Here is a 71,885-nt window from a genome sequence, read left to right on the forward strand (position 1 = left end):
TCATCAAAGGATGTAGATAAATAATCTTATCTCTTCTAACACTGACATTCTCACAGTAAACAGACTATTAACAGGTCTTATTTGGAAGGAAGGTGAACAGATAAGGTGGCTGGAAAAGCAACCAGAAACACTGACTAGGGGGTAGTGCTGTACTGGCAAAGCTACAGAACAGTTTAATGTCTCTCCAATTAATTTCCCTTAGAGTTTTCTTAGGAGAAAACTTGTTTATGAAATTTGTTGGCTCAAAAGTGCTCTCATGCAAGAGATAGCATGGCCCAGGTTGCCTTCTGCACCTGTTATTCAAAGCCCTTTATTACTAGCAATGGAATGAAGCTCTTAGTACTTATTTTCCTAGCAAACAAACCATTGAGTAGCCTTACAGAGCCACTGCTTAGCTGCTTTGCTAATACTCATAGACACTTCTCTTTCACTTCAGCAGTCTGTTAAATTTGACAAGCAATCATCTTAAAATGCAAATAGCTACCATCCTATGACATAAATGGATGTGTAGGAAGCATAGCTTGAAGTTTTTCTAATTTTAGCTTATTTCAGTATACTAGAAGTTCCTAGCATCAATCATCCAACAAAAACACTTTTGCATACCAAAGTGTCACAAAAAGTAGTGTGCTGGCTTGTGTTTTACTGGGGTGAATGATTTTGCATCCAGACTTAAGCATGTGAAACGCAGTGTACAGAGTGCATCCTGTTAACCCACTGCAGCTGTTTTCTCCCAGTAAAAGATAAATGATATAAAAATACAGGCAGTATGTTTTCAAATGCATTTAAGGCAATAGCTCGCATACTCGTGCTACTGATTTTCATTCAGCTGTAGTTACTAAAGACTTAATTGTTTGCCTGGTCGCACTAAATTACTGCAGAAATTATTAAGCTTATGTAAGCAGAATTAATGTTATGGCCAAAATCATCGAGCAGAAGTCAGCTTTCAGTTTTTCCTCTACATACTCACAAGCTCCTTCTCATCTGGCAGCCAGGATGATCAGCACATGCCGAAAAGCATTATCGCAGGGAATCAATGTTGTGAGTGTTATCCCAAGGAGCTATGTTGTGGGTACAACCATCCGCTATCCCGTTCACTTTTTCTCACTGCACGCTGAGGATAACCTCTGTCACCAGCTGAAGACCAGGGGAATGCGTCACTCCTGCACAGGAGGCTTAGCATTCCTCACATTCCCTGACGGGTTTTCCAGATTACAGCCTCTTGAGAAGACGATTGTCGCAATTCTGCCTTAAAAAGTAATAACTGAATATGTGAGCAGTGGTGTTTTTGTTTCAAACCCAAATCCTGTAGCCCTTCCTGATGTACCTGGTAAACTCAGTCTTTTTGTTTTGCACATCAGCAAGGGGGAAAGTGGAGCCCATGTTTCATCAGACACATGAAGCTCAGGCAGCCGAGGGATAGCTTAATAGGCCTCCTGTTCCTGACATTGCCCAATACCTTCTTGGGCTTGTGGACAGTCAGTATACAAAGCCACCTGTGACAACAAATTCCAGAAGATCCTGACCCACCATGTGAAAAAGTAGTTACTTTCATCTCTTGTGAGCTGATTTTTTGTTGTTTATACTAGCTACATGTACTGATTTTCATTACTGTATTGCCAGCCTTTTTTGACTAACAGGTCAGTGTTCATCTTATTCACTATCTTCATGATTTTTCTAGCTGCCTTAGCTTCCTCTGAATTGAAGACCTCATGGAGTAGCTGTTTCACGCTTTCTAATTCTTGTTTTCCCTGTACCTCTCCGTATGCCACTACATCTTCCTTGAGATATAGAGACCAGACTGCAAAAGTGCTCAAGATGTCAATTCAGCAAGGCATTATATCATAGAATCATGGCATCACAGAATGGAAGGAGTTGGAGGGACCTCTAGAGATCATCTAGTTGAACACCCCTGCTAAAGCAGATTCACTTTGAGCAGATCAGATAGGGAATGTGTCCAGGTGGGTTTTGAAAAGAGACTCCATACCCTCTCTGGGCAGCCTGTGTCAGGGCTCCCTCACCCTCATAGGAAAGATGTTTCTCCTCATGTTCAAGTGGAGCTTCCCATGTTCCAGCTTGTGTCCATTATTTCTAGTTCTGTTACTGGACACTACAGAAAAAATGGTCGCCTTATCCTCCTGATGTCCACCCTTTAGGTACTTAAAAGTGTTGATGAGGTCCCCTCTCAGTCTTCTCTTTTCTAGACTAAACAGCCCCAAGTCCTGCAGCCTTTCTTCATCACAGAGATGTTCAAGTGCCCTGATCATCCTAGCAGCCCTTCACTGGACTGTCTCCATCAGTTCCCTGTCTCTTTTGAGCTGAGGAGCCCAGCAGCAAAGTCATGCCATCCTCCTGACAGTGCCCAGCATTTTCATGGGTCTTGGCCGCAGCTGCATGTTGAGCTGATGGTTTTGGTGAGCTGTAAGTAGGATATCACGGTACTTCTCAGCTGGACCTGCCAGCTCTGAGCTCAACATCACCTACAAGTCTAAGAACAACATAAACAGAGAGCAATGCTGCCCCATGCATCCTCTCCCAACAACTGCGACATAGATGCATCCCGAACAAAAAATATATACCCACTCAGGACATTCAGGAAAATTCCACTAATTTTTCACCCACTTTATTTGTTTAGTTGTTGTTCAAGCACTGACAGTATAGGAGATCTCATCTTGAAAAGTCAGCCTCTTCTTGATCAGAGTTCAACGTAAACTTGTGGTTCCTTTGGAGATTGTGTTGTCTATGAAGCTACGGGCTACTTTGGCAATAAGCATTTCTCATCCTCTCCCTTCCTTTATAAGTAGTTTTTTAAAATCTCATAAAAAGTAATTGGACAAGGGACTGAAATCCAAGCTCCTTCCTCCTCAGTGAACATCTGACCAACATTTACAGCATTTAATTAATTAATGAACTTTTAAATTCATTTTTTCTGCCTCCTTGGCCCAATGAAAACAGATGTTTCCAAGAAGACTGACGAAGCTTCAGTAGAAGGGACCGAGACACCTCTTTCCTTCATGGTTGGGGTCTTATACACAAAACCAGACATACCATCAGGAACATATGGCAAGACAAAGGACTTTGCATAGCCTATAATCGTAACGACGACAAAACTTAACTTTACAGATCTTGTCAGACTTTGCTAGGGTTAAATGAATGCTTTTGCAGACAAAGAACAGATATGACAGAGAAAGCATTTATTTTAACTGCAGTGCAATGGAAACCTCAATCGTTTTCAAAAGCCAGCTGGGGGAGAAGTGACTCACATAGCTTGTATACAGGAAGCCTCTTTGCTGTTTTCAGTGCTGAATTTCTTTTTCTCTGAATATGTCACTTGTGTGAGTACAGCAACGCGTTTGGCAGTAACATCAACATGGAGAAAGACATGGTTCCTGCCCTGAGTAGCTTACAGTCTAAAATGTGACATGGACAATAATATGCCAACATATAACAATCAGCTGAACTATCATCAGTCAGATATAAGAAGAACTATTTTAACAAGCAATCGGAATACCAAATATATATATAAAGGGCACAGGTAGGACAGAGTGGTGACTGTTCTGTTATGTTCAGAGGTCTACAGGCATGAAGGGTATTGATGGGTTTCTTGAGTGAGTGATTTTACTTTCTTTGGTGAGGCTGCTCCAGTTTGTGCTTCCTGAACAAAACCAAGGAAAATTAGATTAGAATTTAGCATTCTTAAATATTCCTAGGCTACATGCTCAAACACTGGACAACATTGAGATAAATGAATTCCCATGTAACAGAGGAACCCAGATGTGGGAGAAGCAGCATGAAAGAAGTGTTAGATTCTCTGTCCTGCTGAGGCACTGGGTCTCCACATTACTTTACAGCTGGTAAAGTCTCTGGCAGCTACCTCAGAGGTAGAGTTAGGTGGGAATCACATGAGTTCTGGAAAGAGTGTTATCACATGCTGTATCTGTGATCAGGAGGGAGTCCCTTCATCCAAAGCAAAATATGCTGAAAATTCCACCTTTCTTGTAGGCCAACAGTTTTTCTCTAGTAATTGTCTGAATTTGTTTCTGTGCAGAGGAGAAGTAACAGCAGCAGGAAAAGGAAAAATCTAAAAACTAAGTTTGAAGACATGCTGGCAAAACTTAAGCAATGCTAGATGCTCACAGTTGTATATAGGCAGAAATTCTGACTCCCAGATGTTTCCTGATTTGAGGTTTTAAAGTCACATTTGGCTTAGTTTCTAAGGCAATCAGTAATTTTATAGTGCACCGTATTTCTTGTCAGGCTCCTGTCCCTTCCCCAGTTTCACTGAATCACAGAATGGTAGGGATTGGGAAAGACCTCTAAAGATCATCTGGTCCTACCACCTTGCTCAAGCAGGGTTTACTGAATTTTTTTAAAATTTCAACTAAATTTGAGAGAGGGTTTCATTTGAGACATAAAGATCCTAAGAAATTCAATGAAAACAGTAGGCGAATGAGAGAGGAGGGGGGGTGAATTCTTATCCCAAATGAAAGAGAAGTTGCAATGAATCCAACTGTTAAACATACTCTGGCCAATCAATTGGGCATTTTGTGCATGTACGCTGACCACTTAAGCAGCACACATCTTTCATGCTGCTCTTTGCACTACTCATACTTTGGGGACACAGCAGAGAGAGGAGCTGCAGTACGAAGATGCAAAGGAATATGCCCAAAGCAGATACCAGAAGTCCAGCAGGGAGGAGAAGGTCATAAGAGCAATGGGGAATGGATTGAAGGATCTGCAAGCTTTAGTGGATGTTAAGGATCATAGAATCATTTTGGCTGGAAGAGACCTTTAAGATCGAGTCCAGACTTTGTCCCAGCCTGATCAAACATTAGACCATTTCCCTAAGTGCAACATGCACCCATCTCTTAAACACCTCCAGGGACAGTGACTCCACTTCCTCCCTGGGTGGCCGTTCCAATGCCTGACAACCCTTTCAGCAAGGAAATTCCTCCTCACATCTGGCTTGAATCTCCCCTGGCACAACTTGAGGCCATTTTCTCTTATTCTATTGCTTGTTACTAGGGAGATTAGACTGACCCCTGCCTCACTACAACTTCCTTTCAGATCGTTGTAGAGAGCAATAAGGTCTCCTCTGAGCCTCCTTTTCAACAGCCCCAGATCCCTCAGCCTTTCCTCATATGACACATGCTCCAAATCCTTTACTAGTTTGGTAGCCCGTCTCTGTATCCCCTCCAGAACCTCAATGTCCTTCTTGTAGAGAGAGGTCCAAAACTGGACACAGTATTCAAGGTCTGGCCTAACAAAGCTGAGTACAGGAGAATCACAGGCAGCTATGTAGGAAAGTTAGATTTATTGATGCCTCAGAAATGGAAAAGCAAACAGATTCACTAAGGGTAATAGTTCTGACTAACTGTTATGAGTCAAATGCATAACACCTCTTTTTTGGTTTTGGTATGTTCTTTCTGTTCTTGTCATTGCATATAACAATGTAGAGCATACAAAAATGTCACTTTAAGAACATTTAGAAACCGCACTGAATATCTTAATAGTTACCTGAAAACCTGTTCAAGAAAGAATGCATCACAGGGAAGTGTACTAAGACTCTTCTTGCTCCTCCACCTCTTCCTTTTCTTCTGTCTCTTCCTGCTTTTCTGATGTCTCTTCCTGCTTTTCTTCTTCCTTTTTAACAGAAAATAGTTATCATGTAGGAACTGGAGGAAAAATAAACAGTCTTGAAATGTAGAGCTCTGTTTTTGCAACTGTTCTGTTCATAGTAAATGTAGAGCTATTTGATCTTAGAAAATAGAACAGAGAAGTAATGTCCAGAGCTTTTAATCTTAACATGCCAGGGATCCAACTTTGTGGAGTTAATAGGCAAGTACTGGAACATAAGAACCCTCTTCTTAGAGGTTGGAACACAGTACATGGTGAATCCATAAAGAAAAGTTCAAGATCAAAATGAGAATATTAAATATATGTAAGTGTGACAAAAAGTTTAGTATTTCTTATTTTATGCTTTCTTGGAGCAGTAAACAAGTCAAGATGCATGGCACAGAAACTAAACTCATGAATAACCTGAGAATTGTTCAGAGTCAGATAATACAACCTTGTTTCTGTTTCAGAAGTTGTTATTTCTCTCTTTTAGATAGGAGAAATGGCACAACTTAAAGGCAATAGCCCTTTACTCCAGCCAACCAAGTGAACCGAAAGTTACCTGAAAGCTAGCATTTATATGACACAGACAACAATCTGTTTACTGTCTTTTAAGAGTCAGTAAATGGCATTTTAAAGTGTAGTCCTACTCTGGAAATTGTATTGTAGGCTTCTCTGTTCTTTCCCTTACAGCAAACTGTTGTTCAAAGGCACTCTTCCTGTGTTGTACAAGATAAACAAGATTTATCCCAAAATGTCATACCTTCATATACCACTTAGACTTCAAAAATTATGGGAATTTCTTCCTAACATAATCAACCAATCAAAGAATGCTTAATTAGTTTTCAGTCAGGACTACAGGTAGTATGAGCTGCACAGACCTCGGGTTTTCCTCTCAGACTCATACTCTGAGAGTCACATCTGAGTCACTAAAGTAAAATCCTGCTTGAACGTGGCCTTGGGAACAAACGTGTTGTAATCAGATTCCTGGTTTGAACTGTTCTTTCCCATGGAAATCTATTGCCCTTAAAGGATCATCCCTGCAAAATCAGAAACATAATACAAACTTCTGCACAAATCCAAACCTCCAGATCAGCTGGATCGGAAGTTCTTGTGCCAAAGGAATATTGCCTCATTCAGTATCTCCCCCCAGGAAAGGTGCCTTTCATTACCACTCTTGGAAACAGAGCCAGGCAATCCCACAGATGAGAAACATGTTTCAGATATTAACAACTTCAGTTCAAAACTCCAGTCAATTGCCTTTTTCAGAAAAAAAAGAGGTATTTTTCTTGCTTGAAGCACTAGTTGGTAGTGCCAGGGTGTACAAACCAGCCATTACAGCCCTAGCCAGGCTCACCGGGAGCCACTGTGCTTTTGGCCATGGACACAGGAACTGCATTTCAGTTGCCAAGTCCACAATACATAACTCTGACAGCAGAAATGTATGTATACATATATATATACACACTCATATACAGATATATGCGTGTATGTATGCATACACTTGTAGGTATGTACGTATTGCAGTTTGGAATTGGAAAGATGTGAATGTCTCCTGTTATTAATTGCAGATTTATAGTGGAAAATAGCCTAAAGTAATCATTAATCTTACTGAAGAAATATTTACACCTAATAAATATTCAAGGCATAAACTTGCAATGCTGGGCAAAGCAGAAAAGTATGTAAGGATTTGCACCTGGGTCTTACAAATTCTGGCAAGGAAAATATTTCCTTTAAAGGCAGAAATTGTCAGAGTAGCTCTTTTACACTCACAACACCAAAAATATAGTAAGCATGGTGTCAGTTAGAGATTGTCAAAGATACAGTTGGTTTGGGAGTCCTTGGCAAATTTTATCAAATAATCTGTGAAACCAGATTTCTCTTCCATTTACAGCTGTTAATGATTTAAATGCCTATCTTTGTTCCCAAACAAACAATAAGACTATGATATGACCAATAATAATCTCTAGCAGAATGTAATACTGGGATATTTAGTTTCATGAATATGAATTTACTAACTTTTGAGTGAAGCAATGAGACTGAAGAGGAATTAAATGCACACAAACAAAAGCACAATATCCAAATATGCCATACCTCTGTTGCTACATGTTCCTCCTTGCCTTCCTACATAAGAGATACAAAAAAAAATGTTTAAAAGGTAGATCAAAAAAAGACTATCAGAGGTCATACAAGCAAAACAGAGCAGAAATTAAACATTGAATTTAAGAAAATTATGCAGAACTCAGTGAATTTATTTTGAGATAATATGCTCCAGATAAACTCACAAAGCACATTTAAGCTTTTACTTTCAAGAAGGGAGCTTTAAAATCATCAAATGCAGTTCTCTCTTTCTCAGTTATTTACCATCAAATCTTCTTCATTGACAAAGCATTAGAGCTGAGGTTTTGTTTGCTTTTTCAGGTGGGGTTTTTTTTTTGGGTAATTAGTTGGTCTCCAAAATGAAAATTAAATCAGAATTACAGAGTCTTATCTATGTTATACATCAGCACTCAGAATCTGGCTCGCAATTCTGTTAACTGTTGTGGGCTGGAACAGATGTCTTGGCTCAACAGTAATGCGGAATAAGAAATAATGCAATCTGGTTTTGGACTGTAGATTGAGCAAAAGTGATGAAGAGAAATAAAAGTGAAAAAATATATACAAATGTACAGTGAATAGAATTTAATGTCATATATCAAGCTGGTTGTTAGACAGAAGAGCTAATCTCACACAAAATCCCAAAGAGAAAGGGCAAATGAAATAGTACCATGCAGGAGGTATAAATGATCAATATGAGTTTTCATAGAACGAGTAGAGATAAGGTAGTGAACTGTATTGCCAGGGTTTATACATGGTCTGGTGAATTCCTGAGACAAGATACAGACTTGAATTATAATATGATTTTTGAACATGTTTTTAAAATAATTCTGGCCCGAAGTGAGCCTAAACTGTACTGCAAACTGATTTAACTGGGACATCACTTTAAAAATATTCTATCCTCAAACTAAAATCTAAAGTTAAAATCATGTAGTAGAAATAAAGAAACATTATTACCATCACATGTATTGACCAGTAGAGTCCTTGCTGTGCCACGTGCATAAGAGGTCACAGTCTTTTCCTCAAAGAACTCAGAAACAAAGGGACAGACAAAGCAAGAAAAATGGAGACCATATACAAACAAAATGGTTCCTCATCCTTCTCCATCAGATGATGGGGATTAGGGATGAAAAAAAGACTAGAAAGAAGTCAAAGATAAGCTTGATGAAGTGATTAGGGGGCGAAAGTATGCAACAGGTTTAAGGTGAAAAAAAAAACCCATAATCTAAAGAAATCCTAGTGCAGCTGTCCCTTGGTGACCCCAGCTGAAAGCTGTTCCTGTTACTTACTACTGGATTTGTGTGTGGGACTTTGTATTTCATCATTTTCTCCAGGCTTTCCTGGATGCTTTTGTGAACAAGGGGCTAGAGCTGCTGAAGCCTATGCGGTCAAATGTGAGGTATGTGAAGAACAATCTGTTTCACTCTGCACTTCCCTGTAACTTCCAGGAGGAAGCTGTTGGCTTAAGAGTTTTGTATTTGCAGAGGATTGTGGTCTCTCACTGGTTTCCTTAAGGCAATGCCAACTTGAGACAAAAAGCTGGAGCTTCTAGACTACTGTATCTGCCAGTAAGGGCAGCAGAAGCAGTAGGGAAGGGCTGCAGCCTCCATACAAAGAATCAAAGAACCGTCATAGAATGGTAGGGGCTGAAAGGGACCTTTAGAGATCATCAAGTCCAACCCCCCTGCAGAAGCAGGTCCACATAGATCAGGTCACACAGGAACATGTCCAGACAGGTCTTGAAGACCTCCAGAGAAGGAGACTTCACAACCCCTTTGGGCAGCCTGTTCCACTGCTCCCTCATCCTCACAGTGAACTATTTTTTTCTTACGTTTAAATGGAACTTTTTATGTTCCAGTTTCATCCCATTATCCCTTGTCCTGTCACTAGATACAACAGAAAAAAGGGATGCCTCAACTTCCTGACGCCCACCATTTATATACTTGTAAGTATCAATGAGATCCCTCCTCAGTCTTCTCTTCTCTAGACTAAAGCCCCAGTTCTCACAGTCTTTCCTCATGAGGAAGATGCTCCAGTCCCCTCATCATCTTGGTATATGGTAAGTATATGTTTATGACATGGTAAATTACTGCCAAAATTAAACCAAGCATAATTACATTGTCGTGTAAAAGACAGGACATCTCTGGAGAGTAGAGATTTCAGACATTCATTTTAGTACCTACTAATCTGTTCAGGTTTCTTTGGAAGAAACTTAACATACATTAATCATCAGCTGCCATTCCCACTACTGAGGCACTGGAGGAGCCTTCTGAAACCTGGGATCCTCCATGCAGCTCCACAATCAACACAGTCACTGTTTATTTTGTTATCTATCTCAAACTGATTGGCAAAGACTGAGATATCTTTACCTCACCAAGACTCTTGTAGAATTTTCCCATAGCACTGGTATTTCTCCTGAAAGTCACTGGAGAAAAGCTAGCCGGGTTACGTCCTGTGCTAGAATAGTTTTTAAGCTGCTTTGAAACTGAGTGCTAAATAAGGCCAAAATGCCAATACTATATTACCACTAGTGTATTAATTTAGGAGAACATAAAACTACGATGTTTAAATTATGGCATTGTCATTACTCAAAAGAGTAAGTTGACGTTCCAAAAGGGATCTGACTACTGTTCAAAAGATACAAAGTTTTGGCTGTAAAACACAGTGGGCCACTGATAAATAGGTCATCTTTCCAGAACTCAGACTAGCTCTTAAAAAGCCATAAGAAAAAGACGTGAGTGGGGAGAGCACACAGGAAGCATCTGTTCAGTGTGGTCAAGCGGCCGAAAAAGGTATGCTGGGCTGCAGAATGAGAGGAAGAGAGGGAAATACTGAACATGCTATGTTGATACTGTATGTATCCTTTAGGACCTAAGATCCAGTGGAGATATTCCAATGGCAATCTGACAGTCTCTAAATGTACTTTATAAAATCCTGGACAGGTAAGAAATGTTATTCTAGCTTTTTTTTTAAATAAGTGTAAATGAGATAGAAAGACAAAAGGCAGAATTCATCTCACTGTAGCTTCTTCAAAGTTATTCTCATCTAAACTCACCCTCTGTGTGCTGTCTGTAGTGAATGAGAATACCAGAATTTCTATAGAATGAGTCATGCTTCCCAACAGAAGTGACAATTGGGATGAACTCTGCGAGGCAGACAGATACCACATCACTGAAGCGATTTGTCCTAGGTGACATGAGAAGTGGGTAGTGAAACAGGGTAAAAAACGGTTTTTGTGTATTCCCATCAGAAGCCTCGCTGCCTGCAGTGCCGAGTACTTCCTCTAAAAACAGGTGAGACAGAAATCGTGTATTTTTTCTTCTCCTAGGAGCTAATATATAACCAGCATGATGAAGGTGGGTGTCACAGTTGGACAATGTCAGGAAGACTTTTCCTCTTCCTCATGTAAGACCAGTTACATGTTCTTACACATATACTTACACTCACCTGCACTGCCAAGACTGCAGGTGAGAAGGGTGGACTTGTAAGACTAGCCATATTTTATGTCCTTATAACCACAGAAAGATATGTACAAACACACTGTCTTGGCCTGGTGCACCTCCTCTGCCACTTCCCTCTCTGTAAAATTAAAGGCGAGTATGTTTTTTACTTACAGCTCCAATCAATTCTGTGAGAAATGGAGTGAGGTCCTTGTTGTATAGGAGTTGTGTTGCATTATGTCATTACAAAACCCCTCATACACAGCTGCCTGACACATTTGCAGACATGTTCCAGCATTCTGTTCTCATTTCAAAAACATTAGAGTGAACTGCCAGCCAGAACGGCAAGTAACCTAATCCAGCCGGGGGATGCACTGCAGTTTTATGCTGGGCTTCTCTTAAAAGACAAGGAAAAAGGTATTTGATGTCACTCACATGCCATCTGAAATGCAGAGACACAAAGAGTGCTTGCATATAATTTAAGGAAAAAATCCGGTTCCCACCAAGGACTATCTTTCCTCATTGCCATTTTAAAATTTTAAGTGGGACCTCCCAGTGCCTGGTGTAAGGCTCTATAAAAGGCTGCTTTTCCAGCTAACAATGAGTGGTTCAGTTGTCATTAAAAAGGCTAAAGGAAAAAAGCTTACAGAGAACTTCTTCCTCTGGAAAAACAATTGCAGGCAGATTAAAACCTAAAACACATTTGTTTTGGTCTTCAGTGAAAGAGATGGTGTGTTTGTGACAGGTATTCCTCTGGGACCATCTGATCTCCAAACCACCATAAAAAACATCTCCGACAAGTTTAAATGATTGATCCAACAGTAAGCCTACTGCTTTGGGAAGACAGTCACTTGACACTACAACATCAACAGACATCCATCCTTAAAGGCCAAAGTGTCAGAACTGCAGGAGAAGTAAAGCAGCTGGAGGTTTGTCTCCAGACGCAGAATCCATTTGTGCTTAGTCTCTACTGGGTCTAGAACCTGGTCAGTAACACAACCATCTCCCACTGAGGAATACACCAGCACACAACAGAATGGTCCCTTTTTGTGGGATCCATGTTCCTGGCAACCACAAGTATTTACTGATGTTAGTTAACTGCAGAGCATTATAGTAGGGAACTGAAGGAACTCAGACAGCTTATTCCAAGAATCTTTAGCGCTGTAGTTTGAGATCTTCCCATGTGACTGTAATATCAGACCATGATGCAGACAGAAGGGATAACAACAGTCTCCATTTCTGCACTGCTATGGGGTTTCTGCATGGCCTGGAGAAGATACTGTCAAATCTGGCTTGCTGCAACACCAGTCTACTCTGGTACACAACAACAAACATTAATAACTAAATTTACAAGCACTGCAAATGTTGGTCATTGACAGCAGCAATTTTTTCCACACAGAGAGGACTCAGATGTCTAGTCCTAAATTATTCTGCATAACTAGAGTCTGTTTACAATTGAGCATTTAAAAAAGGGGCAAAAAATCCTTATTGTAACAAGTGGCAAAACATAACTATTAAGTAAAGATGACTATTGTTATTCCAGATTCAGAGCAAAGTTCCATGGAGTTTTATGTAGGTTTCATATTCCAATGAGGTCAAAGAAAATGCATCCAAAAGATGAGCAGCACCAATGCTGCAATCAGTATTCTCACTCTGAGGCACACTAGGAGTGCCTGTGAGCTGATGTTTCAGTTTCATGTGCTTAGCACAGGTAAAACCCTCATATTCCAAAAGGAAAAAGGAAAAATTACCTGTTGATCTTCTGATGGTGACTGAGCAGACTGAGCCTCTTCATGAGACCCTTCATCTGCCTTGTCTTCTGTGTGTGCCTCAGTTTCATCCGTGGCATCACACTTTTCAGTTTCCTAACAGCAAAGGAGAAGTAATTATTAGCTTCAGGGCACATAACTATAATCTTTTTTTTCCTGTAAAACTCTTGACTTCACAGTTTTGGGAGGTGTTTTTCTAATATTACAAATCAAAATACACCCTTTTGAACATACTCCTGAAAAAGGAACACTTGTTGGCATGTTGATCTGTTGATAAAGGCACAGTGTTTGTACAGGGAAAACATGAATTCAAGCACTTCTTCCTTTTCAGTACATATTTGATTGTCTAACTTTTCTGTAGAAAGTTTAACACAAACAGGTGCTCACTCTGATGACATATTCTAGCTTCAGGAAAAAAAAGTCTTTTTCACCAGCATGCATTCCAGTTACACTTCATCAAGAAGTTACAGAATAAAAATCAAAAATAAACCACAGAATAAGGCATTTCATTATATACTCTCTTAACTTTACCATTTAAAATCATAGGGAAACTGATCTTCAATTCACACACCAACCTATTAAATCTATTTATTCCAGCACTGTGAACAAGCAGCTCCTAGAAGGCTCTTATTTTAAGTCATGCTCTACTTTCAGCTAGATAACTGTGAAAGGGCATGCTGGATCACACACTGTGTCAGATAAAAGGAGACCTGAACGGCCTCTAGAGGAACAACAGAAATAGGATGAAATGTGACAGCATAGAGCACAAAGTCACATTACTTGGGACAGGTAGTTCTGGGACAGAGGTTCAAAGCAGATGTTTCCATTGCACTTTGGGAGCTTAGGTGATGATCATAAAAAAGAAAAAGATGGATGTATTTAGATAATCAAGGAACAACTGAGCCATGAATGTGATGTGATAGTGAAAGAGGTAACAAATGTGATCCTCAGATGTATGAGGTGAGGTATGGCTGGTGGAGCTGAGAGCAAATATAAATGTCATTGTATAAGGCCAAGGCAAAACCTCCTCTGGATCGCTCTGTACTGTTCCAGTCACTCAGGCTCAAGAAAGAGAAATTCAGACTGGAACAGGTGCAGACCAGGCCTACAGGAATATTTGAGGGAGTCAAGAGCTTGTCTTATGAAAGGGTGACAAAAAAAGCTTCATTACTTTAATCTATTGAAAGTAATGCTGGGAGAGGATATGATGGCTCTCTAAAAATAGATCAGAGTAAACATCAGGGGGAGGATAGAATAAGAAAGAGCACTGAAATAGATGCAAAATGAGCACCAAAGATCTGTAAATACAAATTTGAATCATTGGCAGTGTGAGATTTTCTAAGAGCTTTCCAGTAAAGAATTGGAGGCAAAGGACCTATTTCATTAAAAAGGAAAATGAACATTTCTGAGAGGTATTATCTGCTGTAGTTGCCTCCTGCAACAGTGATTTGGGCATAGGGGCCTGTCCTACATCATCCTACATGCTTTGGGCAGAATCACAGAATCTGAAGGGCTGGCAGGGACCTCAAAAGATCATCTAGTCCAACTCCCCTGACAGAGCAGGACCACCTAGAGCAGGTCACACAAGAACTCACCCAGGTGTGTTTTGAATGTCCCCAGAGGAGGAGACTCAACAACCCATCTGGGCAGCCTGTTCCAGTGCTCTCTCACTCTCACAGTGAAGAAATTCTTCTTTGTATTTCTTTGGAACGTCTTGTGTTCCAGCTTGTGCCTGTTGCCCTTGTCCTATCATTGGACATCATTGAGCAGAGCCAGGCAGCTCCTTTCTCATCCCTGCAACCAACCTCTTATAACTCATCCACCTGGTCAGCTTGAGTTTTTCTCCTTTTAGATAATTTCATTTGTCTCTACAGTTAAACAAAAGCCTCCAATCATGATCTCCTGTCCTTCAAACTTCACAAGTTCTCCAATGTTCTCATCAGATATGATTTCTTCAGGCAGTGACATTAACATAGCTCTGGCTTTGAGCCACAGAGCAGACTTGAGTGAGTGCTGACTTAGGGATCTGTGTTCCATGATGTGTTCTGTGATATAAGTCATGCCCTCCTGCCAAGATGCTCTGCTGGATGGGGACAAAAATACAGAAAGTAGTTTAGAAATGTCCAGAAGCAGATACGGTAGAGTGAAGGTGAACAAAATATTTCCGCAGTTTTACCTTTTTTTCCTGAAACTTCACTATAAGATTTGATGCCCTGAGTCACAGAAAAGCCGTTTTACATGTAAGGAGCTTGCAATGAAAAGTGAGTAGGCACATAGGCTATTAAGTTCCCCTTCCTCTCTGTGGAGGAAAACAATAGCAAAAAAACCAATCTATCAGCAGCAATCTTCTCCCTCCCTGCAGTCCTTCCCAGCACTGCCCTACACCTGCCCTCCTGGCAGCAAAACCTTTTCCAGGGCTGCATGGTGAACTGGAGCAGGAGGCTGATCAAGATTAAAGCTTTTAAAAGGAAAACATTTCTATCTGTCTCACACATTACACAGCTGCATGAATGTTTTTGCCAGCATGTGGGGGATGCTTGGGGTGAGCAGCTGGGAGTAAGTAGAAGGAGCCAGAAGAAGGAAGAAAGAGAAAAGACTTCTTTTTCTGGCAATATTTTCACATTTCAAGTACACATAAAACTGTGGGCTCACTGCACTCCGATGCTGGTGGCATCTACTGAGACTTTTGGCTTAATTTATCTTTTACTTTTCCCCCACAAGCCAACAAAGTATTTGAAAATTAAAATATGTAGTAAAGCAGATATATATTGAAAGACTTTTGTGCCATGTTGTATTAACGTTTTATTTTCTTCAGAAAATGATAACTTCCTTACAAATAGTTTCCTTGTAACAGTTTCTAAAATCAAAAGGATACTGTTAATGCAAATGAAATGTATTAGATGTTTATTTTCAGTATATATATTAATATTTCATTTTAAAATCTACGTACTCAATTTTTTTTTGGCAAATACATAAAGCATATAAAAACTGAAAATGGCATTCTAATTAAAATGAACCTATTGTGTAAAACTATCTCAAATGAATCATCCACTTACAGAAAAAGGAAAGAAAAAAAAAAAAGGAAGCTGAAGGAACTAAACTCCAGAAGCCAGAACACAAGTGAATGTGCACACACACACACAGAGTTCTTGTTAATTATATGGAGAATTGTGATGTTTGGAATATCATCATCGCACTAGCTCTCCATAGAAACACAAAATTTAATTTTTAACTAATTTAAAATGAAGTACCATTTATAAAGACTGTCTGACAAGTAATTTTCTCTTTAAATGAAATGCACATACTGGAAATTTGTAATTCAAAGCAATCTTAGTAAAAATCTTCTTCAACCAAAAGACTACAGCTCAAGTATCTACCGATTTGGGGATATCAAAATCATGGATAATGAGACCAAGAATGCTAAGATTGAGGACTTAAGTATACAGAAGATTTGAAAACAGACTCTCAGCTTAACTAAATCAGCTTCAGAGTTCAGAGAGTAATTGCAAACCTATACGATCTTAGAACCTTTACGGTTGGAAAAGACCTTTAAGAAGAAGCCAGAAGAGGAGGGTTCTTCCTGTTCCTTTTTTGTCTTCTTCTTCTGTCCTTCTTCTCTGGTTGGTGGTGGTGCAAGGAGTGGGAAGAGTGAGAGAAACAACTATGCAGACTCCAAGGTCAGTGAGGAAAGAAAGGAGGAGGTGTGCTGGAGCACAGACTCCCCTGCATTCTACAGAAAAAACTGGTAAAGCTGATATTTGTCAGCACTTTGCTAAAGACCCCAGACCAGGGACAGAGAATCATTTTGCTGAAGACTCTGCATCAAGGGCAGAGACTCTTTTTGCTACAAACCCTGAATCAGGGGCAGAGACTCATTTTGCTAAGAGCCCCCAGCCAGGGGCAGTGATTCACTTCATTAAAGATCCTGTGCCAAGGGCAGTGACTATGGCCGGAGGAGGCCGTGTCCCATGGGAAGAACTCAATATTCACAGAAGCTGTAACTGTGTGGAGGAACCCACAACAAAAAAGCTCATTAAACTTATGCCCAGAAGAGGCCATGTCCCAAGGGAGGGACCTTGTATCCACAGAAGCTGCAACTGTGGTGAAGAATCCACGCCAGAGATATTCACCAAGGACTGCGTCCCGGGGGAGGGACCCTATATCAGCAGAAGCCGCAGCTGTGGGGAACAACCCACACCAGAGAAGTTCATTAAGGGCTGTGTCCTGGGGGAGGGACCCTGTATCAGAGCAGGGGAAGAATGCCAGGAGTCGACCTCTTCTGAGCAGAGAGAAGCAGCAGAGCCCATGTGTGAGAGACTGACCACATCCCCCATTCCCTACTCCCCTGAGCCATTGAGGTGGGGGGAGGTAGAAATATTGGGAGCAGTGAGCTGGGCCCGGGAAGAAAAGAGGGATGGGGGAGGGAGATCTTAAAGTGCTGGTTGTAATTTTCTCATCATCCTACTCCCTTTTTGCTTTTGTTCTGTTCTGTTTCTTGTAGGTAGTAGAATAAACTTTCCTACTTTCCTCTCCAAGTCAAGTACTGGAGTCTGTTTTGCCCGGAACCGTAACTGGCAGCGAGCCCTCCCTGCCCTTGTCTTAATCCACAACAACCTTGCTTATCTTTTTACTCCCATTTTGCTGGGGCCTCCACCATCCTAACAAGGGTGGGGGTGAATGGGGGCGCCGAGTAAGAGACTGTTGTAGTGCTTCTTTGCTAGCAGGGCCAAACCATGACAGCACATCACTGTTCATTCCACTAATGCCAAGACTAAATAGTTTCATTCAGAGATCTACCACTAACTTAAGTGATCATGAGTCAGGCATATAACATAGCTATCCTCTAAATCCCAGCCTGTCATGAAATCTGTTTAGAAGACCAGGTGTTCCTCCAAGTAAGAAGGTATTTCATATTAATGGACTCAAGAATTTATTAACACAAACACTGTGTCTGCTTCTTTTAAGCACACAAAACTGTGCTACTCATCTCTATTAAATAATGCTTTAGCAAACATGATAACCAGTGTCATGAGGAGGCAACAGGAGAGAGAGGATAATGTGAGCTAATTAACCTTTTCTGAAGCAGCAAACATACGTATTGATTTCTCATAATGTCACTGAGTTGTATGAACACACAGCACCCTTTAAGGATAAAAATGTACTTGGTATATTAGAAAAAGATGAAGATCTTTGCCTGACTCCCATGGTGATCTAAGCAAATAGAATTTAGAGCTTCAGCTGTTCCACCAAGATCTGGAGAGGTTGCCATACAACATCCAGGCATCTAAATACTTTATTGTGTAGGATCTAGAAACTTCATTGGATCTGGAAGCAGTGATAGACACAGCAAGTGGCCATTTGTAGAATGGTACCTGACCTGTATCCTTAGGAGAAGTCTGAAGATGACTGGCTGCAGGGAGGCATAGGTGCCTACTTAGGGAGCTGCCCCCCAGCTTATTTTCTAGCCAGTCTGGTAAACTTTGGTGTTGATTTTCTATTTCCTACTGAAAAAAAAATTACAGCTTTTTTTTTGTAAGTAAGAGGATACTTACAAAATTGTGTAAAGGCTACTTTGCATATATACTGTGGACCTGAGAAGGATCTCCTTTATATCCATTTGTATTCAGAGCTTTTTACTTGTGTCTTAGAGTCAATCTGAGCTTTAGTGACAACTTTGGCGTGTCCTAGACATATCAGACTCAACCTGTAAGTACAGATCAGCTTTCACAGTAGGCTCTGGCACCACTAGAACTCCAATGTCTACCAGTAACAGTTCAATGTAAATACTAGACAAATAGGTCTGGTGATCAGTTGTATCCATCTAACTCAGAGACAAGTCAGGGCTACAAGAATGAGAATCTGCAGAACTGAAACATGTATTTCACACTCAGCAGGCTGACAGGGCAATGAATTTAACTACAAGTTTAGGGGTTTTTTAGAAGTTATAATTTGTTGAGGCAGTAGCAAAAAGCTCTTCTGCTTACCCTAGAAAGTAGGCTCAAAACAGTCCTGAGTCAGGATCCTAGTGGACTAAGCTGTGAAATAGCATCATGGTCATTAAAGAGCTTCTGTACTACTGCTGCAATATGAGACAAAAAATAGATGGAAAAGGAAAGAGAATCTTCCATGGCAAGAGTATAAAACATATATCTTCATACTAATCTTTGTAATGTCTCAGTGAGGTAAAAACCCCTAGAAAGTAAATGCTTACTGACTGTTTTGTGGTGTTTCCATGCTTTACAGTTTACTTCTTTTATAAATTACCACCATATTCCAGAAAAAAAAGAAAAAATAAAAAAGCCCCCATACAAGTATTTAAGAAGAGATGAGTAGGAAACCCTGTCATATGTGTCATTAGCAACATCGCTTCCACATCTGACTTATTACTTCTGATTCATGCTGCTGGAGATCAATGACATGAGCCATCCATTGTACTTCATGCTAAGGTTGAATTGACAGCCTAATGAAAGGAAAGCAGAAGCAGTGCAGCAAGGTTATTTGTATGACAAAGCACAGTCAGACTGTCATGCAGTGAAAGTGCTGAGAAACACCTTTTCCATAAATGCTAAAACACTTGTATAGCTCTCAAATTCAGGAAGAGATTCTAAAAGGGAGAAAATGTAAATACATTTCTGTTCTTTACATGGATTCTTTAAAAACACTACCATTTATTTCCTCTTGCTGGACTGAAACAATCACCACCATCACCATCAATGCAGCAGTTAATCACTGTAAACCATATTTGCTTGCTACCAACAGCACAAACACGAATCTGCCCGGCAGACTATACCAAACATATTATTTTCAACATTTACAAAGTTGTCACGAAGTAGAAACTGTAATAGCTTCTGCTGACAGCTGGGAATTAATGAATTCTAAGAAATTGTTACTTTGCTTCATAGACACAGTATCTAACAGGATCTTGCACGAAGAAGAAGATAATATATGAAGTGAGAAGAGGGGGAAATGCAATTTTCTTTATCTCATTGACTCTCCACACATCTTTTATAATGATTATAATATGTAATACCTGCAGTCCTTTAAGCCTTTCATGGCTTTGTGGATGGTAATTAAATGAATTCTCACAAGGCCCTTGTGAGGTAGGGAAGTAATTTTTATTTCCCTTGATGTGAGATGGCACAGCTAAAGTAGAAAGTTTAAATCACTTGCTCCTTATCACAGAGGGCCTCAGTGTCAAAGACATTTATAGCAACTCTGGCGCTCCCCTGGGTATCTCTTCATCTGTAGCTCTCAAAGTACTTAGCAAAAGCTCCTTTTTCTCTCTGCTTCTACAGAAGAGAAAAAGAACAGTGACATTTACAGCAGTGTTTCACTCAAAGTTGATACACAGTTGGCAGCAAAGTTGGGCCAGAAAGCGTTATCTCATGCCCCAGGGCAGTTCTTCAGCCAGGTCACCACAGTACAGCAGTTCTCCTATCCCTCTGGCTCATCACTCTCTTGATTCATTTCTTTTGTTGAATCGCTCATATTAAAGATGGCAACATTTGATTATAATCTAACATGATCTCGGGATAAGAGAGCTGTAATGTTCTCAGTTCTAAAACTTCAAATTAGAAGAAGGTTCTGTTAAAGATAAAACACATTGCTTTCTGTAAAAAGAAGAAAAAATCCCAAATAAACATCCTTTTCTGTTGCCAGAAATAAAATAGAACATTGTCAAAATACAGTGGAAGGAGAACAATGGGTAGAATTGCCAAAGGGACTTCATGACTTTAAGTTACCTCCTCAAGGTAGAGGGAGCGAATCCCAAAGTGTCAGTCTGCATGTACACACAGAGGATGGAATGGGTCCACACCCCAGCCCCTCTGTTAGCAGCCAGTACAAACCATGTTTGCTCAAGGTTTGATGCAGTCAGGGGGAAGTGAAGGTTTCTCCTAACACACACAGCCTATAAATTGCATGAGGAAATTCTGCATTGTTTAAAAGCCGAACATGATAAAATACTGCTTTGTGTCAGTAACAAAAAAAAAAAAATCAGCTGAAGGCATGGTAACAAGCCTGCAGTGAAATAAGGGAAACATGAAGTATTCTCTAGTATTTACTGAACCAGACACCTTTTTTTTCCTCCCTTAAGAACACTTTGCTGCACCAGCTTCTAATATAATGCTTTTCACTGCCTCTTATTTGACATGCTGAGTCATTGCCTATCTTCATCTTTTATTAAAATCAAATAAATGGCCCATATAGAAAGACAGCAGTGCATACCTTTGTGCCTGGAGGAGGAGCAAGACCCAGGAATGAATAAATAATATTTTCTTCTTTAGCAGAGAAAAAGGATTCAAAATCCTAAAACAGGAACAGACAAACAACAGAAAATTGGTACCAAAAATCAAACAAAAGCACAGGAGGGAAAGATCAGCCCAGGTAAATCTTTCTTACATTAATGAGAATGACTGTGCATTTGTGCAAGTGCCTGCATTATCGAAGCCCCAGGAAGAAAATTCAGATAAAGAGAGATTCACACTTGCTGGAAAAATGAACAAATGCACAAATGTCTCCAGAGACTTACACTTTAATTATACCACCTCCACGTCAGATTCAGATAAAATTAAGCATCTCATTTTAATGTGCCTCAGCTGTACACGCCAAAGCAAAGCTATTCCCATTTAAATGTTAAAACAAAACTTGCTGGGAGTAAGAACACAAAACAGGCTCTCAAACCCTGGACAGTTTTATGGCAAATAAAAGCCAACAGTCAACATAATGGCACAAGTTAAATGATAACATGGAAATTGTTGACTTTTTTTATTGCTGCCAAGACAGGCACTCTGGTTAGAAAATACAGTTCCTTTTCAGACAATTTAGCAAAGGACTGTGTTCCCTCTGACATATATATACCAGCCAAACTATCTTGTCCATGTGTGAACTGAAGTTGTAAATCATTACGTTAAATGCTCATTTTCTCTTCAGTGCTAATTTAACTGAAAAGACATGATGGGTGGCTCCTATCTTACCATCTGGAACTTCCACAGTCTTTACTTCATTCACCTGTACAACATTCCTATTAATTAAGGAAGCTCTGCTATCACTAGTTTGTTACTGGGAAGTTCACAACTCATCTTAACACAAGTAAAAATCAACATGTTAAGTTGTATGTGATCAGCCCACAATCACAAAGCAGCTCTTTGTAGAACAAGGGACTGACTGCATGTCTGCTGAGTCCTAGACTACTGCCTTGACCATGTTATCATCCTCCCTCTCATCCCAAATGACTCCAGAAATAGAAGCCTGTACATAATAAGGTGCTGACTCATCTTTGAGACTTGTTTGTAAAGCTGGGTTACAACCTGAGTTGTTTTATTGGACTGTTTCTGTATTTCCAGAGAATAAATTATTGGCCAGGGGTAATCCTAGGGAAAGGCTGGAGTGAATGGTTTGAAGTCACTTAGATCATTCTATTATTCTATGAGTCTATGATTCTTTAATGTCAACAAGACCGGAACCAACAACATTTCAGTCCAGTTTGGAAAAGGTGAAACAGATTAACAGATAAGATAAGTGACAGACCATTTCACTGATTTATCCAAGGGACAGCTTGGCTTTCACACAGACCTAGCTACAGACAACGGGAACTGCTCAGTCTGGGAGATGCCCCAGAACACATTTTGCCCTGACTGGACAGAATACCTGCTGCTACTCCAGGCCACCCATTTCCCAAACCATCTCTTTGCTGTTTTCATATTGCTATGGGATTCTCCTTCTTACCTAGGTCTGCCTTAAGTATTTAAGAAAGCCAATGTCTGAATTCTAATCCATGAATTTATTACATCAAATAAGAACACAAGGATCTTCAGCAATTGGAAGGGCTGGAATTTGACACGAGCCTTTGACAGACCACACAAACACAGGAAACTTGTGTTCTCCTGCCTACCACATACTAATAAAATAGCCTAAGCAAACTATGGCACAACATTTCAATAGCTGGGAAAAAGAGAGAAGATTGTAACAAGGGTGGGCCATGAAGTGGACTTGATATTTTATGCGTCTTGTTAGTTCCTTGCCAGAGGAAAACCAGCAGACAGCAAATGTACTAAAAATCTCCTGAGACATATAGCCTTGTAGATAATCAGTCCTGAGGGCACAAGCAAGATGTGTGAGGGACCAAATGAACTCATTATCAGCAGAGGATACAATTTTCTATCATATCAGGTTCTCCATGGCAACTGGTACTGTATAAAGACAATCCCGTGGTCTTTCGTGGCAAATGGAAGGTCAGTTACATTGCTTATACTGAGGAGCAAGCTATTATTTATTCAGCATGAGGTAAAAGCCTGATTACAGTGATTATGGAATAGTTTCTGTATGGTATATTTGCACTCTTACTTTCCTAGTGGTGGCTTGTTCACATCTTCATTCACTGGATGACCAAATATAACTGTTTCTAACACAGGCAGTAAGAAAAATGAGCAGCAGCAATGTATTTAAGGAAAGCAATAATATTATAACTGTATGAGGAGACATAAATGGTCTAAGTGGAGGGTAGTGGTGTTATTTGTCTTTGGAATTAGTCTTTGAAAAATACAGTGAAAAGTATTTTCAAAAAGACAAGAAAAAACCAAAACTCCATGAGTTTTTCTTCATGATACGACTGCACATGCGCAGATACACTCTACTCTCATCACAGGATGATCACTGGGGAAATGCTAGACAATAAAACAACAAACTCCAAATGGACACTGGCAGAAAGTTCTACACGAGTGGTACGGCACCAGGTCAGAATGCACAAAGAGGGCATGGAAATGGCATCTTTGGAGACTTTGGAAAATCAGATGGCCACAGTTCCAAGCAACATAAGTTAACTTTAAAGCTATCCCTGCTTTGAGCAGCAGGCTGGACTACAGACCTCTAGAGGTCCCTATGATTTCTTTATGTTATACTTCAGTAGCATTGAATAAAAATCTTACCCACTAATTCAAAGATTTTTTTTAATATGTACATGGGTATTTTATTCTATGGATTTCAGCTTACAGAGAAAAACAGAAGTTTACATTCCATTTCCTTCTTGCTTTTCTAGGCTTTTTTTCGTTAAGCAAAAGCAAAGACAAGAGAAACAGAGTGCTCAATATATTTAGAAAGCAACACAGATGCAGACATCTGTCTAGACATGAGCAAAGAAGTAGCTTAAGAAAAGGACCAAATAAGAACATAATTGCCAACACTGATGGAGTAGAATGGGTACTTGAAATTGGTGCTACAGCCAAGTGTACACAATGAATCAATTTCTAGTCTGTTCCCTCAAGTGGCAATACCAAAGATTTGAAAGAAAAATAAGATTCAAGCCATTTATAAGACAGTCTCAAGCGTCTCTGACCTTGCAGAAAAGCTACTTACAGTTAAGCTACTCACAGTTGTATTTTCATAAATGCAGCAATAAGAAACCTGCATTTTACAGCACAAATTAGGAAGTGAAGCGGCTCTTCAGAATGAGTTGTCAATGCAAATAGTTTTAGGTATCAGTAGAAAAGCAGTCTAGCAACAGGACTGCACTTAAGTGCTCATTATGTCAGTGTATTCCAGTACAAAAATGAATCCTCCTCATGTGTCCCCAGTGTTTCCTCTTTCCATACCCCTACCCCCAAAATTTCAATGCATTGCATGAGAACGGATTGGAGAAGATCTCAAAGGACCATTTCTCCAAGGTGGGAACCACTACACTATTCCTGACAGGTGTGTCTCCAATCTATTGATAATGATCTTTAATGAGATAATGAGACAGTCTCCTGAAAACTGGGCTTTTTTTCTCATAATGTTAAACTTTCTTTGCTGCATTTTTTTGCTCACTATATCTTGTCCCACCTTCGGCGAGTGTGGAGCAGAATGCATTTTACAAAAAACTAGAACCACAGGATAATTTGAGTGGGAAGAGACCTCAGCACCTAGTCTGACTGCCTGCTCAATACTGAATTCAGACCAATTAATGAATTCCATTTTTTTCTGCAGACTTGTTTAATATCACAAAAGTAAGATTAGTAGAGTATATGACTCCCATTTACAAATACATTGGAGTAGAGCTCATTAAGCTAAAGGATGATTTTGGCATACCAGGAAACGAGTATAAACTAGCTGCATATACTCAGGCTACAAATTCAAAGATTTCCAGATGACACAAGACTGAGGCCCTTGCAGACTGTATTAAAAGAGTAGCATATTTTAAAGGAACTTTCATTAATTCATGAAGTCCATAACTCAGACAGATCCTTGCAACTTCAGCCCTATTTTTAATACAGTGGCTGAGAACAAAGGAAGTGGGACACAGGGAAAGAGTTAAGACAGGGGAGACCTTTTCACTCTCTGCAACTACCTGAAAGAAGGTTGATCATTGGTGAGGTGTCAGTTTCTTCTCCCAAGCTACAAGGAACAGGACAAGAGGAAAAGGCCCCAAGTGGCCCCAATTGAGCGGAGCTTTAGATTGGATGTTAGGAATAAATTTCTTCACCAAAAGGGTTGTCAAGCAGTGGCACAGGCTGCCCAGGGAAGTGGTGGAGTCACTATCCCTGGAGGTATTTAAAAGACTGTAGATGTGACGTTTAGGGACATGGTTTAGTGGTGGATGTGGCAGTGCAGGTTAATGGTAGGACTCAACGATCTCAAAGGTCTTTTCTGTGATATATCATGTAAACCTTAAATACTATGAAACAGTTTGGGATTTCACAACTATGGGTCTGGTGGACCTGAACAGGTTTGCAGACAAGTAGAATGCAAATCCTAAGCTTTATATGGCAGGCATATTGCAGAAGACATCATGTCACTTGCAGGAATTTTGCCCCACTCTGCTAGACCCTGGCCATGTTCTCAACCAGCCCACATAATCCCACCTCATGTTCACTGTGCTGCACACCTTTCCCCCAAGAGAAGGGTAAGGCTCAGGTACTGGTATGGATCTCCTTACCTTACTTATTTGGAAATAATGACACTATAAATTAACCTTTGTTATGCACCCCCTGAGATCATTAGCTCTTAGCTGGCTACAATAGAATTCTGAAGAATTTTAGGCTAATTGTAAATTTTATTTCATTTTTAAATCAGTAGCTGTAACTGCTCTATGGAGGGCATTCCCCATGGAAGTATCTTTGCAAAGGATCCTTTCTTAATTTTTTTTTCAATATGTAGATTATTTAGCTTCCAGAAATAGATTCAGACAAGGAGTAAAGTCTGTGTGTTTATCATTTACTGGCAAGGCTGACCAGCTGCAACATTTACTAAGGCAATTACTCTTTAATTCACTATACAACCTTTCCAGGGTTTATCTGAAATATTTACTGCAACATTGGCTGCCACAAAATCCAGAGTAAGATATATCTAATTATACTTTTTATTGGTGCAGATTGGATGCTGAAATGCACATGAACCCTAACCTACCAAGTTCTCTTTTAAGATTCCAAAGAGAAAACCAGGAAACAATTGCATTTCATTATCCAGCAACTTCTGCTCTGAGAGCACTGAAGTTAACTCTGAAAAATTTAGTGGTATGTAAACCCCTTCTCTCTCAAAACAACCTTTGCAGTAGTTCACACTGAATTTGTGGAATAACTTAAAATTGGGCTCACTATGTGATTTGCATTTCAGAATACTTTGCAACTTTCTTTTCAGCAATCATATCAGAGCAAGTTACAGACTATATATTTCAATGCAGACAGAGAAAAAATTGTCTCAGATACATTTTTTGATTCACCATCCTAATATTCATGTTGATGCAGTATTATCTATCACTGACTTGAACAAACTCTCTCAAGAGAAATAACCTGCTACAAGCATACATGAAAATATAAAAGCATCTGCTGAGCATTACAATCTCTGTTATGAAGATCTGAGTTATTATATTGAATAAGCAATATAATTTAAATCATTCAAACCATATATTAGAATTATTCCAGTCAACTATTTATAATATAATGGAAAAGAAAGATTCCTCTTCACAGCCTCTGCTGCCTTAGACATCCACTTGACTTCCTAGCAACCCTGATGACTCTGTGTCAAACAAAATATCAGCATTCATAATACAAAATTAACTGGAACTTCAAGAAGCAAAGTGCAATACAGCTAGAGATAGCAGATTGATTTTGCTATAAACCCCACTAGTCTTGAATAGTTCAGTACTGTCAAACCACATAAATGAGCATTTACTACTCTAAGTGCAGCTGAGCTGTCCTCATAGTCTACATTTCTCTGTCCTGAGATATTGTGTGAAGAAGCCATAGTATCAACTAGCCAATACTGCCTTTGCTCTTCAGGAGCTGATGTGAGAGTGCAGGCAGCACCAACAGCAGGACAATTTGTGAGTGAGCTACACAGCAGGAGGCAGGAAAATGTGAGAGGAAAACAAAGAGCTCCTCACAGGCAGCAAACTCTACACCTTGCAGTGAGCTCTGGGTTCTGCACAGGTGACAGGTCTGCAGGAGATAATCTGTAAAGTCTGTTAAACTGAGTTTCTCCAGTCAGTTTTCCCTTCGCTCTCTTAAAAAGGAATAATGTTTTGTTTAATTTTTTTCTGTGCCTAGAAAATGCTTTCTAATAACCGTTTTTTCAAAGTGAATCTCAAATTGTCTTAAGGAGTTTGACATCTCGTACTAACGGAAAAGAGACACATTTTGTGAAGGAAGACTCTCTGAAAGTATTTACATTTCCTATCAGCTTCTTACCCCACAGTATCGCTCCTCGTTGAAGATCTGTGGAGGGAGGGGAATTCCATTTTGAGGCTTTTTTTCACCTGGGACATTCTCTCTCATCCATTTCCTGTTGTCTTCATCACCTGCTATGTCCATTTGCTGAAAGTCAATCTTGTTGGCCTCCAAAAAGCCCACTACTTCTTGCTGTTTCTTTTTTATCTGGTTAGGAAAGAGGAAAACCAAAACTCCTTCTTTAATAAGAAATTTGTTTTCTAAAAGCATTGCTACTACAAGCAGAGCTAATGTGTGTCAGGTTGGATCTACTATTCCAGTAGTCCCCAAACTTTTTGAAGCTGAGATTCAGCACTACTTCTGAGGATCCGGGGTACTGCCATTACTTCCTCCACCCCTGCTGCAATCCCCCCACCCATCCAGCTCCTTTCTTTCCACCCTGGAAGGAGTGACACCTCCATCCAAGAAACAAGGCTCAGCAAGAAGCCTCTTATGCTGTTGCCAGATCTGTGAGTGTTGTGTACAGATACCCAAAGTAATCCTGCCTAAAGTCAGCATAGGTCTGAGAATGTACATATTCTCCTCAACATGTAACAGGCTCCTTTTTCATATTCATTACATATGACATTTAGCTTTCCGTGAGACACACATTTCTCTCTGTCCCCATTCTTTAATGCTAGGCATAATTAAATATGAGTGAAAGCTCAGTGAAAATGCAGTACAGCTTAACTCCCGTGATTGAGTATTTCCCACATTACAGAATGATGTTCTAGTTGGACTATGAAGAACATACTACATACCAAGAAAGCATGTTATACACAGCTTCTGTACCACCTAAAACTAAACCATGGCACTTCTTCCCTTTGATGCTTGTTCTGAATAGACCTAGGATGCAGACATTAAGGTTATGAATCTATCCTTGTATTTTAAAGATGTACTACTCACTATATTTCTCTCTAAAATAATGCTATTCCTGAGCACCATTTAAAGAACTCCATTTTGTATATGTATAACTTGTCTAAGAGCTACAAAGTCAAACTGTAGACCTACAGGTACTGCAGCATTTAAAGCAAGCACTGTTTGGACTGATCTGGACAAATTCTCTTGAGCTGCTTTTCAGTTACAGACAACTAAATTACTATCTACCACAATCACATTCCAGACGTGACTCTCTTACCCTCCCAGTTATGCTACTCCATGCAGCAAGTTAGTGTCCAATACAGACAGTAGCTAGAATGGTGTATCAAGGTAATTTCCACATACCAGCCATCGTATGACTTGAAACCATGTCTTCCACAAGTCAGACATCTGAACAACCGAATTTAAAGTGACATCAAGGTAGCATAAATCGTTTTGAAACAGGCAATGAGACAAAAATAATCCACAGATTATGGATTTCTGTAATCTGATAAAGCCAAACAGATGAAGCAGAGTGATAGCCTATTATATTGGAAGAATGAATTTTCATGATTAAGGATAAAATTTCTTTTTCTTGTTTAAATAAGGAAGTGTCTGTACAGCTATGCTTGCTTATACAACATAACAAACCTAAAATGCTGTACACTTTTATGACAACTGCAAGGTTTACATTGAGCTAAAAAAAGTACATCGCTTTGAATGGAAACACTAATCCAAAGCGTTCAAAGAGTCCAAAAAGCTATGTAGTTGACAAATCCGAGAAGTGCTTATTTATGTTCTTATTTTCACATTTTAAACAGAGGACGATTTCTTAATGGTTATTCAGCTGCACAGTTACTTCAGGTGTCAGAAAGGATTGTTTGAGGGACACTTTCTTGAGGGAGATAGTGGCAGGATAATGTTTGTATAAACGGTTAATAAAATCTGCATGACCCAGTAATAAGAGTTTCAACACATGGTCTGAAAGTCAGTGTACTCAAGTGCTGTCAGCTGCATTTCAGGGTCAGCTTGTCTCTTTGGACACAGGCACTGAAGTAGATATGGCTCCTGGAATAGCTAGTGCCCCAGACATATAGTGCCTCTGAGGCGATAATGGAAACTGAGATATAGATTCTGTGCTAACTTGCTTATGGCTATAGCTATAACTTTTAGAATTAAACCTGGATAAACAATTTTTCTTCAGCTTGAGGTTCACAATACACAGGAGGCTTAGACAGCAAAAATTGGAAACAAAACTTAGGAGAGGGTTGTGTGAAAAATGAATGCTGAGGAGTAATAAAAAGTTACAAATTATTATGTCTGCATAAGGAAAAGGCAAGGGATTTCTCAATGTGGTAACAACAATAAACTATGCAGAAGTCGTCTTAAGGCTTACAATTACCAGGGTTTAGGTAGAGCAAAAGACTTGGGACACATGCTAAGTATGAAACTGTAAAGCTTTTTCTGTGGCTGGCAACAGGTAGCTGGGCTGCCAAAAGAATCTCTCCAGCAAACAGCACTCAGAGATGGAAATCATCTGGGATGTAACAATACTGAGGACATGCAAAGGTTTTCCCAGAGTGGATGAGATTGCAGGAGTTTGTTTGTGCCCTCACTTCTGTCTGATGGCATGGAAAGAATTTAGATTACTTGGGCATAGATTCCCTGGAAAGTGGTGGTGAGCATGATATTATTTCATCAATGTAATTTTCCCTTTCAACAAACCTTAAGTTCCACCATCACTTGCTGCTAGTCCCTTAAGAAAAAAGTGGCTTAAAGAAACATTATCTAGCTAGAGTGTAAAAATTACAGACAATATTAGTTACATCTGATCCATAATTATATATTATCATCGATACCACCTCAAGCAGAGCATTTGTGTTGACTAGTTGCCTATGCCAGAAGCAAGCAGTAATACAGTCAACAACTCACAGCAAGAGGAATATGAATATTGGTAGGCCAAGCTGCTGCAGCTTCTGGATCTAACACTGCACGGACAACTTATTCCTAATAATTATTATTTATCATACTCTACCTCTGATTTGACTTGAACTTGATTTGAAATTTGCACTTATGTTTATATACAGCTAAATTCAGAGTCACGGATGACAACCGCCTACCTTGTATTTTAGAGGATGTAATTCAGATTTACTTTACATTTTCCTCAATCTCTCTGAGAACTACAGATTTGAAAGTGTGCAAGTTCATAAAATGTCACCAAAACTGCAGGGAATAAAAGAATTTTAGAGCTGTCTTAACCATAAGCAGCAATAAGTAAGACTTTGGAAGACTTCCTTGGTATAAGACATGAACCTCCTTTCTCCCGTGATTCATGGTACATTAGAACCTTGCAGGATCTTACCCATTGTTTTAACATCTCTGTGCCTAGGAATGAAGCTTTTTGTTTTGATTTTGTTTTGGTTTTTACTGCTTGCTTCAAGACAAGCATTTAGTAGCTTTTAGCACTATAAATGTCTCCACTTCCTCTTGCCTTCATTAATAGTTCAATGTCAGCTAGGTTTGGGGCAGAAAGATAATAAAGCTGAGGTTATTTAAAATAAAATTCTAAACAATTGAAGGGAAAAGCACAGATTTCAGATTTGCTCTAGAGCCACTGTGAATTATATCATGCAACCATCTGATCCAGAGCACCAGAATGTTGCTGGGTTCACTGCATTCACTTTTGAAAAGTATTTACTCAGAAGATAAACAGTTGCAATTAGTAGTGTGATTGTGTAGTACATACAGTAGAAATTTTCTATTCTTTACCAATGGTCCTCTGCTGATTGATACCAGAGGAGGCTGGGCCCACTTTATTTTGAAATTCAAAATGAATAACATGCATTTGATGGAGATCAGCCACACTGAAGACAGCACCAGTGCTACTAGGACAACTGAGACTATCAATTTAAACTCTTCAGGGATTTAATCCATTCTCCTCAGGAAAAGCTGTATAAGGCTGATGCAAAATTTGTTTTTAACAGGATCTTAGTGATATATTGGGGTTTGTGTTAGCTTCTTGCAATACAAATTGTATTTGATATATACTGAAACTCATTAAAGGTTGACTGAAAGGATATCTTCCACCCATTTTAATCAGCAAATGTGGAAAGCTACTCCAGATGAGCATTCTGTTTACTCGGCATTGCCATTACATATCAGTAATCTGAACACATGCTGCCTCCTGAGATTGCCACAGCTATATATTCAACACAATAGAAAGGAAGAAATACAGAGGCATATTGCTGTGTAAAGATGCCATACTTTTCCTTCCACTGTATGTCTGGGATCTCACTAACAGCTTTTGTGGGCTGCTAACATACAGTGGAGATCGGCTTTAATAAGCTTAAAATCTATTACAGTTCGGTGGCATTAGCTGTTTTCTTAGCAGTAATAAACCACAGTAGCAATGCTTAACAGCTCAAAATGCCTGGGTAAAGCTTGCATATTGTTCAGTGTGGCATACATATCCCTACACTGCAGTCTGAGAGGAAAAGAGTTAGTTATAGCTCCTGGCTGAGAGGAGATACAAAGAATGTGTATAGCAGAGGAAACGTCTTGGTTCGGCTAGTGCTAAAGATTTTTTCAATCTTAGTTTTAATCGCATAAAAGCTCTCTGAAAGTCAGTGTTTAATCAAATCACTTGCCTTGCTGTACAGTCCCCATTTATACCTAGAGTAGCAACAGTTTGTGCCCGAGGCACAGAAGATGACAATAGCCCCAAAACATATATCCCGAATATCTGCACTGGGATTTCAGTCACAGCTTTCCCCTGAAAAATGGATGAGTGGCAAAGGAGGTAGGGATCATGTTTCTCTGGTCAACCAAAGGACATCAAAAAAGGAGACCAAACAGGCACGAAAAGACTGTCAATGCACAGTGTATGGAAATTTATAAAGCTATTTGAACAGTAACTCTTAGATTACAAATGACCAAACCTGAAGCTTCCAACATCCTCTTTTTTTTTTTTCTTTACTTTTTCTCTTGCATCTTATTAAAAGAGGAATGCTAAAATGTCAATAGTAAATGTAGAGTGTCAGGCTTAGCAATAGACTGGCAAGATGAGCTGGTAAGAGAACTGCAAACTTCTTTGGCTGTAATTCCAATTTGAATTTTAGTGAATGACCCCTGGTTCACTTTCTAGTGATGACGGCCTCATGAACAGGAGTGTTTTCTGGAGCTTTTAAACTCTGGAAGCTTCCTAAAGACATGGAGATGGAGTCAGAGAGACAGAGATGTAGTTACAGCTATGTGCAAGCACCAGTCAGTTTGTTTAGCGATGTCACTGGGAGTGAGTGACTGCCAAAGGAAAACTGCAATCTGAGCTCATCTGGGAACTGGATATAAAAGGAAACAGTCCTTTCCTGGTTCCCACCTCCCACAGACTTTCAACCTCCCTACTATTCACATGCCCTTCCCTTCAGCTGATACACTATGCTGACAGCTACAGTAATAGATCTCAATATTAAAAATCATCAGTACTGCATTTCAAGAGACACACACCCACACAAAAATCCCAAAGCCAAACAAACAAAAAAACCCTCAAACCCATAAAAAGCACCACAAAAATGGAGGCAAAGGGAGGAGGATGGGGAAGATTTTTTTTTCTGCATATCTTTATTCAGCTTACTTTGCCTCCAGGCTTTCTTAGACAGAGTTCCCCTTTTGCAAGAGCAGTGTCCTAAAGTCTGTCTTACAATCAAATACATTAATTTCTACTGTAAACAATCTAGCTTAGCTTTTGTACAAATACAATATCCACTTTTTCCTTCTTCAGTGAATATATATTGCATGTACTTTTTCAAACAGAAGTAAGTCTATTAAATGACAGATAATTTAAATGTAAATGTTGTAAAAACTCACAAGCAAGCAAGATTACATTAATAATAATTGCCTACATCTTGAGTAGCTTTCAATAATAAAGTGTGCAATGCAGTCTAGAAGAAATCCAGTGTTTTTGTCTCCATGCAAACTCAGGTGGTCCTGGGATCTTCTAAGTTAATTCACCAACCCAATCCTGATAGAAAGAGGAGTATGTTAAATGAGACACCTACCGCTGTAGACCCCGAAGATGTGGCTACAAAGACTTTGATCACCATGTTGACAGTGATGAAAATGAATCAGCAAAGCACGCCTGCTATCTACAAGTCACCTCAGCCTCAAGAGGAATCCAAGTGTTTGGCAGTTCCTGGGCTAACCCAGGTCCTAAATGCATGTGCCCCCCTGCCCCTCCCCAGCAATCCAGCAGCTTTAGCCTCTCCCTCTTCCCGGGGTTCCGGGTTTTCCCACTCCATTGGCTCTTAGGTATTTTGAGATGAGGGGCCAGTAGAGGATTGGTTAGTAAGAGGAGCCATAGCAAGGGGTTTGCACCTGCCCCTAGCCTTATTGCATTAGATTGACAGGGTGCCAGTCCAAAAAAGGCAAAGGAGAGTAGTGCACCAATGAAACAAGGCTGGAGAAATATTTGGGAGAGGGGGAAGGGACAAGTGAGAAGGGAGAAAGGACAGGGAGCAAGCAACATAGTGCTGGGGGCAATCACAAAGCTGTCGGGTAATGTTTAATGTTATATGGGCACTGTCACAGCAACCTCCTGCATAAAAGGGCTTGAGCCCTTTCCCTGAACACAACAAGGAGGTTTCAGAGTTATAGCTGCAAACCTCCTATTATAAAAGGGGAAGGAGGAAGGGGAGGGCAAGGCAAGCATAGATGCAGAAGTAAATATAGCAGAGATCATATTGAAATAAGCCTCGGTTACCAACGCTCTCAGCTTTAAAGAATTCAGATCATCATCCACATTGCAGGGCTCAGGCACAGATCTGAAGTAAATATGTCTCAGTACACTTCCTAACACTGAGGACAGTGATCTGGCTTATTCTGTGCACCCAGGACCCATTGTTGTATCTTCTCCTTTTTTGCACCACAGTTGCTGGGACACAAGGTGTAAGAGGAGGTCCAGAATACCTGGTAAAAAAAAATCACATTCTATTGTGTTATCCATGATGTTCTTTTTCCATAGAAAAATGTTGCATTCTACCCCAGAGACAGTCACAATTCAGTGGCTGCCTCCATGTGTTTAGTTAAGGAGGTCTCTGAGTATAAGAGGTATTTAAAGAATGTTAAATAGTAACATTACTTTCAGATTTTAAGGGCCAAGTTTGCTTCTGCTGTAAGTGAGCTCAGTACTGAGCTCAGTAAAGCTGACCCTATGTCAGAGGTGAAACTGGATGAGAAAGTGCTTCCACATAACATTTCAAATGTTAAGATTGAGTGTAGTAGTGTCCAACTCTGAAAATATTTTAAATGGAATATAATACTTTCTTCCCAGGATTGATTAGGTAGAATCAAATGCACAAGAGTAAAGGTGAAAAGTAAGCTTTCAAAGTAAGCTTTTCATCTCTGCTAACCATTACGTGAAGCTGGAAATACAGTATTCCATGTATGGAAGAGGCATCGTTAAAAACCTTGCTGAAAACTAAAAATAACGGTATGGATAGTTTGTACTGTTTACTGTGGCTCACCATCTGTCATTTCTTTCTTCTTTTGAGAGGTCTAGCAAAAGGCAAAGCCTGTTACAATGGGGTATTTTCAGAGTATCTTCCTATAAAACAAAGCAACCACATTAGCGTAAAATCATATAATATTACCAGAAGTTGTTATACATGCTTGTTTCTCAGGAGGTTTTGTATGTAAGCATAGCCTGGTAAATTAAACAGAAATTACCAGCCATTTAGAATACACCATTTCCAAATGAATTTTTTTGGTTACTAGTGCTCTGAAGAAGTACAAACAATGGATGCAGTGGTTATTTGCTTCAAAGCATAGTGATAAGCTTTGCAAGTATAGCGATACTAATAATTAGTACTCAAAGCAGTAAATATTTGCACACGGTCAGAACTAGTACGAAATTGCCAAATTACTCTTTGTCCTGTACTACTTTGCACTCAAAATGCCCATTGAACTAAACAGGGAAAAACCAGGATGTGGCCCCAAGCCTTTTCTCACGTGGGGCTTGGCAGATGAGGACTTCATGGTAGGATCCCCATCTTTCTGTGGGATCTGTGGCTGTTTAGCCTGGAGAGACTGAGGGCAGACCTCATCAACACAAGTACCCAAAGGGTGGATGTTAAGACAATGGGGAGACACTTTTTTTTCTGTAGTGTCTAGTGACAGGACAAGGGGTAACGGGCATAAGCTGGAATACAAACAATTCCACTTAAATACAAGGAAAAACTTCTTAACTTTAAGGGTGATAGAGCACTGGCACAGGCACCTCAGGGATAGTCTCTTTCTCTGGAGGTTTCTAAAACCTGCCTAGATGCATGCCTGTGTGACCTGATGGAGACGAACCTGATTTAGCAGGGGTTTGGACTGGATGATCTCTAGAGGTCTCTTCCAACCCCTATCATTCCATGATTCTGTGATTCTGTGTCTAGCATTGGAAGAAAAATATCTCACCAGCTACCTTCATTCCTCACGGATTTTCCCCCTTTATTCGGCCTAAAAGTTGTTTTGTGTAAACCTGAATCGTGAGTTTGCAGGCTCTTGGCCTCCAGCGCCACACTACACCACACCACATCAGACCACATGACCTGAGGTGCCTCCATGGCCACCATGAGGCTCCGCAGCCTACAGCTCATGACACAGACCTGCTGCCTCCACACTGCATTATCAAATTCCCATATGGGATGGGGTTCAGAAATATGAGAGTGGCAACATATATGCAGGCATCTCCGCGGGGTGCGAGGCGCGGGAAGGGGGCGCTGGGGGAGGCGCAGGCGGGAGAAGCCGCCGCGCCGGCTGTGACTACAGCTCCCAGCGTGCCACGCGGCCGCCGCATATCTCCATGGCAACGGCGACGCGCCGGTCGGCCAAGGTGCCCAGTAATGGCGGCGGCGGCGGAGGCGGTGGCGGGAGGGAGGACACTCAGGAGGCCAGGAGGGGACGGAGCAGGGCGGGGTGGGCAGTTGGGCCGGTGCAGGGCAGAGGTGGCGAGGGATGGAGGGGAACCTTGCTCTCGTGAGGGCGGCCGGGAAGCTCTGGCTTGTGGAGACCACTCCAGGGAGCCTTTTGGGGCCCTCAAAGGAGCCCAGAGACAGGTGTGAATGTTGTTCCACAAAGTGGGGTTTTGGTACCCAGTGTGCAATAAGCCACCTACATACAGAGTTGAGGTACTGCTTTTCTGCGTATTTGTGCCAAGATGGGTGCTAGGCCCAGAAAGCCGTCCCACCAACAGTACCTCTCCTACTGTATTTACACACAAAGCATTACCATGTTCTGTAGTCTAATAGTGTTATTCTATTTAGTTACTGGTTAGTAGTTCTTCATCTGGCATATAAATGAGTATGCTGCTTGGTTCACTTCCTCTGCCCTCTTCTCTTGGGCCTGGGGTATGAACTGGGGAGGTGGGCTGTGAGTTGGTGCTTGCAATATCCCCCTGCCACCTTTACCCCAAGTTACTGGAGGTGTTTGCTGGCTTCATGCTAATTAGGCAGTCATCCAGCCTTTGGGCCTTCTGAGGCAGGAGGTTCTTTCCTTATCACTCTTTAGTCCCTCTTGAAAGATAAAAAGTAGTTGGGTTCAAACAATGAAGCCATTGATTTATGGTCATTTCAACCTAAACAGTGTTTCTGTATCTTAGGCATTAATGCTGCCTTCCAACCAGCAAAGCCTGTTTCCCAAGACATTTGGCTCCTTGTCCTTGCTTAAAGGAAAATTCCATTTGATATAGTATATAATGATGGCCGTGGACATACCCTCACTAGCTGGGACTTGGCAGCCACCTTGGTTCCCCTGGAGCACGGCTGTGAGGCCGAGGGACTGCTGCACCATGCTGGTCTGGAAAGTCAGTCAGTGTTGTCCCACCAGGACTCCTCTTTATCTACTTTGGTCTTCCTCACAGACGCCAGTTAATTCTTCCCCTTGACAGTTGTGCAGTTTCTGGGTGCTTGAAATGGCATTTTCATCTTTGGCAGACAGATTTGGCCGTAATTATTTTTTCCCCTGCATCTCTTCCCTCAACATAACATTCTCCTAGTGTTTGTCCTTTACAATCACCTTCAGCTACTGCTATTTTTTCTTCTTTTCTATAATAATATATAGTAATATAGTAAAAATAATAATAATAGTAATAATATATGATCTATAATTTAATTTCATTTTTCTGTTCTTTTGCCCTCCACCTTTTGTTTTTCTGTCTTCTTCATTTTCATTTTATTTATTCTCAACATCTGCCCTTCAACCTGGACAGTGAGGTTCATCCATGCTTCTCATCAAAACACAATAAAGCAGTACATTTAAATTTAAGTTAATTTGATTTAAAGACAATTTGGCCAGAAAGTCTTCACAGTGCCAAATCAAATTTAAATGGAAATAGAAATCTATGTATCAAGATGGCCTTTGCCTAATTCTCATCTTAAAATATGAGTTCTCATCTCTTAGTGGTTGTTGCACTGGCTCAAATTTAGCAGAAACCCAGGAATTCCTCAGTCTTCCACAAGGAAGAGATGTTCACATAAGGGAATGAAGAGTAATGAAACCATTTCAGTTGAACTTAGAAACTTTTGTGCAATTCTAAATTACACTTTTTAATTTTCTTTGGAAGTTATGTGATTCCCCTCTGCCCTTTAAGAAATTTAAAATAAAATGCCACCACAAAGCAAACATGTCAACAAAGGAGTTAGAACAATCTAAAAATATTATTATTTTAGTGAAGGCTACTTGTTAAAATCCATCGGAACTAAAATATCATTTTAACACCTCTCAAATTTCTTTTACATTTTTCTATCCTCCTTTTTGTTGGTCCCCCCAATCTCGCCCCAATATACAAAGGATTGCACTATATTCAAAGAAATCATTTTTTTACCAGAAGCACAGTGTATAAATAACGCTGCCAGGACTATGAAGTAATGTGTTCTACTTTCCAGTAGCCTCAGTATGGAAAAAAAAAATGCAGTGGAACAGATATTCACAAAGGCAATTCACCAGAGAAAATTAGTCAGCCTTCTATATTTTATGCTATAATATGCTTTTTTTTAAAGCCAAACAATTAGGACAGGTTTTTTTGTTTGAAAATTGGACAACTGAGAAAGGACAATTCCAGAGGAAGCAGCAATACTACTTAGAATCTGATCAAACAAAGTGAGACAAATCGTCTCATCGGGGAACCACATCTCTGACAACAAAAGTGCATTTCATGTGATTTATTCTGAACTATATGAATGTGTAGACATGGAGATAAGTGTCTTGCAGCATTTTCAAAAGCAAACGTGTTAGGTAGTTAGGCTGTGAAGACATCGTTTTCACTAAAAAAACACTGAAATTTTCCCTAATGTTTCTTCTATTTTTTTGTGCTAAAAAAGTGCAAAGATACTGTTATGACATTGTGAGGTTTTATTTAGCAAGCTTTTTTTTTACAAACAATTCTAATTTGAAAATAAATAAACAACATCCAAAAAATTTAAGAAAACCTGTATTTCATTTTCTAAGTCGGATATTCCATTGGGCAGCTTTAGGTGCTGCTGTATCCTCTGCTTGTAATGTTAATATGACAGCTAAGATTACTTTTTTCCTAATTTAACGCATAAGTTAATTTTGTGATCTGATATGTGGTCTAAATACTGATAGCTGTGACTAAATTAGATTTTTATCACATGGATGCAAAGATAAGAATACTGTAAAAATGCAGTTTCTAAAGACAAACAATTTTTTGTTTAATATTGTAAACTGGATTTTGAGCATAAACAGAATTAGAATTCTTTTAAATTACATTGATGGAGAGAATGTACATATTACAGGAAACAAACTATGCTAGCAGTTCACACATGCAAACTATTCTGAGGGCTTTGTCAGTGACTTGCTCTAAACATCTAGAAGCAGCAAACATTTAAAAATATTAGGAACTGCACAAAAATGTCAGTTTTGATCAAAAAAGCATCATGCTTTGGCCATCTCTCATGGTGTGTCATGTAAAATTATTTTTGTGCTTCAATGGAATGACCATATAGCACAAATATTTTCCCTTTACATAAATGTTAACAGTGAAGAACCTTTTCATGTCTGCATGTTTTCATTTCTAGACCCATGGTTTCTTAAATCCCACCTCGCCATGTCAAAAAAATAAGTGTAAAACCAATGACCCTTTGTCCTGACAATTTCAACATTTTATCTAGATCTAGCAAATCTACAAGCTGCAAATCAATCACAAAAAAAGAGAAGAACCACTGATTATCTCTTCTACTATAAATATTACATATTACAGTTGAGAAGTCACACTGGCATGAAACTGGCAGGCCAGAACAAAGAAATACATTTAAAACATTTTTTAAAAATCCATTTAGCAGAATAATCATTACTGGCTACTAGCTGTGTTCAATAATTTAAGTGGTTATTTTTGCTTGTTCTTGGCTACTTGAAATGATCACTTTCCCAGGAATACAATTGTAACCTACATTTTCATCCTCCACAGGCATGCATAGACTTTACAGCTACTGCAAGAAAGTGTTTTCCCGTTTCATGTATGTCCTCTCATTCCATTCTGGGAAAATAAAATAGCACTGTAATGGTTATTGTAATCTTGAAAATATTTGTGTGACAATGCAGTGGAATTGTAATACAGAGAACATGCAGTTGTGATGCTTGTGTATTTTCCATTTGCTTTAGGTTTTACTACTGATGAGGTTTTTACACAGGACCTATTAATTTTGCACCCTGCATAAAGTCTTGAAGGTGTCTGACTTCAACTAGCTGCTATAATTTCTTCTCTGTTAACTTGAATTCACTGATAATTCTTCTTAGTCCATTTAAAATATATGTAAAAAAAAATAGCTACCCTGCCCAAATCACAGTCTCTCTTCATTTTGATTCTTAATCCTTTCCTTCTCTATCAGAATTTGAGAGTCTATACTCCTTCTCTCCTTTCCTCCCTGTGTGAACAAGGTCCTACTAGCTTACCTCCAATCTTTCCCCTCTACCACCAAGGTCATCAAAACAAATACCATCCAGTTTGCATCCTGAAGCAGTGGTATTTCAGGAATAAGAACAAAGGACTGACAGAATTGTATAACTGACCCCCTTCATATACTTTAACTTGGTGCCTCACACAGCAGGCATGTGGTGTTAAGCCCAACTGCAGGCCCTGCTATGGGAAGGGGATGAGTACAGCTGGGCTGAATCTGTGGAAGACAAGGTGGCTGATGTGGCTGCTGCCAGTTGGGAAGGAGAGAGAGGTGGTGGTGCTGCAGGGAAGAGCCCGTTCTCTACTGAAGCCACTGTTCTATGTATCTCTGTCTTCCTCGGTAACACTCTTTCCATAGCTTTCTACTATTCCAGCTTAGGTCATGGAAGCAGCAAGGCCATGGCGTGGTGGTGCCCAGGCAGTATCTGGCTTTACTTTTCCTGCCACTGATTTGATGTTGCTTCCCATCTGCAATGGAGTGTTCTGGTTGGGGTTTACTGCTGTAAAGAGTTTGTCTTCAGAACACCCATTGAATTCAATAGAAGTGCTTGAAAAAAAAATCTGTCCTTTTCCTCTGGTATTTTTTAGGTTAGGACCTTGCTTATTTTATCCTCAGAATGTTAAGCAATCTATGAATTGTTATAATAAACTTCTGGCAAAATACTGCCTGAAATGTCCTGAGAGCCACAGTGAAATTTAATATATGCCTGAAACAGGGGAACTCAGATTTACAGTCTTGACTATTTTAAAATTCTAATTATGCTTCAGGAAAGGAAAATGAGAGTAATTCACTCAGAATGCTGGCCATAAAGAAAGGCAAATGGCAGTAATACAGTTAGAATCTAGCCCATAAAGATTTTTGCAATTGCTGTATAGAAACAGCGTACACAACTGCGTGTGCTCTATGTTACTATGCATGTAAGCTTTAAAAATGTAGTTCAGTTCAGAGCTGATGTGAAAATTCTGGAAAGCTGGTTAGGAATCCTAGCTGCAGAGAAACTTAACCAGGTGCTATTGTGAGCACCTTGTTTTTTTGAGTTCTTGCAGACCGGTAGATTACTATTGTCAGCTTTTTTTTCCTATCATGCCCCTATTCAAGGTGTAGGTTCTCCCTCTTGGGAATCATTGGGTTCATTGATCCCCAGATCATGCCTACATTAGTGAACTGCATGATTCACAGTGAAAAAATGTATTGCTATTAATACTGGCGTAATGGTTTAATAAAACTATACTTTACTAAGTTATTCCCAGAGTATTACTGTTTGCCTCCAAAAGCACCACCTGTGGAGTTACCACTGTTAATGGAAAGTGAACATGGTGTCTGTTTTGAATGAAAATGGCTTCAGAGAATGAAAGGGGGGAACCTTGCCCTCCTGTAGATCTAGTTAGCGATGGCCCAGTGCAGCCACACCAATGCACACATAGAGATATAAAATCTTTAAGGGATTTGTCTGGGAAATTCTTGAACATCGGAGTCTTAGTATAGATCTTGGGCATTTTGTCAAATATACCACAGTTAAAGAGCTTGGATGAGCAGTATATAAGCTTATGTGGGCAGTAAAGATGTACACTGATTTTGCTACCTCAAATGATTGCTATATCAATGACAGTTTATTTTGGTCTGAATGCAGGAGGAAAAAACTTGTCATCTGAGAAGATACCACATCAGAATTCTTCACTTTTAAGCCTGCAGAGTAGTATGATTTCCCAGAAAAAAAATACAGTGGCTCAGCGAATATCATCAGCAAAACATCACATAATTAAAGAGCTGAAGAATGAAATGTTTTTTTTTTACAATACAAATTAGAAGTATCAAGCCAAGAAAGCCACATTTTGAGACAGCTTCAGTGTCAACATTCAAAAGCAATTAGTAGATATGAAAATTCAGAAAGTAACTTGCCGAATCTTTTAGCAAGTCATTATAATGAGGTGGGAGCTTTGAGGAAACTCCTGAGGATGTCTCAGAAAGATGAGAGAAATGCATCCAGGAACCTCAGAAAAGTTGAAGCAGAGCTGCTAAAAGCTAAAGATGCTTTGCAGGCCATGTACATGCTTTCAGAAGACAAAGCTCTTGCAAAGAGAGAGGAACTTGATCACAGATTATCAGTCCTTACAGAAAAAATAGAAGTGAATGACAAGAAAATACAGGTAATACATGCTTATAATTGTATTTGTGGAGAGTTTTATGTGCATGAACAGTGGAAGGTTTTTAGCTGCTGCTTGCAATATTAATGATGCCAATACAGTCCTGTAACATTGAACGTTCTTTTTAATGCAGTGCTGTCCTGCAAATGGCAGTAGTACCCTTTGCTAGGATTTTAAGATCTTTTGTAAGTGTATGAGTAGATTAAGTTTCACAATGAAGATCTTTTAGGAGTGACTTAACCCTGTGAGGTCAGAAACGTATATAGCTGGAGAGTAATCTTCAGAAGAGTGTCTACTCTGCTCCCTGCCTGCAGCATGGGGTACCCAGGGTGGCTTGGGACATTTAGCCACGATAGCATGGACCCTAATTTACCTTGGCAAAGCACATGATTAGTCATACATGGAGACCACCAGGCTGCTTTTGATGGACTTCCTTAAACAACCAAAGCTGGCTTCTCTCCAGAGCTAGCATCGTTGTTTTCATGTGGTGCTGTTGAACAGTATGGACATTACCTCCATCTCTTCCCTTACTGTCACTGACTGCAATTGGCTGTAGGGCGGTTGCTGATATTTAAGCAGTAGTCGAGTATCCTAGATTTTAAGGTTGGTTCTACTGTCAGCTTGTGCAACTGTAGTAAAAGCCTGGTGGGAGTGCAAGAGGAGATAATTCAACTCCTTTTAATATCTCATGCTTCTTTAATCTTATTTAACCTTTCACAAAAAGGCAGTAACGTAGTTTTTAAAACAAAACTGGAAGAGTGAAATTTCAGTTGTCCTCCTGGAATTAATTTCTATTTTCTATGGGGTATATTATGCATAGAATTAAAGAGCGAGGGAGAGGCATTTCACCACCTGAACAGCTAGGTCTGAAGTATGCTTATTACATGAGAGAAAATTAAAATATAAACAACTGAATTCAGATTTTCTTTTGAAAACTTTCTATTTACAGAAGCCCTAGTGAGAAGTTATAAAAAGAATGCAGGGTTAGGTGTCCACCTTACAGTGTTATTAACTATAATTGCACTGGGTTCTCATGACAAAATACTCAATAAAGTGCTCAATAAATTACCCAGCTGTCATTTACACTAAGCCTCCTCATGCTGCCACAGTTAATAGAGCACAGTGTGAACAGAAATGTTGTCTTAAATTTTTTCAAAGACTATTGTATTCATTAATCCTTCAGGAAGGTAATATACAGCCTTATTTTTTATGTTTGAATGCAAAGTATATTTTTCTGTTTAGTAAAATCAGGTTTTAAACTAGGTTATGCTTAGTTTCAAATTACTTTTTCAGGTACTTCATCATAACTTCATGAATTGTTTACAATATGATATAATTATTAGAAGCTTACTTTTCATTATATTAGCATCTTATTTTTTAGCTCTAGTAAGAACTGAATTTTTTCAACCATTATACTGAGTAGATCCATATGGTAAAATGCATAATCTTTTAAAGAGCCTAGAAGAGCAGCTGAAGTTGAACAATTGCATCTTTAGTCATCAGCTAGCAAAGGAGAACAAGAGAGCTGTGGAAGCTGGGATAATTACAAAGAACTTGCAAATGGAAATTAACTCCCTTCACCAAAAAATTAAGGTATTCAAGATTTTAAACAGGTTTCTGGTTCCTACAAGAAAATTCAAGTATTTAATGCTACCTATTTCCTTTTGCCTCCTTTATATTATTTAGTAATGGAATTTTTGTTTCCTAGTTGAGTCTATAGTCTACCAAGTCAAAATATCAAATGATGAAATTATTGTAGAGTTCATTTTTCAAAAGCCCAAAGTAGCTCAATAACTAATTGAAACAGAGATTAATGCATCACAATTTGAAGAAGTAATACAAACCAACTTATTACCATTTTGGTAGATCTAAGCCAATATATTCATCCACTGACTTCAAGTGAGCTCCCTTTCAGAAGTACTTTCAAATCAAAATGAGCCAAATATTACAATCTGCAAAACTAGAGTTTACCAAAAAGACTTCTGACAATGTTTCAACAGTCTGTTTAATTCCAGCTTGGTTTTTTGATTAATGTTTTTGGGACAAATATATTCCATTCAACACTTACTGTAATGCTTGTAAACCAAACATACAGGAAAACATAAAAGTGACACTAAATAGAAACAGAGACAAAATTGCCATGAATGGTATTTCATATGCGTTACAAACAAGAAAGACACCACATATTCCAGAGAACATGAAAACCATTGCAGCTTTTTAGTAATTTAAGCTGTGTTTGTAACACAGTTATGATACACTTTTAAAAAAGATTCTGTTTGAAGTGATGGATCCATCTGTTGATCCTGCCAGGGAGCTTTCTCTTTCTAAATGGAATCAGTGTCTGCAAAAGATGTTGTCAAGGAAAGTTTTCCCAGGCACTGTGAAAAGCAGAACAGGCAACTCCTGAGGACTCACCTTTGCATTTCTGCACAGGAGCATTGTTTGTCCTCTTACCTATTTGTAAGATGCAGAAACATTTCTCTTGATATTTAGCAGCAGCCAGGCTGTCCAGTTGCAAAAAGCCCAGTGAGCTGTGGAGAAAGTAAAAAAGTTCAGTGCTCTCCCGGGACCCTGTACCAAAGTACCCTGACTAGCACCTGCCATGCTAGAGTCTGAGCTCCTCCTATATGAGCAGATCTGGGAGACGGCAATAATTATAGTCCCAGGAATGCTAATGTAAAACTTCCAGAATGGAAATTATTCTAAACTACGGTTCTCCCCTTAAGATTTATATAAAATATTTCTATTTCATATGGTTTCCATGCAGTTTTCTATGTGTGCCCAGTTCTCTCAGTGTTATATTTAGATTCACAAAACCTATTGTTTTACCACAAACATGATCAGGAATGTTTATTAACCTTATTTCTGTGCCAGAACAGACGATAGTTTATTCTTAAACATTTGTGGTTTTGGGCACGTGGCTTATGCAGCCCATTCGATGTATTCAGACACACTTTCAGGATAGCCTCTATCACTGAAGTAAATGTAGCTCCTATTTTTCACACTAAAAACTTATTGGTGAGGGGTGTTACTAAAATCGCTTTTCTATTTTTAAGATAGGTTTCAGTAAGGAAAGAAGACTCTTGCTAAATAGATTTCCAAAGTGTGCCTCTGAAGTTTATGTCATCTCCTAAGCAATAGTTGTAAAACAGAACACATTGTAACCAGGGGCACTGAGTAAATACTTTTTTTTTTAAATTAAAAAAGAAGCCAAAAATTACTTGGTCTAAAAAAAATAAATAAATCTCAGAACAACAAGTTAAAAGACTTCATCCTCTGACCACTGTGTTCTGAAAAAGATCATATAGGTATACAGAAGTGTTCTTAGCCTTAAAAAGGAAGAACTTTGATTTGGCTCATGAAAGAAAATGATAATCTGCTATTCATGTAAAGTCACCACATGGCCTGGAACAAAGCAAAATCACTGACAATTTTCTCCTGAGAAAATTAAGTTGGTAAAAAGTAATTCTTAACACATGTTAGAAGTTTAATAGTGTTTATTTCTTCTTAGGAAATGGATCGGCAAATTTATGTTAAAAATACCTATGCGAATCGGATGCCTAAAATCCCAAAAGACAAAAGTGATTCAGTACCTCCTGAAAAAAGTAAGTGTACATTAATTTTCCTTTTTAGTTTAATTATGTGAAACTTACATTGTTTTATAACTGGGATGTGTATTGCAAAATAAAAGCCAAACTGCTACTTTTATATGGGCTAAAAATATTTTGACACTACATTTAAAGAGAAGTGCTTGGGTTTTTTCTCATTTGTTTTATGACTACAAACACATGACCCATTTTTTATATTTAACCCAATTTTCATCATGAATAGCATTTAGCACACATAGTTTTAGTATACTAACAGTGACACTGAAACAGTGCTCCTATTTTAAGTGTTTATTTTCATCAAAAACCTATTTGTTTTTTAACAAGCTGAAGCTATCAGTCTGCAAAGCTTTTACAGACTGATTTTGGTTCAGGCTGTTCCTTTTGACTGGGCCTGGAGAAGTGGTCACTGTCAGTGTGAATTCACACAACATGGCACACTAACTCAAGGCACCTAACAAACAACCCTCCTGTAGCAAGCTCCTAGTTGTAGTACAGATTTCCAAAGTGCCTTTATATGAGAAAAGAAAAAAAGGTCTTTAAAAAGTGTTTTCTTATCTCTAAAATCCTTAGACCTTGTCACTTACAAATAGCAGAGATGCTTCCGTGTCCCTTATTGAAGTTCCTGCCACTTGCACTTTGTTGAGATGAAAAGAAAAGAGTTTTCAGATAGAAGGTTTAGGAACTTTAAAGGCCAGTCTGATGATCATACTGTCACCTTATCTGAGAGAAGAGAATATTGATCCTCAATAGTCCTTTGTTTTTTAGCATATGTAAATTTAAATGGGAAATGAGAGATAGTAATAACCCAGTTATTATATATCCACTCATTTCTATTCACAGAATTCTTCTTATTTAGACTAATATAGTAGAATGATAGAAAAGAGCAGTAGAAAGATAATTCTATCAGGCAAGAAAGACCTCTTCAGTGAAGAGTGTTTCTTTCACATGGATGCTCAGCCAGGAATTGTAGAGAAATATCTATTATATGCAATCTTGTCTAGCAATCCCATTCAAAGTGGGATTCAACTGCCTACTGATAAGCATACAGTGCCATTGGAGATGTCTTCTCACATTCTGCCTGCCCTGGAGTTGTTCCAGGAGGACATGGGTCTTCCATTGGTCCTGTGTAATACCAGACAGCCTTACGTGCATACCTTCAATATTTGAGGGCACCTCATATGGCCTGAGGTGCCTGTGTTCAGCTAAGTGGATCCTACCCCTTGAACAGAGAAATCAACAGCTAAAAACAATTAGAAATTGTACAAACCAAGAAATGTTATAGAATCATAGAATTGAGTAGCTTCAAAAAGACCTTTAAGATCATTGAGTCCAATCACTAACCTCACACTGCCAAGCCCACCACTAAACCATGTCCTTCAGCTCCTCATCTACATGTCTTTTAAATATCTCCAGGCATGTTGACTATACCACCTCCCTGGACAGCATGTACCAGTGTCTAGTAACCCCCTAAGTGAAAAAGTTCTTCCTAATAGTTAATCTAAACCTTGCCTGGTGAAACTTGAGGTCCTTCCCTGTTATTCTATCACTTATTACCTGTGATGAGAGATCAATCTCCACCTCACTACAACCTCCTTTAAGGCAGTTGGAGAGAGCCTCAGCCTCCTCTTATTCAGGCTGAATAACCCCAGTTCTCTCAGCCGTTCCTCATCAGACTTGTTCTCCAAATCTTTCACGAGCTTTGCTGTCTCTGGACATGCTCCAGCACCTCATTGTCCTTCAGTATTTGAAATGTGGCCTCACCAGCGCCAAGAGAGGAGCGTGATCGCTTCCCTGTCCCTCCTGGTCACACTACTCCTGATTCAAACCAGGATACCATTGGCCTTCTTGGCCACCTGGGCACACTGTTGGCTCATCTTCAGCTGCCTGTTGACCAACGCCCTCAGGTCCTTTTTCAGCTGGGCAGCTTTCCACCCACTCCTCCCCAAGCCTGTAGCATTGCATGGGGTTGCTGTGGCCCAAGTGCAGGACCCATCACTTGGCCTTGTTGAACCTCATAGAATTGGCCTCAGCCCATCGCTACAGCCTGTCCAGGTCGCTCTGAAGAGCCTTCCTGCCCTCAAGCTGATCTACACTCCCATTCTGCTTCATATCATTTGCAAACATTACTGAGGGTGCACTCTATCCCTTCATCCAGATCACTGATAAAGATGTTAAACAGAACTAGGTCCAACACTGAGCCCTGGGGAACACCAATGGTGACTGGCCGCCAGATGTTGCCCTTATGCTCACTATATTTACCAGGAAAAAAAATGTTGAAGAAGGTAGTTTTTTCTTGAAGCACTTAAACATTTCTAATTTATCATCTGCTTTAGATATTGTATCTAGAATTTAATAATAAATGTGTTTGACATGGAAACTAATCAAGAGGTTTCAAGTACTCTCCTCACAATGAAAGTAAAGTTTTGTCACCTACTCAGGATTATAAACATTCTGACAATATCCTGGAGGAGAGCTTTCTGCATAACAAACTTACACCCTTAGTTTTGGATAATGATCTAAACATCAACTTCCCTGAGTTAAGCACCTCCTTAGATATTCCTGCTCCTGAACTGAAGGAGGAATGGAACTTTCTTTGTATGGGTACAAAAGTGCATTTAATTTTTAAATGGTAGCAAACATATCTGCTGAAAATATTGCACATGCCCACAAAATTCTTCAAATCGTGGTATCAGTACAAAGTCTTAGCCCAGTTGCTTATTTCTTTCCTCTCCATTGCCTCTGCCAATCCATTACTCTGCCTTAACTACAAGTGAACTATAGGGAAATGGTTGGTAATTCAAGTTGTAAAATTAAGAAGCACTACTTCTCATTCCAAGCCAGGGGTTTTTTATAAAGCTCTGACTTATTATTTTAGTTATGTTACATAACCAGTTGTGTTTTTAAAAATGTTACTCACATATGGATTAGTGCAATATTACAATATTTAAATCACTGTTTACTATTTAAGTTCTTTTTTCTTTAAGCAAGACAAGGGAGCTTAGTTGGAGAGAGACCTGGCATTTTGTACTGAAAGGGCTCAAAGCAAAATTATCTGGCCTTCGGTATTTTTGGCCAACATAGGTTTCATTCTCTGCCAGTTAACAGAAGCAGATGATTTAGAAATCTAGAACTGAAATTACTGACAATTGGTTTTCCTTTTCACTACTGACTTGAAGTTTCCTATAACAGACTTAGAGAGACCTAATTCTTCAAGTAGTTATTTTCTGTTCTACATTTACAAAAATTTTTACCCAGTAGGAAAGAAAAAAAAAAAGGAATATGGGGCTGCATTTTTTTTAACAATCCCAATAAAAAACTGAAGGTCAGCTTGCTTTGGTTATCAGAAAGTTCTATAAACATAAATAAAATTGATTTATTGCATGAAACTATGAATTTCATAATCTCTTCAGGAGAGCAAAGTTTGCTCAGTTGTGGGCAGGTCACACCAGCTCATCTAGGGGTACAGCTCCCCCTGCTTCTGAACATGAGGAACGCTCCGATGGTTTCTGTAGGAAAAGCTGCTGCAGTGACTACATGCGGGTAGCCTTGCAAAAGGGAAAACGAATTCCCTCCACATCATCAGAGCCATTCCTTCAAGGGTAATTCTCAAATTGGTTACCAACATCCTTTTTAGGCTCAAAGCGCAAATATTTTAAAAGCACAATTTTTTTGGAGAGCCTCCCTACGATTTCAGAGATCAAAACTGGGAAAGGACAAATGTTGAGGCAGCTAAGATCACATTTTTGCTGCTGTGTTAGCAACTTTGTCAGCTACTGTACTCATGTCAAACTTACTCTAAAAGTAGAATAAAAGAACAATATACTCACCTTCCTCATCCCATCTCCATTCAGCTGTTTCTTTCAAGGTCTCATTGAATGACTCTATTGGAATCTCTTTTCAAAGACCATAGATTTTCCAGACAGTGTTAAGCATTTTCTCTTTTTGGTTCCATAAAGCACTATACGAGCGCTTAACTTTGAAGGAGGTGAGTAGCTAAGTCAGAAGGCATAAAAGCAAGCATGCTTATTACACTGTAAGACCCAAATTTAGGAATCTGAAAGCTAAGGCCTCATACTAGACCTCTGAAATTTACATTACAATGTTACCACACAAATTGAGTCTATATGGGCTCCAGCTAGGTGTTGACACATTTATCTGACTGAATGTTCTATCTGAATAGGATTTTGTAGATCCAAAAAAACCTTAAGTGTATTTATGATATACTGATGTATGGATGAATACATCCAAAAGTCCAGGTAGCTATGTTTGTGTCCAAGTTTCAACATTTATAGATGGGGCAGAACAAGGACTTTTTTTTTAAAGGGCATTAAGACATGCAGCAAAACAACGTTTAAATCCTATGCCACGAACCAGTATTATCAGCCTTCAAAGATATCTTTTGTTTATACCAACAATATAATTCCAGAAACTACTGTATTACTCATGATTGCCCTTTTTCAATAGGTCTTAGTATAAACAGGTCGGTACAAGTAGATCAACAGAGTTTTAGATCACTTCTGCTGTCATAGCACCAAACTTGGGAAATAGGAAAAAGCCCAATTCAGCTAACAAAGGTATGAAAGCTCTGGATCCAATCCCTTGTTTAAACCCTCAGTTAAGGTGTGTGTTGTTCCTTAAGTTTCAGTAGTATGCCTGAATAGCCTGATTCTCTTAACTTTCTAGGATGTGGATTTTGTGTGAATGCAATTGTATTACAAATTTTGTAATACAGAATAAGAATAGCACTAGCAATTACTGATTTTTTTATAAGTATTGCACAGACTGTGTACTTTTAAAAGTCACTAAGCAAGTATTCCCTCATTATTTGTATGTCTAATTGCCAATTACAGGAGAAAAATTCCTCAGGAGATAAAAATCAAAAAGCTAATGCAAATGAAGCATCCGTAGATGCCCAATGTAGAAGAGAAAAGCAATCAACCAAGAAAATACTAAAGCCAGAAACTTTTAATAGAACATTTGGTGGTATATTTCAACATTTTTCTCAGAAACTCATTTGACCTTTTCAAAAGTTGAATGAACTGAGGGTACTGGTAATTTACATGTGTCTGTCAGCCATTAACTAGTACCCAACTGACAGGAACTAGTTCAACAAAATAATGCACTGTCAACAGAAATCCAGCTGCTGGCAGTGCTGCTCTGACAGACAGCACAGCAGCTCTGCAGTGTGAGGCATCTTCAAACTGCTGTACTTCAATAGCAGTTCCTGGTTTTGTAGGTAAAAAGGCAACACTTTATCTGTAAATATATGCTTTAGTTAATAGCTTGTTAATTCCATGCTAATCAAATAGTGATGTCAAATTTTTCGTTGTGAATCTTCATCATAGCTGATGTCAATGCATGTTTCTGGCAGGATCTACTGCTGAGAAAGGAAAAGGACTTCTTTGAGGGCTTGGAGTATCTGCCCATTACAATGACCACTGTAAATAGATTTTATTTAAATCTTAACCATTGACTGTGTTCTCATAAATATTATATGTGAGGGACTAATCTATAAACACCTTTAATGTGAAAAAATTCTATAGTATAGAAGAAAGGAGATAGTACATTTATTCCTTTATCTGTTTTTATTTCTAAAATACTAATTTTAATTATCATAAGACTTGCAGAAAGAACCAAGATCTGAATGCCATCACGCTAAATATATCACAAATGGTAGGAGACATTTGGTGACCCCTAAAGGTTCAGGGACCATAAAATACGTTGTTAAGGTCACTTACTAGATCAGTAATAGAGCTAGTAATCTGGAATGCATTAACTCCTGTCCTTTGTACTCTGCTTTTCAGCCTGCAGCCTTTCCAGACCGCATCAGATAATCGAAGTCACCTTTTGACTTTGAAACCTCTTTTTAAAGTTGTCAGAAGACACAGGTCTTTTGATTTTTGCCAGTCAATCTCTCTCCTCACTCTTTGCCTCTCTTCCTGGTTTCTCCCACTGCTGACACCAGACTTATGGAAGTCTTACTCAGATGTTTTAGTTATTGCCACTTCATATTTCTTTGAGCTTAGACTCTATCTCATTTTGGAGGTACTCCTTGAGTCCATTACAAAAACCTATTACAATCTGTCTCCTGCAGTAGATAAATGTATTTACTGTAGGCATTTAATATACACATACCTGTTTCTAGTAAAATCTGGAGCCAGCTCATGTATAAGTTAGAAATTTGTAGTACATACTGCTCCACACAAGAGTGCATTGTTAGTTAAGGGAAAGAAAATCATATGTATATTTCAGTTCCATTTAAAAGCAAGAAAATTACAATTGTACTTCCTATCTCATATGCTTTCTCTGTTGCATTGTACCTGGCATTTCTGGCTCTATAGTTAGCCATTACTGGTTAGATTTACATGCTAATTCATCTAATAAAATTAAACATAATGAAAAAGGTAAAAAGAAACATATTTACCTGGATTTCATGGCACAATGATCTTGCTTAAATCTTGCCCCATCCTGTTATATTTATTAGTAAATAGCATTGTTATAATCTTAAAGACTGAAATACAATCAATAATAACAACTTAAGCAATGAAATAAGGAAGTGAATCTTCTTCTTATTAATGCCTCATGACTGTATTTCTAGGCAATTTAAGAACATTCCTAAACTCTACAGTATTTCATTCCAGAGTATTTAAGGGAGAGCAGACTACTGATGGAATAATACACTTGTTTAGAATTTATGAAAAAAGGGAAAGATTTGCATACATGGGAGCTGCAAAAACTGATGAAAACTGAACTAACTCCACTAAGTGACAGTGTAAAAGAGAATGATAATGAGGAAGATGCAGTGGAAGGATATGAAAAAGAAGAAAAAAAAGCTAGATGAACAATTAAATAACAGTGAGAAAGCAGGGGGCAAATGTTTAACTCCAGGTCCAAGAAACAAAACACGTTAGGCTGAAAAAAACCCCATATTCTCAGAAGCCACTGAGAACTTGCATCATGGGCTTCTAACATCAGGTACAAAACAAAAAAAAGGCAGTTGGTGCAACCAGAGACATGCAGGGCAGGACTGCAGTAGAACAGCTGAATCAAAAGTGAGAAACTCTTCTGGGCTATATGAAGTCTTTTGGCAAAGTTACCAACACAAGGTGGAAGGACAGTTCCACTGAAGTGGAAGGCTGCGCTTATATGACATTTGCTGAAAGGGAAAGGTCTTACGAAAGAACTCTTTGGACCAGGCTGCATTTGAAGAGACAACCATTCAGGTCCTAACATGAAAGGAATGAAGAAAGAGCAGTGAAAAGACACAGGATGGCACCATCAAATTTCAAACCACCACTACTATTAGTTCAAAATCTAAAGTGTTGTTATGAATAACCTCTGCACAAACGATTTTTTTTTAATATTTAGTTAAGTACATCAACTTATCTTCACAAATAAGAATTAAAACATTTCCTTAAAAAAACAGAGGTTTTACTTGCGCTAAATGCATATTAAATCTTACAAATGCTGAGAATTTCTTTCCATTATTCCAAAATGGTAGTCCAGACTGTTGTCACAAAAGAACATTCTCCTCTTCTTGGCCTGCATGCATGCATATGCCTGCATACACATTTTACTAAGAGTGCCATCAACAACTGCAACATTTTAACCTGTTACCAGGTATTCAAGTTAGTCCTTTGTTTTGTCATTTCCAGGTTTTAGCATTTTCTGGGCAGTTTTGAAACTGGTGATTTGTTAGCTAGCCAAAGTGAGCAATCTGCTTGTTATGGGGTTAGTACTAACAGTGCGATGAAAGAAAATTATTTTTGTTTTATTCGCTCCTGAAATAGCTTCCAGAATTCATAAATAATAAAAATAATTTGCTATTACATTGTTTTCATTAGCATTATAAAGCTCTAAAGCATCATTCTTTTCCACTGTTAAAATTTATCAAAGCAGTTCGCCTGGTAACTTCCACAGCTGACAGCCAAAGATGAATGTGCAAGAGTAAACTATTGTTTTGGAGAAGTCAGGCATATCCAGTTCTCAAAAAGCCTTTAAAAATCCTGTGTTTAAGGTTATGTAAGCAAGAGTAGGAGCATTATGTTTCGTTCCTCGTAGTAATTCAGGAAACGCTTGCTAAAATGAGGTGAAGTAAGGGAAAAATATGTGTATTCTATTAATTTTAAAAGGCAGTGGCACTTAAAAAAACCACTTAAAAAAATTATACCACAGAAGCTTTTAAAGGTGATTAGGACATTTAGATCTGAACTTAGTTGCAGCATATTGCTTCTCAAAATGTTGATGATTTTCTTGAAGTAGTGCTTGAGCTGTACAGCAGACAAGTTTCAAAGCATGACTTTGTGCAGTCAGAAAAGTAAGCATTTTTTCCTCTATAAACTACTAATACTACAACAATGCCTTCATTGCTGTCCCAGAGCTAAGAGCAAACAAGCACACATAATCCAACACTCCTCTTTGTACCAACTCAGTGGCCAAAAGCCTTTTTGCCCTTAATTGCCCAAATGTCTGACTAAACTGTGGATTTGATGACCCCACGCTATGTGTGGATAAACAGCAAATGCCACTGTGAAGATTTTAGATGAGGCAGCTTTTCTTCACTTCAATGTGTTAAAACTCCCTAACAACCTACAGATGATATTGAAAGCATTTGTAACAAATTATTTAATAACAAATATGTTGTCAAATAATTTGTCCAGAATACTGTTTTTAAAAAAAATAAAAACCAAGTTGTCCTGTTGACTGAAACATTCTCTCCTTATGCAAAGCCAGAAGTGGTTGGGTTTTTGGTTTTGGTTTTTGTGGGGTTTTGTTTAAGAAAACTGTAATTAACATTGATAAACGGATTAGAAGGCCTGAGATGGCTTGAAAAGCTTTATTTCATTAATAAAACCACAATTACATGTAACATTCAATCATAACAGTTTTTCTTTATATTTAGTGCATCTATTTTCACGTTGGCTAAATGTAATCATTAATATAAAAAGATTTTTTGCTTTAAATTAACATTAAAAAAACCTCAACCCCCACATTTCATGCATATATACACACAATGTATCATGACCTTTTGAACTGATTTCTAAATGCAGTGCTAATTACTGAGGGGCCCTAACTCCTTCCTTCCTGTAGGAAGGCAGAGGACCTGAAATAACATAGCAGCTACATTCCACTGTACCAGCTGAACCAGCATGACAAAGCCTAGCAGAAGAAGAAAAGGTGTCCCCTACAGCTTCCTTCAGCCTCATGCAAAGAATAAAGGTTTGGGTCACAGAACACTGCAGCCCCGAAGCTAATGCAACTTTGTCACTGTGCTGCAGGCACAAGTACAACAAAAAAATCTGTCCTCCTCTAAATTAAAAATATTGTGTCCATTTCCTGTACCTAAATACAGCAAGAAGGATTTAGTCCAAATCAGAAAATTGTTTTCCCTCCTCCTTCTTGCTGCCATTCTGTCACTACTTTAGACATTTAAATCATTAATTTGCCTTTTTACATTTACTTAGCTGTTTTGGGTTATCCCGGACTGTCACTAGTGTACACCAAAACCCTTAGAAATGTAATCCTCTGAAGGAGGTGTGCTGTCTTCTACTTTCTCTTTAGTAAATTTAGGCCCATGGAGCTTGGGCCACACTTTTCCTCCCACAACACAGAAGTAAATAAGTTTCAGTGGTCCTACCTCTGTTTGGGAACAAGAAAAAATACCAAGTAAGGAAAGGTCAGTTATCAATAAAATAGGAATTCCAAGAATTTTAAGTCAGGGAAAAAAAAATTACCAGCCATCCTGTGTTGGCAACCGAGTGATTCTCCTAAGAGACAAAAAGCTGATCCTGTGTATCTACCAGTAGTGCACTTTCTAAGATAGTCCAAGAATACACCAACTTTAGTGTAAAAAAAAAAAAAAAAAAAAAAGAGGAAACTAATCCTGTTTTACTCTAAGCCAAGCAAACCAATTACCTCTATTGTCTACTACCACTTGTCACCAAATATAATCTCACCTTTGGGTGAAACAACCATATTATACAGGAACAAAACAGCAAATGTCCCAAATGAATTCCCAATGTCAGTGCATTTTACAAGTCCAACACTTTTAGATTTTGGTGAATATGGACCATGACAAAGTCTTACAGTTCTGCCATCAATCAGTGTTTATACTGGTCATAACAAACACAAAATGAGGTTCTATAAACTGTAATGTTCTTCCTTGGTAATTGCCCACCAAACTGAAAACTATAACAAGGAAAGGCAAAATAAATCAAAGGAAATGCTGACTGATATGCAAATGAAGTAACAAAGATTGTCTCAGTCCTAGTCTCATGACAGACAGATGTTCCTTCTTTTGCTTTATTCACTTAAAACAAGGATAATAAAAATGTAGTTGAGGACTCCATGGATTATGAGGATTCCTTCAGCTGAAAGGGTGTAGCATGATAGCTACAACTTTATTACATACCACAAGCCAACATGTAATTCCAACACCACCTGAAGGAGAGATGAAACATTATTTCAGCAATTGGATCAATAACCCTGAAGCAAACATGCTTCTGAAAACAAACTTTCAAAGCATAGAAAGTGTTCTGAGCTGAACAGGAACAAAACATCTTTATATAAACAAATGTATCTTCAAGGGATGGCATTTTACTCCCAGCATGGTGGTCCGGAGAAAAACTGATAGTTATATAGGGGGGAAAAAAACAAAGTGTACCAAGTAACATGAATATGAGCTGAAGTGAGGCATATGCAACCCACAGCTCAGAACACTTAAATTTATCTAATAGAAAACATCTAATATGCTGAAGTCAAAGGCTTGGCAAGTAACAGAATACTTTGCTAGAACCTAAATTCCAGACTTAAGAGAGGTAAAAAATAAATATCCTGCAAAATTTAAATTGGTCTTTCAAAAAAAAAAAGAAAAATATTAAATCCACACTTCTTTCCCTTTGGTCCTCATACAGCTACACAGAAAATCGCTACGGGGACCTTCATTACTGACTCAGATGCTTCTTGCTGCTGTTTTACAGAGTCCCGTCTCTCCAATTTGCAGCACAGAAACTTGTATTGGTGTAGTGGAATAGAAGGTGCACCCTGACTGTCATGTGCAACACGTTTGTATTGCAGATAACAGCATCATGCTACATAGTGCCACGGAACACAGAGCTAGTCATAACACACACATGAAGAAACTACCTTTTTTGTGATTTTAGACACTTTTTGTGTTCATAACCTAGAATTCAAAAGCAATTTCTTCATTGTGATTATCAGCTGAGACAAAAAGGGAGATTTGAAGCCAGACACGGATATGAACCTTTTAAAATTCCTTCAAATTCTATTTAAATAAATGTCTTCCAAGGACTATTACTCTACATGCTGGATACAAATCATTCTTTGGACAGCTATCAAGGATACCACAACACAGAACTCCAACAACATATTTTGGAATTCCTTCTAAGGTAGTCAGGACTTAAAGCCAAATATGAAGATTCACCAGCAGCATTTCAGCTTGAAGGTAAATTTCCACATTACATTATCCAGTTATTCTGCCTGTTGACTTATCCCGTTAGCATACAGCAGCGCACTTTTCACTCAGAAACAGGTGTCTACAACTGGTGATATAAGCACTGGCATACGCTGCCCAGAGAGGCTGCGGATGCCCCATCCCTGGCAGTGTTCCAGGCCAGGTTGGATGGGGCTTTGGGCAACCTGATCAGGTGGAAGGGGTCCCTGCCCATGGCAGGGTGGCTGGAAATAGATGATCTTTAAGGTCTCTTCCAATCCAAACCATTACATGATTCTATGATACAGTTCTGATATTAAAACTGCTCAAAAGAAAAGGATTTAACTAGGTAAAAATGCAACAGGCATGTGATGGGAAGAGTGGGAACAGACAAGACAAAATGCCAACAAAGAACATACTTGTATCAGTCTGGAGTTACACTACTATGAAACCCCAGCAATTTGTAAGAAACACGTGTAAGCGATACAGACCTATTAAGTACTTGCCCATTTTTAAACCCAATTCTACTACTTCAGAAGATTCCCTAAAATAAAAATATTTCTGATTAGAAATCTTCTCCAGGGACTACTTCATACAGATAAAGCTTCCTTGTTTGAGCAGAAATAAAAATGATGTTTCTTTGTCAGTTAAACAAGAGCTGAATACATAGGAAATAGCTAATAAAATGTTTGAAACCCCTCCTCCTGTTAAGGGAGTTGGAAGAAATGTACAGAAGCTGTGCTTTTAATCTATGTATGCTCTTCATCACTTTACTGTTGGTGGCCGCATGGGCTTGGGAAGAGTATTTTTTTCCAGCACGCAGTCCTTACCTGTCACTCCTGTGGGAAAAGCTACCAGGCGCTCTAGTGGAGCGAGCCATTTGCTTGGAAGCACTGTAACTGGCTCAGAATAGTACTTCCAAATCAGGGAGATCATCAAGGCAGCCTAGAATGCAAATGTCTATTAGCTTGGATAACAATACAAATCAAAGTGTGTTTCCACTGCTATTTTGAAACAGTGAAGAACAAATTCTAATCAAAGGTAATAGGGTTTTTTTACTTTATGTTGCTCTTAAAGTTCAAAGTATTTCTTAACTCAGAATGACCTTAAATTTGTGCTTAATATTATGAGGTAGCAGTGAGATGTTGAAAAAAACTGCTTATTTTTGAGACCCCGATTCCAATCTAGCATAGACAAACATAGCAGTTTTAAATTCTGATGACTGCTTGTAGCAATAAATCTTGCCTGATAGGAATCCAACTCACTTTAACATTACCCTAAGGACATCTTCAGGTTAACCACTGTGGTTCTTATTAGAGGAAACTCTTTGGCATCAAGTCTGAACTACAGAGACAGCCTAATAAGGCATTGTGGGCAAACATGTGGCAGCTGTAAGCAGAGATTTGCATGCTCAGTAAGAGCATATCTTTCGATACCATAAGTATCGAAACCATAAGTAAAACATATTTGCATGGGTTGGAACTTTCCTAAGTTCCGTGCCATATATAATATTAAAAGAAACTATCAGTGGTTAAAGAGGTAAGAAAAACTCCTATCTTCTCATCTCAAAACAAAAAACAGAGCTAAAATAAAATAAAAAACCCTTTCCATCCACAACTACTAGACCTCATCAGCAACATCCCTCCCTTTGATTTCAAGAAACTCTTTCAGTTTGGCATGGGCTGTGTCATTGCAATGTCAAACATCTGTGTGACTAATCATCAGGAGAAGACTACTGAGTATTTGGTTTAGTAATCTGTATTCATAATAAAATATTTACTTACTTGTAAGATGTAGAATACAATATTTATAACCCACTTTATTTTGGCTAATTGGGCAGTTCGTGCTTTCACTGTTAAAAGAAAACATATTACTCTGCATTACTTAGAATGGTTAGTTATACTTACATAAAACAAGTAAGTTATTAACATTTCACTCTTCAAACCAAGACATTGCACTGTTTAAAAATATCTTTCAAATGACTCATATCTATATTGGAAGTACCCTTGTGCAAGGAAGTGCTAGGTCCGTATCATACCCTCGTTTCTTGGTTACGCTACTACGAAAAGTTGCAAAACACTGATATCTTGGACATAGAAATATCACATGTAATCAAGAACGCTGTCCAAATGAGAACAGTCACTAATTTAAGAACCTGCTTTAGATAAAGCATAAAATTAATTCTTCCCTTTCCTAGGGAACGGGAAGGGGAGAATGATGGCTTTAGCAGATGCACTTTTTGCCTCATTTCATCCTGGAACACAGCTAATACTACTCCATCAATGAATTACTCTCGGACAGATTCAGTATTAAAACTCCTCACTCTTATTTTCCTTCTGTGCAAGTACCTCAGACCATTGTAAAGAGGCCCAGTGAAGATAACACATCTTCAAATATAACATAGTGTCATGGTTTAGCAAGGAGCAGCTTTTGCTTGGTAACAGGGGGAGGGGGTTACAGTGAAGACCCAGTAAAGAGTTTTTGGACTCTCCCCTGGCTCCTTGGATCAGACCCACCTCTGACCCAGCTGAGCCAATCTGGTGCCTCTGCCACCACTATTTAGGGGACGGGAATTTGAAGTGCTGGCAGGAGGTGTAAGAGTGATACAAGATGGAGGCTACCACGCGGGCCCTACAGTCAGAGAAGGAGGAAGGAAGGAGGACCACCAGACCAGAGACCCCACTGCAAGCCGTGGTGAGAATGCAGATGTACCCCTGCAACCCATGCAGGGCCATGGCAGGACTGAGAGCCACCAGCAGCTCCATGTGAGTGCACCCAGATGGACGAGCTACTGTGAGGGGGTGGCCATGGCACAGGCCGTGCTGGAGAGCCTGCAGGCCACAGAACAGGCCCACATGAGAGGCAGAAAGGAGCTGTAATTTTTGGGATAAATGCACTTCAGAGCAGCCCATACAGGGCTGCTGCGTGTGTGAGGTACCCCATGGACTTGCATGGAGGACTGGTGTGGAGCCCACCTGCCCTGAGGAGAGACAAACAGCAGAGGCTATCGGGAACAGACTGACTAAAACCCCTACTCCCTGCCCCCATAGGGCATTCAGGGGGAGAGGAGGTAAAAACACTGGGATCAGGGCTCTGAGCCCAGGAAGAGGGGAGGAGCGGGGAGAAGATGCTCTTAAAGGGCTGATTGGACTCTTCACTGTTGTACCACTCCGTGTTGTTTTATTTTGGTTATGTTTTGGGGTTTTATGGTTAAGCTTTAGTTGGTGTTGGATTAAATTATTTTCTGTTTTCTTCCCTAAGTCGAGTAGCCTGCTCTGTTTTGTCTGGAACCCTAAGCGGCAATTAAGCTCTCCCTGGCCTTTGGCAATCCTTAGGTCTTTGGCACTTAAGACTAATTGTGGTCTTTTGTTCTCTGATGGGCCTAAACCATGACACATAGCCTAAAGTTTTTTAAGATAGTGCTGTTGGTTGGTAAGTAAACTACTCAAATCTAGTTTAATTGAAATTATTGGGTTAAGACTTACACTACTTAGAGCAATCCAAAACTGCCAGTTGTAATTGTCCTTTCTCCAAACAAGGACCTGATAAACACTCAACCATTCCACATAGAGGAGGTGGACAAAGCAATTAGTCTCCTGTCCTGTTAGGATCTGTTAGCAAGTCTGGGCAAGTACAAGCGCTAAAGCTCCAGTGCCAAACGTTTACATGTATGTTCAACCAGGAGATGATGGACTATACTACTGTAAAATCCTCATTGAGACAAAGCACTATACCTTTATTGCAAAAGCAGCTGCATGAGATCAAACAGGATTGCAAAACGATAGGAAAGATCTTATCTGATTACCTGACAGATCAATGTTTTCCCTCTAGCATTTTGTAGTATACCCACCAAAGAGCCTCAAGCAAGCAATGCGCCCTTTTGCACTGAGGATACTCAGCAGAGGACTTTGTCCACTTATTCAAATCATGACTCAGCCATGAGCATCCCTAAGAAACAGTACTAACTACATAGTGAAGCCCAGGAAATTCCTTGTAAGAAAAATTTTACATCTAAACTATCAGCTTATTAGTGTATGCAGAACTATGGACAATTGAAACACATAAAGCAAGTTTGACAAAAAGTCTAAAGAAAAAAAAAGAGGTAAAAAAAAGGGGAACACTGGAAATGGATAAGGGCAGTGAAGGGTGGAAATTGATGGAGAAATGTACTTAAAATTCAAGATACCCTTGACAAAACGTTTTTTTTGAAACTAGAAAATGGAGTAAACGTTGCACTGTACCGTGAGTTTTAAGCTTGTCAGTCATTTTGTTAATCTTTCTTTCCAGACGGGCATATCTAGCAAACTCATCCATCATACTAATGGTTGAGAGTTCTTGCTTCATGTTCTGAATTTCAGCTCTCATTTGGGATTCCTGCTCTGCATCCTTTTGTAGTAATCTGGATATCTAAGAAGTAAAGAAATAGTGTCAGTTATTTATTCAGAATTCCACTGATTTTCTTTAGTATGTATAAAGCATGAGCTCCTCTTTCCATAGGCAAAAGCCTCCCATAAAAAAGGCTCTTTCATCAAGACATGGGAAAACTTTGGTATAACATCTACAACAAGTTCTAAAAGAGAATTTTTATTCCCTTGTTCTGACAGAAGCAATCCAAAAAGAGTTTTACCATCCCTGCAGGGCAGTAATTTTCACCTTTTTTAATGACAGTTAAATGCCTTTTCCATCTTGATTTCTGTTTTCCTTTCCTCACCTCCCTATCTGAGACCTCTTCAAACCTCCCAGGCCCTGCCTGCAGCTGCATCCTAAGCTGAAGTGCTGCCCTTCCTCTTCAAAGTTCTCCTCATGCACTGCTTGGATGAAAAGTGCATCATACATGTAAGAGAAGGATGACCAGGGAAGCACATCTTTTTATCACTAATATTTTTATTACCTTTTCCAGCTCCAGCAACACCCCTTAATCATTCATCATTCCCATTTCTAGCTTCAGCAGCCTCAGCAAGAGTTTAAACTAATTACTGTGGAAGCTTCATTCATTTGAAGCCCAATTTCAGATCTCACCAGTAATGCGTGGCTCACCTAGGCTGGACTGTTAGGAGCACACCAGTTGCCATATAGGCTGAGAGACGTGATCCAGCAAATACAGTATCTTACCCCTGCCTCAAAACCAGAAACACAAGTTTGCATTAGTTATTTTTTCTTCCATCTCACTCATACAACTAAACACCATTTTCTTAAAATATTTTGCCGTTTTCTTGGCTAAAATTATTTCCTACTGACAAAAATGCAAAAAAGTAACCATGTATCGTGATAGCAAACATTTTCTCCCTTTCTTGTCTACTTTCTTTTCATGAGGACCCATGTGCTTGCTGGTTCATGAACTCCTCTTACCATAGAAATTGACACAAACAACATAAAAACTTTCCTTTTTTTCCTGTTCCTTAGCAAATCTTCCTGGCTTCCTCAAGACATGTTATTTTTCCCCACAAATAACATTCTCAGTACTGCAGTCAGTGAGAACTTTACTTTCTGTCATGAACTCCAGCAGAAAGCTGAGCAGAGATTTTCATTAGTTATCTACAGTAACACTGAGTTCAGCTTCCCAAATTGCCAAGAGTAATTTACGTTTTCTAGGATTTTTATCCATTGTCAAACAATGTGCACTGATCTGTGTGATAGTGAAGTTACTTACATGGAAGAACAGAACGATAGGTATTTTAGCATGCTTGTTCACATCTAAGTTTATTCGGCAGTGACAGAGTTTATTGGTTCATAATTCTGTTATCCACACATCCACAGAAACACTTGAGACCAATGAGGTATCCTGATTAGCAACTATGATTTTCTCCTACAATGTCTAACTCCTTAATCTCTATATCCACTGATCTCTTTCCTCAATACTGAAGATGTCCATCTGTTGAAAACATGGAAGGCTGAGCAAAGCTGTCTTTTATATTCCCTGCAGTCCCCTAAGGGCTGGAGCCTCAGCAGCATTATTTGAATCACAGAATGGTAGGGGTTGGAAGGGAACTGTAGTGATCACCCAGTCCAACCCCCTGCTAAAGCAGGATCATCTTGATTAGGTCACACAGGAATGTGTCCAGGTGGGTTTTGAAAACTTCCAGAGAAAGAGAATCCACAACCCTCCTGAGCAGCCTGTGCCAGGGCTTCCTCAGCCTCACAGGAAAGAAGTTTTTCCTACGTTTAAGTGGAATGTTTTGTGTTACTGCATTTGTCCATTACCCCTAAACCGACTGCTGGACACTATAGAAAAAAAAGTGTTGTCTTATCCTCCTGACATCCACTCTTTAGGTACTTGAGATTCCTCCTTAGTCTTCTCCAGGTTGAACAGCCACAGGTCCTGCAGTCTTTCCTTGTGAGAGAGATGTTCCAGTCCCCTAATGATCTTGGTAGCCCTAACTTGAACTGAGACATTGATAATATTTTTAAAGAATCACAGAATTGCTTAGGTGTTGGAAACAACCTTTAGGATCGAGTCAAACCGTTAACGCAGCACTGCCACATCCACCACAAAACCACGTCCCTCAGCACCACGCCTACACGTCTTTGACTATCTTCAGGGATGGTAACTCCACCACTTCCCTGGGCAGCCTGTTCCAATGCTTGACAACTCTTTCGCTATAGAAATTTTTCTTAATACCCAGTCTAAATCTGCCTTGGCAAAACTTGAGCGTTTGCTTCAAAGAGACTGCTGAAGTCAAGTATATCAGAGTGTTAGGTTTGATCATCTCCAGTTCTTCCCAGCATCAGCTTTTCCATGCTCTAGTAGGATGAGGAGCAGGCCTAAGCCCCGCTCGCCACAGATGGGGATGCATTACGGGGCACCGAAACGACACAACTGCCGCCACGGCCTCTCAGCCCTCAACTGTCAGGCGGCGGTGACGCCACCTCCGCAAGGCACCGGCCACTCCGCAACGCGCTGTTCCACTGCCTCACCCCTCTACACACAGCTTCCCAAGGGCCAGGCACCCCTCCACCCCCTCCCCATGTCGGCGGATGGCGGCAGAGCCCGGCGGCACGGCGAGGCGAGGCGCAGGCCCGCCCGCAGCCCTGGTACCCGGGCAGAGGGGCGGAAGGCGGGTGCGGTGACGTCACTTACGATGGAGGAGCAGGACGGCAGGAGGATCTTGAGAGCGTTGCAGAGAAAGACGGCGCTGAGCACCAGCAGCCAGGCGCCGCTCTCCGCCATGCCGCGCCTGCGCCTCCCCCCGGGCACCACGGGGTTCCCGGGCAGGCGGTGCCGGGGAGGGACGAGGCGACTCCTCCGCCCACGGCGAGCTGGGGGGGAGAGGGCGGGAGTCTGGGTGAGGGGAATCGGGGACAGGTGCGGCCACGTGACAGGGCTGGCCAATCAAGTGGCCGTCCCCCCCTCCCCGCCCCCCGCCCCGTTCCCGGCGGTTCGCAGGGAAAGGCCGCCTCGCGCGAGACGGGGCGGGGAGCATGCGCGCAATTGGTGCCGCTGGCGGGCGCCGGCCCCGCCCAGCGTGAGGCGCCCCTTCGGGCGGGCGGGGCCGGCCCCCGCCAGGGAGCGGGGAGCGTCCCCCACACCGTCGCCCCCTCCCCCTTCAATCCGGCTGGATCCTGTTGCGGTGCCGCTGGCGCTGCTGGGATGGGGGGAGGAGGGGGGGTTGGGGAGGGGGGGAAGGCGGTTTCCCTGCGTAGCGAGGCTGGCTCGCAGGCAGCCGCAGCGGCTCGCCGTGAGGCACCTAGAGCGCGCAGCAGCCGGGCGGGAGCGACCGCAGCTCCGGGAGTAGCGGCCGGGAACTGCCGCCGCGCAGCTTCGCCATGCCCAAGAGAAAGGTGAAACGGGAGCGAGCGAGCTAGTGAAGGGAACCGCCGACGGGGAGCCTCGCTGCCCAGAACAGTCCCGTTCCGTCGGCGCCGGGACGGGCGGGTGTGGAGGGGTCCGACCGCGCGGAGATGGGGCTCGGAGGGAGGGAAGCGGCCGCTCGGTAGGCAACGGTGCGGCGGCCGCCAGCTCTCGCTGGCTGGGGCAGGCGTGTTTCTCCTGTCAAGCAGCTCCGTGTCCCCCGGAGAGAGCCCCGCGAGGGGCAGCGGCGCCGGGCGCGGGCAGCCGGTGGCTGTTGTGTCTGGAAGGTTCGACGGGGCCTCGCCGGGCGCCGCGTCTCTCCGGGACTCGAAATCCGAAAGCGGCGGCGGGAAGGGGCGGGCGGCGGGGCGGGCGAGCGGCGGCGTCACGTGCCCAGCCGCCATCCCGCCCCACCGCCGGCCCGAGGCGCCTGCGCCGCCTGACGCGGGATGTTTGTGTTGGCAGGTGACGGTGGCGGACGGGGAGGCCCCCGCGGAGGTAGGTGCCCCGGGCAGCAGGCAGGGCGGCGGTGGCAGCGGGCCCGGCGGGGCCCGCCCCCAGCCCGCCTCCTCACGCCCTTTCTCTGTCTTTTTCCATGCCTGTAGCCGAAGAGGCGATCGGCGCGGCTGTCGGCTGTAAGTACAGGAGCGGGAAGGGATGTCCCTGCGAGAGTGGGCGGGGGGGTGGTGGTAGCGTGTGTCTTCCTTGGACCGCAAAGGGGATTACCGAGAGCTAAATCTCCCTCTTACTTTTTCTTAGAAACCTGCTCCTGCCAAAGCAGAGCCGAAACCCAAAAAGTCAGCGGCCAAGGTGAGAATCACTGGGATGAGGGGAGCTGAAGGAGTACGATGTGTACGTGCCTGGTGGTATCCCATTCCATGTGGATGCATGGTGCAGGAACGTTTTTGCGCTTCTTAGCATGTTCTTCATTTAGCTAAAGTATTGTTTTCAGATGTTTCCACCAGTATGTATTTACAGGTACCTGCCGTGACTGAGTGGATCCTTGTAAATCACTCATGGTATTGTGTAGAAATGCAGGTGCTGTTGCATTGGTCTTGGATGGTAGTTTACTACTGAGCAGAACTACTTAAAGCAACCATATATAGGGTTGTATTTCATCACTGTAGCAGGAGGGGATAAAACACACTGGTAATTTAAAGCAGTGTGTTGCGACAAGAAAAAAAATTAATTGCATAGGCAGACACTGAAAAAGGTTCCTGGCTTCCAAGTTTTTGTGTGTAAGTAAGCCTGGTCTACTATGAGCTTTCAGATTTTCATTGTAACCCTCACAGGGCCAGTAATTGAGGTGTGAAATACTTCATCTCTTGGGAGAAATAAAAGAGGCTATGTCTCTGTTGGCATGTTGCTATGTGTGTTATAAGTGTTCTTTTGTGGTTATAAGCTTGTCACTTTAATGTATGGAGTAAGCACATTTAGAATACAGTAATACAGAACTCTGCTTTGCAAGCTTTTCCACATTTGCATTTTATTAATGCCACTCAATGAGCTACATACCAGTAAAGCATCTTCATTCTAATGGTTCGAATATCAGTGCATTCCCATTGTCAAGCCTATAGAATTTGGGGAAGCTTTCCAATTTTACTTCCCTTCTGATTCCCTTTTTTATTTCTCAGCATCTTTGTGTGGTGCATCCAATTGATGCTGCTAGTTGGTGTTGACATGCATGATACTGACTTGCTGCCTACAACTGCTTTAATTCTAGGAAGAAACAATTCAGTGGTTTATAGCTGGGCACATAGTCACGCACAAACAATTGTGACCTTATTAAGTAGAACACACCTTGCACAAGGGTCCTGCTGCAATGTGAATATGTGAAAAATCACACTTTATCCGCTCTGTTCTGAAACTCATGCTGTCTTGGAGATTTTCTCATTGTTAATGTAAAAATCTCCTGATTATGTTTTACTTCAGTACTTCCATTTTAGCTATTTCTGGGTTTGCTTTAAATGGGTTGCAGAAATATTTCACTGTACAGCCCAGTCAAATGATACATTTTTTCCTTTTTTTTTTTTTTTAATGATTGTCTTTTTTGAGTATTTGATCTATGGAGAGATGCCTCTTTGCATTAACTCTGTAACATTTAAAACCTTGCCTGAGAGTATTTTTTTCTGGTTGGGAAAAGTTTTCTCATTATGTAGTTACTTGGTGGTGGGTTGTTTTGTTTTTGTAAATTTAAGGAAAAAAAGTATTTTGACAATCAAAACATGGAAGCCTATATGTTGTGAAATTGTCTGTTACCTGAATTTGTCATGCTGAGTTTAGCTGTTACAACTCTTAAAAAGAATTTTTTGTCTCATTAGCATTTCATGTGTTTTCTCTGTGATTTTGTGGATTTAAAAGATTATCTTTTACAAAAACATGGGAAAAGAATTTCTAAACTTTTGTATACACTGGAGATTTAGTTACCTGACATGATTGCATGCAATCAGCATTGATTTGTTTTACCTTGCATTGCTTGTTTATGTAATGTAACTTACTGCATGTTTGTTTCCAGTGGTGTAAAACATTTATATTTTCTGCTCAATAGTTGCAATTGGGTAACAAAACCATGTTTTCATGAAGTCAGTACTTTATGTGAGCACTCATGTAAGATAGGAAATCTGTTCAGATAGCTGGTAAAAAGTTGTATGTATAAAGTAATGAAATTGCAGGGTTTTTTTGTAATGAGGAGGAATGCTTAGACTCAAGATAGTGTGGAATACTTCTGAACGCATAGTTTATTATAGTAATAGTTTCTAATAGACACATTTCTACAGTGTTTCAAGTGTGCAAAAATGAGACCTTTATTTCTTGGAGTGTACTTAAGGTCAGAAACAACTAATTGGGACACAATTTGAAGAACGTACTTATGAAAGGCACCCAATATTTCTAATGAGATTAAAAACATTTCAAAGTAGATGAGTGTAGTGTTCTTCTGATTAGAGGTTTAAATGCATTATGTTCACTTGCTACTTACAGACATTGAACCTGCTCAGAAAGAGTGCTATAGTTTGGCACTTACTGAAATGATTTGTTAGTATCATAATGTCTGACGGGGTCAAAACCAGTGCATTTATCTAATTTTGAACTGATGAAGTACTTTGTAAGTAGGGATCAGCTGGAGGGTAGGCAGACTTTGTATCATTCAGTTTGCTGTAAGGATTGTCTTGGAGAATGTGTTACATATTTCTGTGAAAGCAGCTCTTGAACAAATACTTCTTCCCTGTCCATTTAACAACAGTCATGTAGGTACATAGAACGTGACTGAGATACTAACAAAAGGAACACTGAAAATTATCCTTCTAGTCAATGCATTTATTTAGGTTGGATTACTGAAATTCTCACCTATAAGAGGAAAAATCATGCAAAGTACTTTTTACGGAGTGGAAGGACTGCGTTGCTATTTTTTCACGTGCCATGAGGTTAAATCATATATTATAGATTTCTCTGTCTAGCTACTAGAATTTAGTTATCATCTTATTCCATTTTGATTCTTTAATTTATTGACTATCTGGAACTATGTCTGTCTATATATAGTTTGGAAAACTTTTTGTCAGTTGAGGTATTTATTAGCTCAGTGTTTGCTGGTATTAGCTCTTGCTGTTTTAGCAAGTCTGTCTTGGGTTTTATTTTTTTTATTATTTGTTCAAAGTTTACCTAGTAGGTCATAGAAATTTACTTACTGGAAACTTAATTCATTGTAGGATAAATCTGAGGACAAGAAAGCTCAGTCAAAGGGGAGGAAGGGGCCTAAAGGTAAACAGACAGAAGAGACAAACCAAGAACAGACAAAGGACAACTTGCCTGCAGAAAATGGGGAAGCTAAAAGTGAGGAGGTAAAGTTGCCTGTTTTCTTTTGTGCAAAGCAGCTGGATAACTTACTGTACTGGTTTATCCAAACATCTATCAGAAACATACACAGTTCTTCCATCAGAATCTATTTCTGCCAAAATAAGGGCATAGGCTATTGAAACATTAGATATATCTGGAAAATTGTAGTTGCCCCAAAGAGCTGCAATGACGTGATAACAGTCCCTGAATGAATTTGAGGAAAAAGGTAAGAATTTTGCCAAAGTTCCAATACAAGGTAATGTCCTTCAGGGAGGGGCTGTTTTCCCTCCTAGTAGTTCTTGTCAAAATAATACATCCAGCATATACAGACGGGATATTACTTTGGAGGTGTTGGAGTGTCTGTCTGCAGAGGGTTTGGTTTGGATTTTAGTTTGCCTTTGTTACTGAAGAGAGGTTCCTTCTTGCTGAAAATGTATTTTGACAAATTCAATATTCATTTTCTTGCAACTGGAAACAGTTTTCATGGAAAACTCAAAGTTGAAATGATTTAACTGAAGATGAGATAACATTCGTAGGAGTCATAGATACAGACACTGCTGTTAGAAGGGACATTTGGTGCAGGGGTGGAGAAGAAAGTGCAAGAACTAGTAATATTGCTTGCTGAGGAAATGAACATGCCAAATCATTCTTGGCTGTAATGCTATGCTGAAGTGTCCATGTTGCTGATGTTTTTGGGAGTCACTGATCATCTAACTTAAAACATCCTCCACACTGTATTTTTTTCTGGAATGTAGTTTTAAATTTAGGACAGGATCTGTAGGGAGCAGCAGTGCCTTTTACTAGGGCAGCTGTTAATGCCTGGATGAAACACCATTTTTCATGTGGTAACAGGCCTAGGATTAGTCTCAAGTTTCTGCAATATTGAATGCCTCACTCTTTCTAGCTAGTTCAGTGGAGTTTTCTAATCAGAGACTCAGGATTTTTTTAAGTGTACAAGTCATTTTCCTGTCCTCTTGTTGGATTGAAGAGTATTTTTTTTTAAGACAGACTTCAGATAGACCTTTTTCCTCATTACACTGATCTACCAGCATGCAAATAGACAATCAAGTAGAGGAAGAGAGTATTTGGGCTTTAGATAGCTGTATTTTGGTGGGTGAGGAAGGTAGAGGATGGTATTTCAATGTACAAGACAACTTTGGGGTAATGGTTTTTCATTTGCAACCTTACAGTGTGATCTTTGTAAAGAAGTTGTGCTCTAAGAATTATTTAGTTGGCTTGACTTTGTGTAGCTCTCTCTTATTACCACATAATTTAATTTGTGCATGTAGTATTTCAGCACTACCAGCAAAAGTTAAATTTGGCAATATTTCTCAGCCGGCATCTATTTAGTGCACTGGTGCAGAGACAATGTAAATGTGCAAGGAATGGATAGTGACTTCTGGAGCACATCTTTATGCTGCCTTCATGTTGGTCACACCACCCAAAATTGCAGGTTTAATATAATAGCTAAGTCCATAAGAGGCAGAGACATTGTTGTGTTGGACTTCACTGTTTTCAACTGGGACAATAGCATCAGCAATGCTTTTGTTAATCCACCATCTGCTGAAAGGCCAGCGACAATTTCTGCCAGAGACCAATGCCTGCCAATACAAATGGCTTCCCTAGCTCACCCTTCACGAGCTTCCCCCAGGTGGCAGTGAAGCTGAAAAGGGTGCTAGAGTTCCTGTTTGGCTACTGCTGTGGTTAAACAATCTGTTCTGCTCATAGTGCTGCAGAGTTTTGGAATAATTAAGTATCTTGTTTATGCTAATACTTATGCTAGGTTCCTTTGTGTAACATATGTTGCAAATGCAGAGGATTTTCACATCTACATGGTGTAGGCACAGACGTAGCTTGGACCAGCCAGCTTGAATAAAGATGGTAGGGATAAGTTAATGCAGCTGGCATGCTACTTCAGAAACAGGTGCTGCAAGTTAATCAATTGGGCCCTGGGTGATCTCATGGGCAGAAGCAGCATATAAGGAGGTAGCTAGCAAAGGAAGGGTGGCTTCGAGTCAGCTCTGGTGGTTGTACTACGTTGCCCCTGTACGTCTCTGCACGTGCATTACTTAGACCCTCTACGTATTTGAGTGATTATTGCCTTCACAACAACAACATTTGGTGACCCCGACGTGATTCGCTGAATCGGTTGGATCAAGAACCCTCGGCAGAAAAGCACTTGGATTTCTGCTGGAAAAGGCAAGTAATCTGAGCAAACTGATATAATGGGAAAAATGCTAAGCAAAGAGGAAAGTCCTATTGACACCCTCCAGCATATCCTTGCGGAAAAAGGATTCAATTATGAAAGAGAGCCTTTGCTAAGGCTTGTAAGATGGGGACAGGAAGTAGGTCTCTTTGCTTCCCCCCAAGAAGTATATGAAAAAGGACACTGGGAAAAGCTAGGAGACATGTTGAATAATGCTATTGGCTTGTGTAAATTGGTATCATCCATTATACACCAGCTAGAAGCTGAGCGTGCTGCCGCTGCTGCCATGAAAGCAGAAGCTGCTGCACCATCTGCGTTCCCAGTGGATGCTAAAAGATTCTTTGGAGGTGGTGACTTTATAGTGCCATCGGCTCCACCTCTAGAAGAAAATACTCAGAGATTCTTCGGAGGGGATAATGTTGTAATACCCTCGGCTCCACCTCTGG

The 71,885-nt window shown here is 40.0% G+C and overlaps 4 protein-coding genes across 8 annotated transcripts in view; 2 read left to right on the forward strand and 2 right to left on the reverse strand.

The window, feature by feature from the left end:
- Positions 1–3,229: 3,229 nt before the first annotated feature.
- Positions 3,230–33,554, reverse strand: SH3BGR (SH3 domain binding glutamate rich protein). Its single transcript, XM_062000960.1, has 7 exons — positions 33,510–33,554; positions 27,580–27,765; positions 21,146–21,226; positions 12,902–13,015; positions 7,708–7,737; positions 5,515–5,640; positions 3,230–3,652 (listed from the first exon to the last, which is right to left on the reverse strand). The coding sequence occupies exons 1-6, from the start codon at positions 33,552–33,554 to the stop codon at positions 5,557–5,559; spliced, it is 540 nt and encodes a 179-aa protein (XP_061856944.1). The 3' UTR covers positions 3,230–3,652; positions 5,515–5,556.
- Positions 33,555–42,044: 8,490 nt separating this feature from the next.
- Positions 42,045–53,419, forward strand: LCA5L (lebercilin LCA5 like). The gene is given in 10 exon segments (XM_010201854.2): positions 42,045–42,188; positions 42,191–42,556; positions 44,009–44,146; positions 46,065–46,158; positions 50,626–50,735; positions 51,012–51,144; positions 52,803–52,969; positions 52,971–53,239; positions 53,241–53,324; positions 53,326–53,419. Coding segments are annotated over 10 exon segments (1,536 nt in total). The 5' UTR covers positions 42,045–42,107.
- A 1,409-nt stretch (positions 53,420–54,828) lies between these two features.
- On the reverse strand, positions 54,829–65,768 carry GET1 (guided entry of tail-anchored proteins factor 1). Its single transcript, XM_062000975.1, has 5 exons — positions 64,692–65,768; positions 61,855–62,020; positions 59,398–59,465; positions 58,444–58,558; positions 54,829–56,601 (listed from the first exon to the last, which is right to left on the reverse strand). Exons 1-5 carry the CDS (start codon positions 64,779–64,781, stop codon positions 56,528–56,530), a joined length of 513 nt encoding a protein of 170 aa, XP_061856959.1. The 5' UTR covers positions 64,782–65,768; the 3' UTR covers positions 54,829–56,527.
- The window catches only part of HMGN1 (high mobility group nucleosome binding domain 1), a 13,791-nt gene continuing 7,135 nt past the window's right edge, over positions 65,230–71,885 (forward strand). For 2 of the 5 annotated variants that reach the window (XR_009819168.1, XM_062000935.1), the window contains exons 1-5: positions 65,230–65,392; positions 65,868–65,900; positions 66,008–66,037; positions 66,162–66,212; positions 69,107–69,238. Coding sequence is in view for 2 of the 5 variants with exons in the window: in XM_062000935.1 (XP_061856919.1) it covers positions 65,378–65,392; positions 65,868–65,900; positions 66,008–66,037; positions 66,162–66,212; positions 69,107–69,238 (261 nt within the window). In the remaining 3 variants the exon portion in view is untranslated. The other 3 variants (XR_009819166.1, XR_009819167.1, XM_062000948.1) reach the window with 2 other exon arrangements.

This window comes from Colius striatus, chromosome 1 (assembly GCF_028858725.1).
Source record: "Colius striatus isolate bColStr4 chromosome 1, bColStr4.1.hap1, whole genome shotgun sequence".
NCBI classification, from domain to species: Eukaryota; Metazoa; Chordata; class Aves; order Coliiformes; family Coliidae; genus Colius; species Colius striatus.

Coding starts and splice junctions, on each gene's coding strand:
- SH3BGR (XM_062000960.1), bottom strand. CDS start 33,554: ATGGTGATCAAAGTCTTTGTAGCCACATCTTCGGGGTCTACAGCG. Junction 7,738..12,901: donor CACCATCAGAAGATCAACAG/GTAATTTTTCCT, acceptor TCTCTTATGTAG/GAAGGCAAGGAGGAACATGT. Junction 5,641..7,707: donor AGGAACATGTAGCAACAGAG/GTATGGCATATT, acceptor TCTGTTAAAAAG/GAAGAAGAAAAGCAGGAAGA.
- GET1 (XM_062000975.1), bottom strand. CDS start 64,781: ATGGCGGAGAGCGGCGCCTGGCTGCTGGTGCTCAGCGCCGTCTTTCTC. Junction 62,021..64,691: donor TGCCGTCCTGCTCCTCCATC/GTAAGTGACGTC, acceptor TTTACTTCTTAG/ATATCCAGATTACTACAAAA. Junction 56,602..58,443: donor TTTTCCCACAGGAGTGACAG/GTAAGGACTGCG, acceptor TCTCTCCTTCAG/GTGGTGTTGGAATTACATGT.